The sequence below is a fragment of the Carassius carassius genome, chromosome 49 (genome assembly GCF_963082965.1).
Source record: "Carassius carassius chromosome 49, fCarCar2.1, whole genome shotgun sequence".
Taxonomy (NCBI): domain Eukaryota; kingdom Metazoa; phylum Chordata; class Actinopteri; order Cypriniformes; family Cyprinidae; genus Carassius; species Carassius carassius.
In genome coordinates this window covers 247,415-319,503 of record NC_081803.1, presented here as the reverse complement: position 1 = coordinate 319,503, position 72,089 = coordinate 247,415, and the positions used below count along the sequence as shown (strand labels likewise).

Here is a 72,089-nt window from a genome sequence, read left to right as displayed (position 1 = left end):
TCGACTTCAGGGCGATGGGTGAATGTTTCCTCTAGGTCTGCAGGGTCAGTGCTGAGAAGTCTTACCTAAAGAGGCTTATAACAGAGAAACAATAAAATATTAACAGTGTCAAAGTGTCAAATAAAGTTAAAAACATGCCTTGATCTACATTAAGTTCAACTGAGTTGTGTGAATATTAGCAAGGACATCCAGATGTTGCTTGGTAAACTTCTAAAATTAAATATTGTGTGAATAGATTAATGATACATTTTCAGTTGTATGATTCATTAACCTAAGTCTGTAATTTTATTAAATTACAGACTTTATAAAACTGAACTTAAGCTGTGCCTGTGCCATAAAAATAATAATAATAATTAAACATAAAAATGAGTGTAGAGGCCTGTTCAAACTGAAGTAAACACTAGGAAAAATATTCTCATCACATGAGGTCTGATTTACCATCATTACTCCTTACAGGTTCATCAATCAATCTGCACCACTTTTTCATCTGGACCTGAGTGGACGCTGCTGCGTTTTCTCCTTTCCCTCTGAATTAAAACAATTACTATAGTAAAGTAAACAGCACCATTTTGAATGAGTTACTAACATAGACTACAACATGATCAAAGGTAGAAACACCAAAATGAGTAACTAGTAAAGATTTAGCCAAGCGACCCTTTAATACGAGCCTACTACTGTGATGTCACAATCTAATGAACATTCCTTGAGAGCCATTGATCAGCTGCTAACTGATTGGTCCGTTTGGCGCTGTGGGTGGATTTTCTGTGCAGCAAAATGCCTCCGGTTTACATCATAACCTCTGTTCCATGAGAGGCAGGAACGAGACATTACGTCAGCTATGACATATATGGGGAACTCCTCCCTTCTCCACTTTTGCTGAAATCTTATGGGCTAACGCCAGCTGGGGATGTGGAAAAATACACTACAGGGACAGCTGGCCAATTGACGCGAAGCTCGCAAATACTGACAGGTCAGTGGGCAGTATAAAATGCATGGGTGCGAAAAGTACGTCAGAAATACAACTGAACGCTAGTCCAGCTGATCAAACAGCAACCACGGCGGCTAAAATAATGTCTCATTCCTGCCTCTCAGGAAACCGAGGTTACGTTCCCTTTCAAGGTGGTAACTCAACATTACGTCAGCTATAATGTATATGGGAACTTTATTAAATCCCACAGTGAGAGCAGTGAAGATAAGCTCTCAATGGGGTCAGTCACACCCACACATAAGCAAGACAGTTCTAGTCAATAGCTAAGAGTACTAGACCAATGAAACATCTGCTCCGACCCTAACAAAATTTGCATATCTTCATGCAATGAACACAAAGGCTACACTGAATAGGGCAAACACAACACAATGAGCACTCAAGCACAAGAGTTAACACAGAGTCGACAACGTTTGTGGTGACAACTGCATAAACCTTATAAACCATAACACAGAGTTCCAGAGAAATCTGGCGAATATGTTCTGCTAAGACCAACCAGCAGCAAGACATAAACGTACTCAGTTACGAATGTAACCTTGGTTCCCTGAGATACGGAACAAGTACAGCATATGGGGAAAAGCTCATTTTTTCCTTGATACTGAAGCCTTTTTTTTCAATAACGCAGTGCAACTGCACTGCCATTGGTTTAATCTGTAAACTTTTTTAAAGCAATGACAGCGCTGCATAGCTGCGCGAGAAAGCTCACCAAAATGGGCGGGGCGAATGGCTATATAAGCAGGCAAATTGCCAGAGGAAATCAGGTCATACAACTGAAGCGAAGACACTGACGCCGCAGCCTAATGGCACGTCATATAATGCAGTACTCATTCCGTATCTCAGGGAACCGAGGTTACGGTCGTAACCGAGTACATTCCCTTTCGATACTTAACTCATACTGCGTATGGGGAATGAATTCAACCGCGCCGTGCCACGGTAGGGAACGACAAGACTTACCTTGGACAGGGGACAGGTGAATTGGCCTGAGCTGTCGAACCCTTTACACTACACTGCTAAGAGGGAGTTAGCTACCTGGAGGTGGCATGTTGATGGAGTCTGATAGAGGCTGTCGTTGTCATACCGAAAGGACCCGAGCATGCAAAGTCAGGATGTCCAGGTTATAGAATCTGACAAAAGTGGATGGCGAGGACCAGATGTCCTTGATAGAGAAACCACTAGACCAGGCCCAAGAAGAGGCCGTCCCTCTAGTTAGGGGGCTCTTATTCCTATGGGGCACTCAACGCCCATAGAGGAGTACCACGGAGCGATAGAGTAATTCCAGTAATTCCAGCTCTCGCTTGCCTGACAAAGGAGGCAGTGCCGAGAGGGAAATGACCTGTGTTCTGAACGGGGTCGAGAGCACTTTAGGGACATAGCCATGCCTGGATTTTAACTACCTTCAAGTCATTGGGCCAAAAATCAAGGCATGCAAGGCTCTCCGAAGGGGCCTGCAGATCACCAACACACTTGACCGCAGGTCAGCTGACCGCAGCAGCTAAAAGGGAGGTCCTTTGGGTGCTCCGAGGACTGTGTGAAGGTCCCAAGTGGGAGCAGTGAGAGGACGCGGTTCAACCGCCTAGAACTTCTCAGGAAACGCACAATGAGGCTGTTTCAACCCACTGATTGGACAGCGATAGGAGCATGAAATGCTCTGATGGCTGCTACGTACACCTTGAGTGTGGAAGGGGTGAGACCCTTGTCTAGACGCTCTTGGAGAAATGGCAGTATCGGAGATATGTCACACTCAACAGGGTCTTCGTTTCGTGCTGAGCACCAGTCAACGAAGACTGATCATTTCTGGGCATAGAGGCGTCTTGTAGACGGGGCTCTTGCCTGAGCAATGGTGTGTAGCATGTCCCCAGGGAGGCTTAAAGGCTCCCATCGAGGAACCATAGGTGCAGAGCCCAGAGTTCTGGCTGAGGATGCAGACTGTCTTGTTAGCAAGACATGGGATTTTCGTGGAAAGCCTGAATAGCTCAGAGGACCAAACTTGGCTTCTCCAGAGTGGGACTCTGTGCTTGTCCAACCAGGAGGACTCTGTGCTTGTCTTCCCTAACTCGTCTGATGACCTATGGGATCAGAGCGATCGGGGAAAAAGCTTAAAGCAGGAGGCTTGGCCAGTTGTGGGCAAGAGCGAGAGCAGGCGATCGGCGATCTCAGCTGGTCTGCTGCGGTGCCTCTTTGACGGCAAGAGCTCGTTTCAGCCACAGATACGGCATTCAGTAGGGATCCAGGGATCCAGTAAAATCGTCACTCAAGGAGTAAGATCTGATTTCCTCTGGTGATTTGCCTGCTTATATAGCCATTTGCCCCTCCCATTTTGGCGGGCTTTGGCATGCTGCATCACCACAGGCTCGCGCAGCTATGCAGCGCTGTCATTGGTTTAAAAAAGTTTACAGATCAAACCAATGGCAGTACAGTTGCACTGCGTTATTGAAAAAAAAGCCACTAACTCTCTCAGGTCCACGAACCAGGGCTGATTCGGCCAGTTTGGGGTGACTAGTATAACTGACGCTCTCTCCTCCCTTATTTTGCACAACATCATAGGCAGAATCTTCCCCGGAGGGAACGTGTAAAGCCTGGCTTCCGGCCAACATGATGTCAGAGCATCTCCCAGCAGTGGGGAGTGAGATGGCGAAAAGAACGTCTGACTGTGCGTGTTCTCACTTGTGGCAAATAAATCCACTTCTGCCCTCGATCCAAACCTTTTGAACTGATCCTGGTGAAGCCTCCACTCTCCTTGAGGAATCCCGTTGCTCGAAAGCATGTCCGCTCCACGGTTCAGTTTACCGGGTATGTGCGCTGTTTTTAAGGAGAGAAAGTGTCCATATGCCAACAACAGGAGGCTCGCTGCCTGTTTGAAAAGAGCTCTGGAACACACATCGCCCTGACGAATAATGTATTACAGCACAGACGTGTTGTCGGTTCGAATCAGTTCATATTTCAGGCTTCCAATTCCAAACGTTTTATGTGCCACCTTCTCTGTGACTCTGACCACAGGCCTGAGGCAGGTATGCCCAGGAACACTGCTCCCTAGCCTGATGTTGACGCATCCATCCATCGGTAACCATGCACTGCATCACTATACCCAAAGGAACTCCTGGGCGGAACATATCCGGGCTGCTCCTTGCTCTCAGGGTGCTGACGCAACTGTGATTGACTGTAATTCGCTTGCGGCACGAAGAGCACGCCCTCGACAAAACTCGAGTTTTCAGCCAAAAATGTAGCGGCCGTAAATGCAGCAGACCCAGATGGCACACTAAAGAAGCCACCGCCATCAGTCCCAGAAGCCTCTGAAATTCAAGTCAAACCGACCCACCCGGTCTGAAATGGTGCAGAGTCGATGAAATTGCCTCTATACACTCCTGAGAGAGATGGGCTCGCATCGCCATCAAGTCCAAACATACTCCCAGTGCTTGGTTGAAGAGTCCGCCATCCTTCTTTGGCACCACGAAGTAGCGGCTGTAAAAAAAAAACCTTTCCTGCTCGCTATATCGCTTCTTTCTTGAGCAGACTGAGAACTTCTTGTCTCAGAACGGAAAGGTTTTGGGGCAAAGTCAGTGACGGGACCACGCTATTGAAGCAGGGGGGAGGGGGTCTGCGTTTGAACTGAAGAGAATATCCATGCTGAATTATTCCCAGTAAATTACTTTAAAATCTATCCTAAATGTAACTGGAAGCCAGTGTAAGGACCTGAGGACTGGTGTGATATGCTCAAATTTTCTGGTTCTAGTCAGAATCCTGACAGCAGCTTTCTGGATGAGCTGCAGCTGTCTAATTGTCTTTTTGGGAAGGCCGGTGAGGAGCCCATTACAATAATCCACCCAACAAGTTTCTCCAAGTCTTGACTGGAAACTAAACATCTAATTCTTGCAATGTTTTCTGGATGATAGTATGCTGATTAAGTTACTGCTTTGACATGACTTCTGAAACTAAGGTCTGTCTCCTGAATCACACCAAGATTCCTGATCACACCAAGATTCCTGATTTGATTTTTAGTTGTTTGATCAAGGTATGCATTCACCTTGAAAACTTCATCTTTGTTTCCAAATGCAATAACTTCAGTTTTTTCCTTGTTTAACTGAATAAAGTTCTGGCACATCCAACTATTAATTTCACCAATACATTGGCAGAGGGAGTCAATGGGGCTATAGACATTTGGAGATAAGGCTAGGTAAATCTGGGTATCATCAGCATAGCTGTGATAGGCAATTTGGTTCTTTCTCATTATTTGACTTAGTGGGAACATATAATGGCTAAACAAGAGCGGTGCAAGAATTGACCCTTGTGGGACTCCACATGTCATGGACGTCCACTTAGACTTATGCTCTCCTAGACTCACATAATAGCCTCTCCCTTCTAAGTATGACCTGAACCATTTGAGTACCATCCCCGAAAGGCCGACCCAGTTTTCCAGTCTCTCTAGTAGTATGTTATGATCGACATTGTCAAATGCAGCACTGAGATCTAGCAATACCAGCACTGATATTTTGCCAGAGTCAGAATTTAAGCGAATATCATTTATTATCTTAATGAGTGCTGTCTTAATGAATGCGGTCGGAAACCAGATTGAAAATTGTCCAGGTATCCACTTGAGTTTAAGTATTTGTTCAGCAGACTAAAAACTACCTTTCCTATAATTTTGCCTATAAAAGGAAGATTAGATATTGGTCTATAATTGCTCAAAATGGTGTTATCAAGATTGCTCTTTTTCAGGAGGGGCTTAACAACTGCAATTTTCAGGGAGTTTGGAAATGTCCCAGAAAGAAGTGAGGTGTTCACCACTACTAAGAGATCTGATTCTAAACAGTTAAGCACACTTTTGAAAAAAGATGTGGGAAGTGTGTCAAGATAGCAGGTTGACGATTTTAGGTGGTGCACTATTTTTTCCAAAATTTTGCTATCAATTGCTTCAAAAGTAGACATAGTATCTTTTTGATATTGTGGCCAAATCTATTTGACCTCTGCATTGCTTGAGGATGTGCCAATCGCCGTCCTGATATTGATGATCTTCTCAGAAAAGAAGGAAGCAAACTCATTGCATTTGCTGAGAGCATTTCACTGGGAATCTGGGTTTGTCAGTCTCTCAACAGTGGCAAAAAGGGTACGAGTGTTGTTTAAGTTACTGCTTATAAGGTCTGAGAAGAAATTCTGTCTAGCTGTGGCTTGTTTCACATTAAAAGCATGAAGGCTCTCTTTATTGATGCTATAGTGAATTTCAAGTTTCGTCTTCCCCCACATCCGCTCGGCTTTTCTGCATTGTCTTTCATAGTCTGAACTGCTGTTGATCTTCTCCAAACTGATTTCTGTCTGTTTGTTTTCTTAGTGGCTATTATTGGAGCAGTATCATCAATAACATTCTTAACTTTTGAGTTAAAGGAATCAAGAAGAATATCAACAGAGTCTGCAGAAATGCTTGGTGTTAAAGATATAGCCTCCATAAATAGTACACTTGTCTTCTCGTTTATGCATCTCCAGAGACAGATCTAGATTCAGTGGTATAGCAGAGATCAATATATCAAAGAAAATACAGAAGTGATCAGATAGTGCTACGTACTTAATAACAATGGACGAAATGTTTAGACCCCTACTGATGATTAAATCTAGAGTGTGTCCACCTTTGTCTGGGTCCATGCACATGCTGAATCAGGTCAAAGGTATTTAGAACCGTAATCATTTCTTTTGTAGTTTTGTTTTCTGCATTATCTATGTGAATATTAAAATCTAGCCATTAAATAGAGCAGCTACACCTCCACCTCTCCTAACAGTCCTGCAGACACTCATGAAAGTAAAGTTAGGAGGGGCAGTTAGATGGTTTGGGCCCTGGCGTTGTGGCAGGGTTCGGAGAGCTCTCACAGGAGCAGGGCCCACAGCCTTGTTGGGTGGGGGGCCCACCATTTTTTTTTTTGATATCTGCGGGCTTGCAGCGAATGAGTGTGAGAGTTTAGTCCCAGCATATACCAATTCCTCTATTTTCTGTGAGAAGCGCAGAAGTGGAGATGCTGGAGAGAGGGATAATGTGTCTAATGAGATGGGCTGTGTCTCTGGTGTTTCCGGTGGCTGTGATATGTTGTCCAGGCTTCCCTTGCTGTTTTCCAGAAAGTCGTCCTTGGGTGGTGAATACATCACAAGCTGTTTTGATACATCACAGTCTGTCTGTGAGGAACTGTGGTGACAGGGGTCAGCCGGGATGGTGTCCATCAACAGTGCTTGTTGTGGCTGCATGGTGTTATCAGTGTTCTCGTGGGATATGTCAACCACATGATGACTCGGACTCGGTGTGTGTGTGCTGAATGGATTGACACACTCTGCTGAAGGATGTCGGAGGGAAAAGTAGATATTGTCCTTAAGCACTATAGCACCAAGTTTGTTTGGGTGGAGGCCATCTGGTTTAAACAGTTGTCTATGGCCCCAGAAAAGATTGAAGTTGTCGATGAAATTCACTCCTTTTATATTACAAGATCTTTGTAGCCATGTGTTCAGCCCAAGCAACCATGAAAACATATTTGTTCCCCCTTGCTGAGAGTGGTCCACTGATGAATTACTGAACTTTTTGAGTCTTTTAAGTGTTTCAAAGTAGGGCTGCACGATGTGTCGTTTAAGCATCGATATCGCGATGTACGAATCCACGATAGTCACATCGCAGGATGTGCGATGTAGGCTGTCGTAGTTGATCCGTTATTCATTAACTGTACGGGCCAGCTACTACCCTGCCCTTGACAGTGTGATTCGCGGATTAATTGCACAGCTTAACCATCATAGAGTGAAAGTTTATAATTGACAGGACTGAAAACCACATGCAAGTTTAACAGGGCAGAGAGAGAGGGAGCGCGCGAGAGAGAGAGAGAGAGAGCGCGAGAGAGACAGAGCGCGCGAGAGAGACAGAGAGAGAGCGCGCGAGAGAGACAGACAGAGAGAGAGAGAGCGCGCGCGAGAGAGACAGAGAGACAGAGAGAGAGCGCGCGCGAGAGAGACAGACAGAGAGTACATTAGAAGTACCATCAATGTTTATAGAAATGTATATGGATTTATTTTGCATGTAATTTTTTTTTCTTATGAATATATATGTATTTTTGTTTTGTTTGTTTCTATTCTGCTATGTACAATGCTTTGGCAATATGTACCTTTGTATGTCATGCCAATAAAGCAATATGAATTGAATTGAGAGAGAGAGAGACCGAGAGAGAGCGAGCCGTTTTCAAACAACACGAAATGAGAATGTAAGTGTGCTCACCCCATTTTTGTTTGTAAGAAAAAATATCGCAATATATATCGCAGAAAAATAAAATATCGCAATGTCATTTTTTCCCAATATCGTGCAGCCCTATTTCAAAGAGTTCACTGAAGTTCTTCTTAAGGAGTTCTGAGCTGAATGCCGTGGTCTGCTAATCCTTGAGCGCCTATTAGTAGCGGTGTTAGCTGCTGGCTGATCCGATCCATGTTTAATCACATTTGGGGATTCCTCACCCACATTCATTAATGCTTCAAATCTGTTCTCAAGATGTATAGGGGGTGGTAAAAAACCAGTATTCACAAGCCTTGTCATAGTCGAATCTGGGGTAGAGGAAGCTATGGCAGCAATACGAGAAACTCGTGACAATCTGATGTCTCGTGTTCCTTTGGGTCTCGCTCCCTGTTTGTGCCATTGATTAGTGTGGCGATCAGTTTCAGCTTGTTCCTCTACACTTGGTATAAACTGTTGAGATTCAGAAGATTCATGGGACTCACCGGCTGTATTTTGAGAGGGTCCATGACTGCTGAGTGTTCCACCTGTTTTGGAAGTCCACCAAGTAACTTTGTTTCAAGAACTACAATCCTTTGTAGAAGTTTGCAGCAGTTTCTGCAACAAGTAGATCCAACAGGAGTCATTTTCTCTCTCTTCTGTTTGAATGTAGGCAGTTGTTTTCCTGTCTCCGGAATGTAAGCTGCTGGCAGTGGGAGGCAAAGTCTTCTTTTTGTAGTATTATTCCAGTCTCAAAGAGTTTTTAGTTTTAGTGTTTGTGCCTAAAATCTGTTGTTTTATCACTGTGCTGATCCGCTGAATTAAAAATCTTAGAAAAATCAGAGAAAAGTACAGAAATAAAAAGCAAAGCTCAGAGCAGTAAGCTAGAACGTCCGAACGGTAGCGATGCCGGAAGCAGAAAAAAAGGAAATAAAAAGCAGAAAAGTATGAACAAAAAAAGTATGAAAAGTATGAACATAAAAAGCATGAGCATGTACAGCACTCAATACTTAGTTGGGGCTCCTTTTGCCTGAATTACTGCAGCAATGCGGTGTGGCATGGAGTCGATCAGTCTGTGGCACTGTTCAGGTGTTATGAGAGCCCAGGTTGCTATGATAGTGGCCTTCAGCTCTTCTGCCTTCTTGGGTCTGACATATCACATCTAGCTTTTCACAATACCCCATAGATTTGGCATCCAAAAACCATCACTGACTGAAAACTTTACACTGGACCTCAAGCAACGTGGATTGTGTGCCTCTCCTCTCTTCCTCAAGACTCAGGGACCCTGTTTCCAAAGGAAATGCAGAATTTAATTTCATCAAAGAACATAACTTTGGACCACTCAGCAGCAGTCCAGTTCTTTTTTGAAGCGAGATGCTTCTGACGCTGTCTGTTGTTCATGAGTGGCTTGACACAAGGAATGCGACAGCTGAAACCCATGTCTTGCATTCATCTGTGCGTAGTGGTTCTTGAAGCACTGACTCCAGCTGCAGTCCACTCTTTGTGAATCTCCCCCACATTTTTGAATATATCGTTACAATCCTCTTCAAGGTGCGGTTATCCCTATTGCTTGTACACTTTTTTTCTACCACATCTTTCCCTTCTCTTCGCCTCCTGATTAATGTGCTTGGACACAGAGCTCTGTGAACAGCCAGCCTCTTTTGCAATGACCTTTTGTGACTTGCCCTCCTTGTGCAAGGTGTGAATGGTTGTCTTTTGGAGAACTGTCAAGTCAGCAGTCTTCTCCTCAATGCGGCCTGGCGGCGGTTCAACTGGAGGAACCACGAGTCCAGCTTACTTTTCACAGACTTGTCAGGTGCGTTTCAAGCGAGGTCCAGCTCCGTGACGGCCTTGCTGAGCACCCTGACAAGCTCCTCCTGGATGTCTGCAGGGCCCTCTTGGTCAGGGCGGTCCGACTGAGACACCCAATCCTTTTCCAATGCCGAGAGCGACATAGAGTCATCTTCCTCACCAGCTCTGAAGGTGACAAAGTTTGCGACGGTGTGAGGGGTGGAAGCTATCATCTGCAAAGTTGACAGCGTTGAACTCTTCTTCGGGCAGGGGAGGGCCCACCAGCTGCTCACCTCGTGGCAGTGGAAATTATAACAACATGCTGGTTGTTTGGTGAATAAATGCTTTGTTATTATTCAGTGCCGATTTAGGTCATTTACAGGTATAAAAAAAAGGTCTAATATTGGCATGTATTTTGTGTTGTAAGTTAAATGTAAGTTGATGTTGATTCAAAAATGATTTAACGGGCACTTATTCGCATTAGAATACCATATATGACCATTTATTCTTTAATAAGTGTATCTAAGAGTAATTCAAGCTTCATTTAAGCGCTTTTGAAATGTAATAATTGTGTTTCTGTGAACTAATGTCTATATCTAGCTTGTGCATTCATTGAAAAGATCATACAAAACATTCATATTGTCATCTGTACAGTTATAACGGCATTGTCATTATTGTTTTAAAGTACTATATATAAAATAAAATAAAACAGTTTCCAAGGACATCCAGGAACGCTCTCGTTAGGATATAAATGTAAAGTAAATTCATTCATTCATGTTTTTATTTATAATTAGCTGTATAAAACAGAAGTCTGTGGTTCCAGAAAACTTTTCTGTAAACCTGTTTGGATATTTGTTTGTGTGCAGTTATTAATGTAATGCATTACTGTATATACTTTTACTGATATCCCATCCTTTGTTTTTATTAAGATGCATTCTAATCCTGTATTACTTTTATGTGCGTTTTTCAATTATGGTTTCTATCACGCTTAGGAACAAAAGTTAATATTTGGATGAATTGTCCTTTTAATATTTGATATAAATTAATTGTGTGGAGTTCACATACACATATGTATACACAGTTCATATACACCAATCAGGCATTACATTATGACCACTGACAGGTGAAGAGAATAACACTAATCATCTCTTTATCATCTCTGTTAGTGGGTGGGATATATTAGGCAGAACATTATGTCCTCAAAAGTTGGTGTGTTAGAAGCAGGACAAATGGGCAAGTGTAAGGATTTGAGCGAGTTTGACAAGGGCCCCATTGTGATAGCTAGACATTTGGGTCAGAACTTCTCAAAAACTGCAGCTCTTGTGTGGTGTTCCCAGTCTCTGCAGTGCTCAGTATCTATCAAAAAATGGTCTAAGGAAGGAACAGTGGTTCCAGAGTGAACCAGCCAGTTAAAGCCCATTCATGCACATAGGGAGCGAAGGCTGGCCCGTGTGCTCCGATCCAACAGATGAGCTGTAGCTCAAACTGCTCAAGAAGTTAATGCTGGTTCTGATAGAAAGGCGTCAGAATACACAGTGCATCTGTAAAAAGAAGCCAGCCAGCTGTCTCAATTTGTTTTTAATAAAACTGCAAAACAGTCATCAGATTTACAGTACAATCTCAATTATTGAGACAGAACACAGATTGCATTAAAAAAAAAACTTTTAGAGCAAGCCTCCAAACCTTTGTGCAGCCATATGCAAAATTGCTCAAAGCAGACAGACTGTGATTTAAAAAAAAATATTATAAAAACAAAATTCCCTTTTTTTCTTTTTTTGCAGCCTGACCTTTTTTTTTACCACATCGGATCCGGTTTCATTTCCCCCTTTGTTTCAAAAGTAGAATCCCATTACCATTATCTGAAAAGATGTCCAAAACATTTAGTGATGTACAATAAAAGACAGTCGGCATATTTATGAAACAAACACAAGTCAAGATTTAATCCCAAATTTCCAATTGCATGAATGCCAAATACTAAAATCAAATAAACTGTTCAAATAAAAATTCATTGTAACTATTTTATCCTGTTACCTTGTTTCCATATCCAAACATCATCTGCAGAAATGGCATAACGTAAATCAAAGAAGATTGCTAGAAAATAAACTAAAATTCAGAGGAGCTGCGATAATCGTAAACATCAGATATCTTAAAAATCGAAATAATAATGCCAAATGAATAGCATAAATTAAGAATGATGCACGGTGGACTGGACACGATTAGCTTGCCGCTATTCTTCACTAAAAAGCATTTCATTTTATGAATCTAATTGACCATTAAACTTGGGACATAAAAGGGGGAAACCCTATTGCACTCTGCTCTGTCATGATTAAAAAATATATGTAATAACAGCATTAAAATACATGTGACAAAAAAATACACAAACAAAAACATTGCTGTAAACCAGATCGGTAAAGACTGGCAAAGTATATGCACACCTGGTCCTGGAAAGATGGCTTGAGGGGTTGAGAATACTTGTTGGTTTGTGTGTGTTACAGATGGATATCAAACAGCCAGTTTGTTGGCCTGTGTCAGCACCACCTTCAGGACGGGCATGAAGGCAGACGTCTCGCTGAAGTTGCTGCTGCTCACGATGTGTGTGTGGATGTTGAGTCCGTCGGTGTAGCAGCGACTCTCGATGCTGCGGGCCATACTGTGCAGACCACTGATAATAGCTGAAGACAGCTGGAGACAAGAAAACGTGTCGGAGTTGGTTTGTGTCTCACCCAAACCATTGCAAAATACACTATTTATACACCAGTGATATCTGGAGACTTTGTTTACTGTGGTATTATCACTGGATTACACGAAAGCGAACAGTAAAACACTCACTGTTTGTTCTCTCAGCTTGTCATAGAGATACTCAAGTCTCTTATGAGCATCATCCAACTTCCTCTTGGTTTGCTGTTAGGATGAAGGGGGAAAAACTTCTTTAGTAGGAATGCTGGGAAATTTGAAACAGGATACTGACAGAAGATGCAAAAGATTTTTTAGTAGTAGTAATATTTACTATGGGTGGTAACTTGTATGCTGGACATTTATTGGTTTGAATAAATAGGATTGTTTTCCTAAAATTAATCTCTGAACTTTAGAATCTTTAGTCAATAGATAATGTGAAATATTTGTAAACAATGTCCCATTTCATTATATTTACCTCGGGAAAGCCAGTATCCATAGCTCATATGTTAACTACAAAATATAACTCTAGAGACACATTTAGCTAAATATATGCACTGTATTACATACTTATTATATTTAACTTAACCTGTTAATGATGTCATGATTAATGTATGCTTGACTGATTCTGTCAGCATTTAAATGTTTATATTTCCACAACGAATTACAGTAGAAATGAAGTAAAAAATATAGTTTACATCAGTTTTTATTCGAGTTTTGATTAAAATAAATCACGGTTGAATTTAATAATTTAGACTGTTGGTATTTTATACTTTTATTATAGTAAAATATCAACTGACAGCTTTTCCTGCTGTAGCTGAGATTTTTCTTGATGTGCATTAAACTGGATATATATCCAAATGAATCACTGATGAATTCAGATGGGAACTGAATTAAGAGCTAATGAATCAGAATCAAATGGATTTGTATATCAATATCCACACCTAATTGAGACAGTCATGCAAATACAACAAATTGCATGTATTTTATAGTAGGGACACATCATATAGAAATGACATGAGAAATAGGACCCTAGGATGCTACAATTTGATCAAAAATGCAAAAGAAGAAAATAAAATGTGTAGCTTTGGGAGAGCAAGAAATAATGTAATAAGCGATTGCTTTAATTATTGTCATTCCACTGCAAACAAACCGGATCTGAAGCAGCAGCCAAGCATTTCTGGATCAGTCCCTCAAAAGTGGTCTTCAGAAACACGTGCTCCTCAGGGATTGGCTTCTTAGTGATCTTCTCAGTCGGTATGGACTGAAGTGGCTGAGCGAGACCACAGAACAGAATAAACCTCAAAGCATACAACCACTAACATGCCTCCAACAAACAGTTATCATTAAAAGTTTTTTTGTTTTGTTATTGTACATAAACTAACACCTTTATGAGATCTCCAATCGGTGCTCCAGGTGCCCCTTCCATGTTGCCCTGAGGCATGCTGGGGTTTCTGCCAAGGGGTCCCAGTGGCTGCTGCTGGATGGGGCTGAAGGTGGCTGGGCCCACAGGCTGATCTGGACCCTGTTTTTGTGATTGAAGGGTCTGCATGGTTTGGCCGGCAGGGACATGAGGGTCTCCTAGAGGGGCCATGATGGGTGCTGTAATGGGTGCTGGTGGAGTAAAGTTTTCTGGAACCTAGAGACCGAAAAACAGGATGAAATCAGGAAATCAAGCCTAATCCACGTAGATTATGAGCAAGCAGACGATTTTCCATCTCACCTTCTTCTTTTTGAGTGCTCTGTTGAGTGTTGGAGGATCGTTCCAGCCATTCTGAGGTCCTGCGGAGAAACAGAAGAGATCATCTCATTTTGGATTTCAATTGGTGGAACTGCACAGTCCAACCTGCTGGACCTCTGAGAGGTTTAATGCCAGGCGGACGTTATTCTAAACTGTTATTGATCATTACATCACACCGGTTGAAGTAGGTTCTTAATCACAACAATGGCAGGACTCGACAGTTAAAGATTTATTCTGCATGCACAGTTGAACGCAAGAAAACAATCAATTATACTGGACAACTAACAAAATACAATAATTAAATTGAGTAATTTTCAAGCATAAGTTAATAACGCCACAGTGACATTTATCATGCAAATGGAGAGCAAAATGATCGCTTATATCCTTGAATGTATTTTCAGCCAATACTTGATCATTATATATCTAAATAAGGGATTATGCATTTTAGGATTACTTCAGAAAACAAAATAATCACTGCAAAATTCTAGTGAATCTTACTGATTTGTGCAATTATTTATTAATAATAATCAAGATGGACAATAACAGTCCTCCACGTTAGATTGTTACAACTCCCTTCATAAATTCACCTTCCAAAGACCAGCCCAAGTCTTGATTTAATCCTCCTGCAAATATATAAAATAGCTGGCGCATGAAGTGTCCATCAACATTTATTTTAAGCAATATGAAGATTTTAGATTATGACTTCGATTTTAGAAATGAATGCACAATAAACTGGTGATAATTCAACTCAACTGATCACCACTTTTAATCACCTTTTTGTCTTTACTAGTTCAAAAATAGCCCTGCAAACAGCCAAAAACAGCAATATTGTGAAATATTACAATTTAAAATAACTGTCTATGTGAATATCTGTTACAAATGTAATTTATATCTGGGATCAAAGCTGAATTTTCAGCATCATGACTCCAGTCTTCAGTATCACATGATCCTTCAGAAATCCTTCTGATTTGCTGTAGTGTGTCTATATATGTATGTATATATATATGTATATATATATATATATATATATATATATATATATATATATATATATATATATATATATATATATATATATATATATATATACGCATATACATATATATATATATATATATATATATATATATATATATATATATATATATACACATACATACATACATACATACATATATATATATATATGTATATATATATATATACACACAGTATTGTTCAAAATAATAGCAGTGCAATGTGACTAACCAGAATAATCCAGGTTTTTAGTATATTTGTTATTGCTACGTGGCAAACAAGTTACCAGTAGGTGCAGTAGATTCTCAGAAAACAAACAAGACCCAGCATTCATGATATGAACCCTCGTAAGGCTGTGCAATTGGGCAATTAGTTGAAAGGGGTGTGTTCAAAAAAATAGCAGTGTCTGCCGTTGACTGTACAAACTCAAAACTATTTTGCTCAAACGTTTTTGTTTCTAGGATTTAGCAATCCTGTGAATCACTATTTCGTTGTATGACCACAGTTTTTTTAAACTGCTTCACGTCTTTGTGGCATGGAGTCAACCAACTTGTGGCACCTCTCAGCTGTTATTCCACTCCATGATACTTTAGAAACAATCCACAATTCATTTACCTTTCTTAGTTAGACCCAAAAAGAACAATTTTACTCTCATCAGTCCACAAAATGTTCCTCCATTTCTCTTTAGGCCAGTTGATGTTTTCTTTGCCAATTTGTAACCTCTTCTGCACATGCCTTTTTTTTAACAGAGGGATTTTGCGGGGGGTTCTTGTAAATAGAAATGATCTCCACACAGACGTCTTCTAACTGTCACAGTACTCCAGACTGTCTTTGATCATACTGGAGCTGATCATTGGCTGAGCCTTTGCCATTCTGGTTATTCTTCTATCCATTTTGATGGTTGTCTAGCATTTTTTTTTCACGTCTCTCTGGTTTTGCTCTCCATTTTAAGGCATTGGAGATCATTTTAGCTGAAGAGCCTATAATTCTTTGCACCTCTTTATAGGTTTTCCCCTCTCCAATCAACTTTTTAATCAAAGTACGCTGTTTTTCTGAACAATGTCTTGAACGACAAATTATCCTCAGGCTTTCAAATGCATGTTCAACAAGTGCTGGCTTCATCCTTAAATAGAGGCCACCTGATTCACACCAGTTTTTTTTTAAAACACCACAGTGATTGAATGCAACACTGCTATTTTTTTGAACACACCCCTTTCAACTAATTGCCCAATTGCACAGCCTTACGAGGGTTCATATCATGAATGCTGGGTCTTGTTTGTTTTCTGAGAATCTACTGCACCTACTGGTAACTTGTTTGCCACGTAGCAATAAAAAATATACTAAAAACCTGGATTATTCTGGTTAGTCACATTGTACTGCTATTATTTTTCAGTTACAGCTTCTATGTCTGGGATCTGGTGCACAGTGCAGACCTGTTCTCTGGGAGGCTGGGATCAGTGTGGGTTCAGTCTGAGTACCTGGAGCTCTGGCGACCGGAGGAGGAGGAAGATAAGCCGTGGGCGACCCGGGCCCACCGTGCTGGAAAGACATGCCAGAAGAGAGAGGAGGAGGAGAGAAAGGCTGACCTCCCTGAGGAGGCCCAGAGATCACAGGAGGAGCTGCCGGCTGAGAGGAGGCAGGATGCCTGAACTGTGGATGATAGACAGCAGCGGCAGCAGAGGAGGATGAAGAGGGTGGAGGAGGAAGAGGAGAGGCCATAGAAGAAGAGTACGGAAGAGGCTGATAGATGCCAGGAGTCCCGGCGGCAGGTCTGAACTGCTGAACGGGAGGATAGTCTGAAGTTCATGAGGAGAGGAGACAACAGGCATATGTGGTTAGTCATTTCACAATACAGCCACAGTTATGGGTGTGCATTAATAAACCGCTTTAGTGAAAGGGATAGTACACCCAAAAATGAAAATTACTGTTAGCAGTTAGCGGAAGCTACAGAAAGGTGGATATAACATTTTAAATATGGATATGTTTCTTACATAAATGCATTGATTCGCTTCAGGAGGCTTTTATTCACCCCCCCGGGGCTATGTGAGGCACTTTTCATTATGGATGGATGCACTTTATTGGACTTCTTTTGGACTTTTGACAAAAAAACAACCATTCACAGCCATTATAAAGCTTGGAAATAAAACTCCCATTGGATTTGTCTGAAAGAAGAAAGTAATATACACTGAAGATGCCTGAATTATGGGGTAATTTGCATTTTTGGGTGAACTATCCCTTTAACATACATCTCAATACATACTGAGCAAAAAGTTCATGCAAAGATTTTATAGCAGCCAGCATCCACACAAACATTCATGCATTGCAGGTTTAATCTTTGTAGGTGAAGTCTGTCATTTCTGCACTACTTACTGTTGCTCCCTTAAATAGATATTACTTTTTTAATGAGTGCAAAGTAACTGCTCAGTATGCAATTTTGGATACAGCTAGCAAGTCTCTGGTCAGCCATCGGTCAGTCGCAGAGTACCAGTTCAGGGACTACATTCAAAGACTGACTGCATCCCCACGGTGCGATCTTCCCAATAATATCTAGCAATTCAACTCGGTCAGTTGTCACCATTTTTAAAGTAATTGGCAATTGAATGTGACGAGACATAAATCATAAACCAAGCTGTTTTCTGTATAAAAGTGATATGATGAGGAGTGTAAGTTTTATTTTGGCGTGTGGGGGTGGTTTAAATGATTAGTTTCAAATAGTTCAAATGCATTACTCAAAAACATTTTTTTTTCTTTTTTAATAACAATCCTTTTTATTATATTAAGTATTTAACAGGATTTGTATATATATATATATATATATATATATATATATATATATATATAAACCCCGTTAAATACTTAATATAATAAAAATGATTATTATAATAATAAAAAGGATTATAATAATTTTTTTTATTCCCTCAAATCCCTTTAAATACTTAATATAATAAAAAGGATTATGTTATTATGCTAAAAAAGGTTTGGTAAAAAAAATAAATAAATAAAAATAAAAACGTAAACCGATATAGGGCCGACACAAATCCAGTGATGTTTTGAAATAGGGCTGGGTAAAAAAAAAATCGATTTTTCGATTAATCTTTTTTTTTTTTTAATGTGGTCGATTCAAAATCGATTCTCAAAGGCCACGGATCGATTTTTTTTTCATATTTATTTCTGCAAACATTGAACACAATATTAACGTTATTCTAAATTACTAGTCTTTTCCACTAGATGTCACCCTCTTGTTTGCCTTGTGCGATGTTACCAAGGAGCGAGAGGCGAACCTGTCATTCATTCATTCATTCAGTGCTTAAAATAGCAGTTTCAGGTGCTTTGTCGACGTTGATGCCACCTTCACATAAAAAGTCAGAGGTATGGAAGCATTTTAGATTTCGCAAGCAAGATGACGACGATAATGTTGTGGACAACAACAAATCTATTTGTGTGATTTGAAATGCAGAGGTGAAATGCTGTAGTAATACTACAAATCTGAATGTATTCATCGTGTATGAATTTCTTTTTGCTGTTGAACGCAAAAGTTGACTTCCATAACATTGAAAAAAAAAAAAGTCATTTTGAGACCGAAAAACAGTTTGGTTCCCCATCTTCTTCAAAAAATCTTCTCTTTTTTTTTTTTGTTCAGCAGAAGAAAAAAAATATTATACATGATAAATAATACATACATAAATGATGACTTCATTTTTCTTTTTTGGGTGTACTATTACCAATAAGCCAGTATTATTTGTCCTACATTGTTCGTAGGCTTGTAGCCTCAACGTTAAGCAAATTTAGTAAAATTGTATGATTATTTTATCTTAAAAATTAAATAACTTGATCCTGTTTGATCAAGTAATGCAACCGTTCTGACTTTCAGCATACATTTTTTATCTTGCATCAAAATTGTATTGTACGATATTTAACAATTGTATGTATTTGAAAGTTAGAGATGGGTTCAGTTTTAATGTACCCAAGTGTACCTAAAATCAAATAGTTTAATATACAGGTTTGTGGCTGTTAATTTCTTTTTATTAATTACCCACATGTAAACTTATGTTCACTGTTCTTTTTTATAAATATAGTATTTGTATTAAATCTACATTCATTGAGTTGAATCGAGAATCGAGTATAGAAAATCGAATCGATTTGAGAGCTTGTGAATCGAAATCGAATCAATCTGGAACATCTGAATCGATACACATCCCTATTTTGAAAAAACCACAGAGCCAAAACATGGACACTCTTCAGAAATTCAGCTGACGGAGGGCTGACTTATCTGTCCTACAAGGGCAGCAGCTGTCAAAACTGAAAAATGAAATTTTCACATTATGAACAAAAGCCATCATTCAAATTAAAATTTATGCATTTAGCAGACGCTTTTATCCAAAGCGACTTACATTGCATTCAGGCTATCAATTTTTACCTATCCTGTGTTCCCAGGGAATCCTTGCGCTTGATAACGCAGTGCTCTACCAATTGAGCTACAGGAACACTTTCATTCACAGGACATTCTAGTCTCAGAGACTTAATTTTAATTAAAATTTCGACAAATGTATTTATTGCATTTTGCATGTATGTAGCTGAGATAGGAGAAAGCATTGTAGTATCACCTTTAAGCTCATTTAGTGAGAGTTTTCTAATGTTTGGTGGTAAGAATTAAGAATGCAGTCATGATTTCTGTGATTGCACACTTACTCTGGTACTGCTGGGAGTACATAAATGGAGTGGAGGCAGGGACGGACGCAATCACTGAAGGCTGAAGACCAAAGGCTGGAGCTGTGGACTCCATCTGAGGACAGAAGAGACAGAAATGGGTTTAGAATGACTTCTGACATGTTACATGTTGAGCGGAAGAAGCGTGATCCAGTCTGCCTTAGGGGTTACACTGACTGATCGACTTCAATGCTCTCCCATGACGCTTTAAGCTTGACGTCGACTAGTCGCTGGTCCTATAGAGGGCGCAACAGGATAAGAAATCTTTGAAGGACTTCCACATTTACACATGACGCTGCCAGGTAGAATTAATTCACACACGCAATCGCTCTCACTAATGCATTCATATATATGTAATCTTTACTGTGCTGCTTTATCTGAATCTGATTTAGAACGAGCAGAAAAAATGACCCAAAAACAAAAGAACTGATAAAAATTATCTGTTATAGGAGCAATTGCCATGTGGGCAGGGCTGTGTCATAGCTGTGAACAAGATATTAGAGTTATTACAATTATTTGTTCATTAATGACGTCATTAGACTCGACTTTCATCACATAAAACCAAAAGTCGTTCAACCCCTACCCTGCCAGCAACACTAGAAAATTTGCAAAACGTTGGGATGCAAAACATTGTTTTATATATAAAGTTATTATACTACACTATAGGGATGTGCATCTCTGTAACCGAGGCTGATGTGATACGCATCACGATGCACAGCCAACGATATGATACATTAAAGATAAGAAACAGCTACCCGTGTGCCTCCGATGCACACTTTTTTTTTAAACCAATAACTTTTATGGCGATGTGGAAAGTTTGAATCTTACCATCCCTGCTATACTATCATGCAAATGTTTGGGCTTGGTAAGATTTTTTAGAATGTTTTTGAAAGAAGTCTCTTCTTCCTCACCAACACTGCATTTATTTGACTAAGAACTTCGTAAATACAGTAATATTGTGAAATATTATATAATTTAGAATAACTTTTCTAGAATAACTTGTAAAATGTAATTTATTCCTGTGATCAAATTAGTATTTTCAGCATCATTACTCCAGTCTTCAGTGTCACATGATCTCCAGAAATCATTCTGATATGCTGATTTGCTGCTGAAGAAATATTTCTGATTATTATCAATGTTTAAACAGTTGTGCTGCTTCATATTTTTTTTATAACCCATTATACTTTTTTCAGGATTTAGAAAGTTGAAAAGAACAGCATTCAATTAAAATATAAATCTTTTGTGACTGTATACAGTACTGTTCAAAAGTTCGGAACAGTACATTATTTAATTATAAATACTGTTCTTTTTAACTTTTTATTAATCAAAGAATCCTGAAATTATATCGCTTATTCCCAAACAAAAAAAAAATAAGCAGCAAAAACTTTGGTAATAAATCAGCATATTAGAATGATTTCTGAAGATCATGTGACACTGAAGACTGTAATGATTCAATAACTTCAGCTTTTTGATCACAGGAATAAATTACATTTTAAGATGTATAAAAATAGAAACCCATTATTTAAAATGTTAATATTGCATGAGATTATTGTTGTTGTTTTTTCTCTCGATTTTTGATCCAATAAATGAGACAAGTTTGCAGCTATAAATCTTGTTCCTCAGTTTAGAAAACAAATGTGTCTACAGTAAAATGCACTTATAATGGAAGTCACTGGAGTAAAGTCAAAAGGTACATTATGGTTTAAACCCAAATGCACCTCACATTGATACATAAACTTTGTTTTATAGCTCAAACTCTAAAGTCAGACTATGGTAGCGTAATGAGCGGTTAGAGCCTCCGCAGCCTGCGGTCTGCATCGGTCAGTGTGAGCAGCGTGGCACAGATCTGTGGGTCTGTACCTGCGGGTCAGCGGCAGGCACCAGCGGGTGAGGGACACTGGGCAGAGCTGTAGGGGTTTGGTTACTCCAGGATGTGACAGTAGTGGCGGATCTACCCTGAACACAACACAAACACAAACACATGCTGGTATCGGCCGCTGGGGGCCACTGGCGAGTCAAATAATGTGCCCGCCGGGTGTGAGCGTCTCTGGTACCTGCTGGTAATACTGAGGAGGTGCAGCGGGCTGCGCGGGGACCTGTGGAGGTTGAGGTTGTGTGTATGTCTGCTCTGGTACAGCGGCGGGAAGCGGCCCAGTCCCTGCGGCTCCAGGCTGCTGCTGCTGACCCAGAGCTCTGCTCAAACGATCACTCAACTGCTGCACAGAAACCTACACACAAACACAAATCATCAGACGTTTCTAGAAATTAAAACCTAGAAACACAACTAAAATAGCAAATAACAACAAACAGTGCCCATAGCACATGAGAGACTATTTTCCATTTGACTATTAAAAAATGTCAGGATTTCTGATCATAGTTGTCATTCAATTTAATTTAATAACTAAATAAAAATTTCTAGTGCAAAATGCATGTAGAGTACTCCAAAAGCCCTGTTTGTAATTAATAATAACTTGTATAATGAAATTACATAAGTTTTAGTATTTTACCATTTAAACGGTTTAAAATTTTCAGCACCCAAAAGGCACACATTGAATAATTTTAAATGCATACCAATAGATGAGTTAAGCTTTCAATTTGAACTGATTCATGGAAATGAATCAAACTTTCTGAATCTATATCTTATAGCTCTCATGACTGGGTTGCAGAACTAAGATCATAAACATAGTCCAAAAAATTATTCTTCAGGAAACTTAATAGCCTCTTAAAAGCACATTTCAATCCAGCAACACTGATTAATTTTATAATGGATTGTGACAGATTTTAAATACATAGCCAGTGCATTTTCCTATCATTTATATACTACTGTAATGTTAATTTATATTTTAAATTAGCTTTTATTTTTTCATTTTTATATCATATAAATCAATTTGAGTAATTTTAGTACTTCAACTTACTTAATTTCAGTTAGTTACCAAGGCAGCACTTCATAAATAGTATTTTTCCATCTAATATTTAGGTTTTATCTAAATGAACAAAATCCACTTTCTAATCATTTTTTTTTGTAGTTATAGTTTATAACAACACTGACCTAACCAGCAAAGGTAGAAATCCTTGTTTAAATAAAATTACTGCATGTAATGCAAGATGTGCATTGCCTTGCTATCCAGGATGCATCAGGATGCATTAGTATTTTTCCTACAAATGCAGTCACATGTGCAATCGGACCATTTTAGACCACGTTTACTCTGTTTTTAGTGCTGACCACTATTGAGAAAAACCAGGTCTAATTGAGGTCATTATAATTCGATATAGAGTTACAAGTCATTATCAAAAGCAATAGTAGTTAACTATCAGGGAAGCCTTCTCTCGTGTGACCATCTACACAGCTTCTGACGGTCACCTGTTGAGTGTTGGTGGGCAGGTAAGATATGGCGGTCTGTAAGCTGCCCTGTGATGCCAGCAGACTGGCGTACTGATTCATCTTCTCTGCCAGCAGTGCACCCATATCAGAAACACCACCCTGAGCTCTCAGCACAGCTCTCTGCAGGACCACCACCTTTTCAACCAGCTCCTACAAACACACACGACAACAGCTCACTTCTTTAGACTTCATACTGTGTTCCCACACATGCAAAAACAAGCAAGCTCAATAAAAGCAGGTCTTGGAGCAGTGGGCTGCTGGATCCCGTCTCACCTGCAGTGCCAGCGGGCCGCAGGAGTCCTGAGCTTTGACCCAGTGGGCCACCAGCTGCTCTACGGTGCCTGCGCAGATGTAGCAGAGACAGGCCTGAGCCTGCAGCGCCGCGTCCTCAGCGGCCTCCAGCCTGGAGCCCAGCAGACCTGAGGAGAGAACCACAAATTCACACACATAACTACCCTTGAAAATATTTGTGGAGTAATCAAAAACAGGGCTGGACAACCTAACAAGCAAAAATATATATATTGTAATATCTTTTCAAACTTGACAAAATTCACTATATATAATCAGATTTTAATGTATTTGCTCTGAAATGGCTTAATATATAATCAATAAAATGAAAAAAGTTAATGTTTCTTTGTTTTTGATCCGTGTAACCTTTCTAATACATCAGCTATAATGACACCAAAACTTTAGATAGCGATTCAATTTAGCAAATTCTCAATCCCAATTTCAATTCCACAACAAAAAATACTAGACTAACACATATAAAAGTTTAAACATTAAATACAAATAAACAGCTAGTAATAAAATAAGAACAAATAAACATTTTAATTTTTTTTCAGGTAGGTCTAACAGTAGACAAACTGCATGGTCTTCGCTGTATAAATTATAGTGTGTTACAGTTATTCAATCATATGAATCGACTAATTCTCCTTTATCTTTGTTCTGTGATTCACATTAATGACACACAGAGCAGCAGGTTAATTAGGCTGCTTTCACTTTAAGACCAAATGCACAGATCCAATATAAGATTTCTTTCTGACCTGTTTAGGTTCACTTAAGACAAAACTGAATGTTTACACAAATATACTTGTCCAGACAGGTATTTTGAGTGTATTTGTCAACTCAAGAGCAAGAAGATGTGAAAGAACTTAATTTGGTACTCGGCTCTCTCTGTGTGCTTTGAGTGTGTGCGCACAGAAAACAGCGCAGAATACCGAACTGATGATAGACTTGATCGGACCAGGGACAATTCTGTTAGCCGTCCAGAGAATTTTAAACACTGGCCCCGGGCCATCAGGTAATCCTTACTGCTGAGCCCTGACATATATAATTATTCAATATATAATAGCCAACAAAATCTTTGAGAACATATTAAAATATTCAATATACACTCACCTAAAGGATTATTAGGAACTCCATACTAATACTGTGTTTGACCCCCTTTCGCCTTCAGAACTGCCTTAATTCTACGTGGCATTGATTCAACAAGGTGCTGAAAGCATTCTTTAGAAATGATGGCCCATATTGATAGGATAGCATCTTGCAGTTGATGGAGATTTGTGGGATGCACATCCAGGGCACGAAGCTCCCGTTCCACCACATCCCAAAGATGCTGTAATGGGTTGAGATCTGGTGACTGTGGGGGCCATTTTAGTACAGTGAACTCATTGTCATGTTCAAGAAACCAATTTGAAATGATTCAAGCTTTGTGACATGGTGCATTATCCTGCTGGAAGTAGCCATCAGAGGATGGGTACATGGTGGTCATAAAGGGATGGACATGGTCAGAAACAATGCTCAGGTAGGCACTAAGGGGCCTAAAGTGTGCCAAGAAAACATCCCCCACACCATTACACCACCACCACCAGCCTGCACAGTGGTAACAAGGCATGATGGATCCATGTTCTCCTTCTGTTTACGCCAAATTCTGACTCTACCATCCGAATGTCTCAACAGAAATCGAGACTCATCAGACCAGGCAACATTTTTCCAATCTTCAACTGTCCAATTTTGGTGAGCTTGTGCAAATTGTAGCCTCTTTTTCCTATTTGTAGTGGAGATGAGTGGTACCCGGTGGGGTCTTCTGCTGTTGTAGCCCATCCGCCTCAAGGTTGTGTGTGTTGTGGCTTCACAAATGCTTTGCTGCATACCTCGGTTGTAACGAGTGGTTATTTCAGTCAAAGTTGCTCTTCTATCTGCTTGAATCAGTCAGCCCATTCTCCTCTGACCTCTAGCATCAACAAGGCATTTTCGCCCACAGGACTGCCACATACTGGATGTTTTTCCCTTTTCACACCATTCTTTGTAATCCCTAGAAATGGTTGTGCGTGAAAATCCCAGTAACTGAGCAGATTGTGAAATACTCAGATCGGCCCGTCTGGCATCAACAACCATGCCACGCTCAAAATTGCTTTCCCATTCTGACATTCAGTTTGGAGTTCAGGAGTTTGTCTTGACCAGGAACACACCCCTAAATGCATTGAAGCAACTGCCATGGGATTGGTTGATTAGATAACTGCATTAATGAGAAATTGAACAGGTGTTCCTAATAATCCTTTAGGTGAGTGTATAACCCAGTGTTATATGCACCTGTAGAAGAGATTCTGGACACTCAACTCACCACATAGCGAGGAGAACTCCTCTGGCTTTGCATAAGTCATTAATGCTGCCAAAACTTCCTTCCAGTTCTGCAGGTCACATGTCTCCAAAATGTCCAACCAGTCCTTCATCACCACAGCACTTATGAGCTAAAACACAATGAGATCCGACATTAGAGCTGTTAGCTTAAATGTCAAGACATCAACTACTGAAGTTCCTTACAATATTAAACACTCAAAACACATATGAGAGACTTAATTGAAAATTGAACATCATTATTAAAGCAAAGCATTCCATGTGTTTGGACATCTGCATAAATATTATATTAAATCTATAAATATGAAAAAGGAAATGGGATTGGTTCTTAGCTGTCCTTTTCTTATCTTTGGACCAAGACTCTCTCATTTATAAAAACACCTCTAACAGAAGACACAGTAATGGAAAAAACATTAGAAGCATGTTTACTGTAATACTACATGACCTCACCTTGGAGATCTTGCTCTGCGTTTTGGTGAAGTATTTCTTCTGAGTCTTTGCCAGAAGCTCAGGACCACCAGCAATAGCCAGGATGATGCCGTCAGCCATTCGGTTATCATGCAGACAGAGGTTAACAGCGGCTTCATAATCGCCAGTCAGCAGAGCTTGTGTGATCAGCCCATCAATATCTGAAGCAAAAAGCAAGCATTGAATCATTAGTAAAAACTCAAGTTCCTTTAGATGAATTTGATGAATCAACTTTAGATCAGTCAGAAACTTGCCTTGGCTAACTTTGAGGTTAATGGCGTCTGACGCAGGAGCTGGAGTCACTTCTGTGTTGGACGTCTCCTCAACAGCAGGATCTTCGTCTTCAAAAGGAACCTCATCTAGGTCAGATGTCTCCGTGTCAGGTGCTTCTACTTCCTCCTCTACAGGGCTTTTCTTATCAACCTTGATACGAAAAAAACACATGTAAATATGAGAACATGTACATATTTTGGCTGGAGCTGAGGCTGAGCCGGCACAGCAGTGTCTTCAGATACAAGGACTAATTGAGGCTTAGAAACAGGGTCAGCCACAGGGTTCGACACAGGAGCAGGAGTGAGATGATGGGGAGGTATGGAAGCAGGTACGAGTGAAAGCTTCACACACCACAGTCAGGAAGGAAAGCAAGTGTTGAAAAATTAAGCGAACAAAATGATTGCACAGACAAAGTGACGTTAACAATGAAAAGCTAATAAAATACATTAGAAGTATTAGAGATTTCTTTTTTTTTGTCTCACTGCATTGCAACCGGTCACTGGTTTACAGATTTCTATATGGATGTTTTTGTCATATTAAAAACCACTGCATTGTCTATAGAAGTTGCGGCTTTATTCTTTGTGAGTTGCAATTACTGTAAATTACTGCTTTTCTGAAACGAACAAGCCTCAATGACGTATTCAGCTGACAAATGAGACACAGTTACAGTGATGTCAAAGGTGCATTCAGTAGTTCTTTCCATAGCATTATCAGCGTGCTGAAAAATGTGTCTCACCCTCGATAAAAATGGCCATTTGGTGCCCCAAAGGAGACGCGACGGTGCCCCATGCAGTGCTCGGTGTATATGGAGCGGCACTACTGGCCATTAGCGTTGCTGTTTTTAGTGTACTTTAAGTACAGATACCACAATTGTGTTAGCCAGTGCTGTGCCATTTATGGACGTGATTCAGCATGGTCATCTCTGAGTTTTAGGCAAAATATACTAATTATAGTGAGTGTAAAAACAATAGGCTAAAAAAAATTACTGTTTCTGATTGGCTGTCTGGCTACTAAACAACTGCCAGGAGTCAGTGTGCAGGCTTTTATCAGTTTGCCAGGAGGCATAACGCTCAGGCTTCTACAATGAGTGTCTTAGAAGAAAAAAATGGATTTGCAAATCATGCATTGAAAGATTTCAATTAAAGAGTCAAAGAAGTTGATTTCGAGGTAGTCGTTAGTTCAACTATTTATTCCACTTTTTTTGGTTTATTGATTAGAAAAGAGTTGAGCTGCTGAAGGTTTTTACAGTCCAAGTATCGTCTTCTCAAAAAGAAGAAGTTTCTTTTGACTTCCCTTTGCTTATAGGGAAGCAAAAAAAAAATGTTTTTTTCTGTCTTGTTTTCTACAACGAATTCAAGCATAAGAACCAACCAAGCATCTTCCTGTTTGGTTCTCAAAAACCCACTGCAAAGTGAAACCGGTTAAAACTGAATGCAGAGGTTGCCTGAACAAGTCCAAAACAGAAAGGTTTAACTAGGGCTGGACGATTAATCGAAAAATAATCAAAACCGAAATTCATAACCTCTAAACGACGTAATTTTCCCATGTCGATTATTTCGTTTTTTTGATACTTTTAATTACAGTTTCTGTACCTGAAATTTAGTTTAGTTGTATTTATTTATGATATTGCTTATTGATTTTTTGTTCCTTTCTTATTACTGACCCATCTTATTACTTGTCTTTAACACTTTAATATTTGAAATTTATATTAATCTAGTTGTTTTTGCTATGGTATTTTTTTTTAATCACAGGCAAAATTCATCTTGCAGTGTTTTGTAGGCTGCTGATTTTTGTTCATGTTATTCAGCTGCAACAGAATGCTTTGTAAAAAATGTTGACATCTAAATGTTTGAATTGAATGTTTGTCTAATTTTTTATCTTATTGGAATCGAAACTAGGAATCGATAAGAATCAGAATCGATAAAATTCAAACGATACCCAACCCTAGTAAGAAATGTTGAGAACATAGATAAAATAACTGCTGATAGTCAATCATATTTACAGTACAAACCTTGTCAGTGGACTATGAGGGCAAAAAAACAAACAAAACAGAAACAAAATAATCGTTCATTAATCGAAATCAAGGTAAAATGTTCAATTAATCGAGGTTTTGATTTTAGGCCATAATCGTCCAGCCCTAGGTTTAACCGTTTGTGCTAAAACACAATGACTGGTGCACTTACCACATCGGCCTCATCAGATTTGCTGTTCCTTTCTAACGCTGAAGTAATCTGAAAACCACAAGCAAAACTAATCAAGTCCTATACTCGAAGACACAAAGAATCAGATTTTCACCCTACAAACACTGTGGACACACAGAGATACCTTTAAGGCGAGCTCTTCCTTCTTGTATCCCAAAAGCTCCAGATATTTCCCTTGTGCATCTTCTTCAAAGTTCACCTAGGCACACAAATCTATTGATTATAAATTCATACAAGTATGACAGCTTATTATCTAATCTAGTGTCCCACCTTCAGAAAAGACCAGACGGTCTTCTCAAATTCACTCTGAGCAGCTTCAGTCTTGTTTTGGCAGTACTCAAGGAAATTCCCTGCAGTGAGCGTCGCCTGAAGTCGGTTCGATCGATCAAGGAAATCGGTTTCTGTCACAACCTGACTGATATGAACCACATGGGCGGCAGTCTGCTGGGGTTGTTGGGCCGCTGGCTTGATGTTGTCGAGCGTGACTAGTTTTCCACCAAACTGCTCACGAAAAGACAAAAGCTGGTTAAGAACGAGCACACCATGTTTAGGGTGTCTAAGTTGTACAATGCCAAATCTGTGGTCGCTTACAGCGAAAGACGCTCCAACTGGTCTGCGGATCCATTTGGGGGGTTTCTTGAGAGGCGTGACGGTGCTCTGGGACGGGGCGGTCGGAGGCAGCTGTAAAGGCGGCAGAGTCTTCCCCGTACCAAAGGGATCCATATTTCCAAATGAACTACTTAACTGTTGAGCCAAAGAACATCAGGAGCAACTGTGCAAAGATCAAGCTCATGAGAAAGCTGGCTTGTGTTGAGAGTTCATCTGTACCTGTTCAGCATGTAAAGTACTGGCGTTGTCATTGCTTCCTCCCATGATGGAGTAGATGCTGATGCGGCCATCAAAGGCAGCAGCAGACAGCACAGCTGGGTTTCTGGGACACCACTGGATGTCAAAACACCACTGAGTACTGGTAGGCAGCTCATACAGGACCTGATAGTAAAGGCATCACAGGTTACACCCTATACAGGTTTGGTGGCACCTCAGTGTTCATCATACGACTAATCTCTCACCTCAGCCGTGTTGGGGTTCCAGCACAGGATCCGGTTATCTTTCCCACAGCTCAGGAGCAGCTCTGGATCTGCTTCACTCCAGGCTATGGCCAAGACACCTCTGAAAGCACACACAGACACCGATGAGGACACGGGAAGACTCCAGGAGGGTAAGAGTATCTGCTGATGATTATGTCTACCTCGTGTGGCTCTCCAGCACTTTGAGAGGAGAGGTGGCAAAGCGCAGGTCCCACATTTGGATGACGGGCATTCGGTCGTCTTCAGACGCCAGAACCAGCTGAGTGGCCACCTCCGGGTTCCAGGCCAGACCAGAGCAATGCATCTGAACGACAACACAAACACCTTCAAAATCACATGCATCATGGACACTAACATGCTACACTGTAACAAACAGTAATATTGACACAGGACTACAATCTACCTCAACACACAAGCATATCCTAGCAGTACTATGGCAAATAAGGTTGTCAAGCAATTCAATTTTAAATCAAAATTAATTACACAATGTGGTGATTAATTAACTGCAAATTAAATTCGATACCAGTGAAAATCCACGGTTCTCGGTACCAAAGCAAAACTAAAAAAAAATATGCTAAATAAAAACAACAACTTTATATCACTAAAAATAAAACCAATTCCATTCTTTATAGTGATTTACAATTGTAGAAAAACTCTAAACACAAGTAATATAATTCACCCAAATTGAATGTCTTTTAATTAATGCAATTTAAACATTTTATTTTTTGGTAAATAAAGGGGATTCGCTATTAAAATTAAAACATGGAAGAAATATTGTGTGATTTATTTTGTTTAACAGTAGTAGCAGTATCACATACATTCTACTAAATAATGGTAATATTTCTAGCACAATGCCTTTATGCAAAAATGAACTTATTTTGATGGGTTGACGTGAATACCTTTAAAGTGACACTGGTTTTACTCAAATGAAACAGTAAAATGCTTGTGAAGTGACTCAGAACAGTTCTGGTGATGTTGTTTGTGTATTTATGTCCTCATTATTGCAAGCGTCATGCGATTCAGTCTATGTAGTAAACAAACCATTCATTCATTCACACAGAGACATGCACGCAGAACATGCAGGATGCAGATTTCAACCAACTTTTGCAGCTTAACATTTACAGATACTGGTCCATATGGAGATTTGATTTGATTAATTTATGTTAACTTTGACCAATTCCGTGACTGTCCATATTAAAATGTAAGTTTCATTTTCATGACTGGATTTTGAAATTCCGTCCGCGTTTTCTGTTTCGCGGAAATCATAGCGCTGTATGCGTCAAGAACCGGGTTTGGACGGGTCCTCGGTACCACCGGTACTTACAGAAACCTGGTACTGTGACACTTTCATTTTTCAGTACCGACTTGGTACTGAAGTACCAGGTCTTTAGACAACACTATCTTAATGTGTAAATCATTGATTGTCAGAGTCTGAACTCTGTATGAATGGGTCACTGAATCAAGGTTCACCTGATTCATTCAAAACACAGATTCATTCAGAAACGAATCACCTCTGGGTACTGCTCAGAGACACATAACAGTTCTGCACTTGCTTTATCAGTAATATTTTTGTTGATAATCCTGCTAAAACAGACAACATTGTGCCGACAATCAACTGTATGAAATGTAAGATGACCTATGTAAAGCCTGGTTCACACGGCAGGATAATTAGGCCGATTTTAGCCCCGATTCACCCCTTCCGACAATCTTAAGGTTGCTCCGATTATCGTAAAATAATCTGATCAGATATTCCTGCCGTGTGTGGTGTGTTAAGACTGCTCTCCTCTGCTCAGAAGGACGTCGGGACCGCTCCGATCTCAAATCGGGGATATCCAACATGTTGGATTTATTTGGCCTGATTTCTTCTCGTGTGTGGTGTCCCCCGAGGACAAACGATCACGCAGCCTGTGGACTGTGGCGTGTAGCCAATCAGAAAGCGAGGAAGTACCGGGTAACAAAATCAAAACAGCCGGCGGCATGGCACACCAGAAAGTCGATGGGAATAACTACATCCACAACTGCAGTCCACCAGAGTACATGGAAACGAATATATGTACGTTTATTTCAACGGTAATTAATCAGTGTAGTACGTAACGACATTTCTATGAGATAAAACAACAACTCACCTCCATATCATGATGTAGCAAGTATTGTCCATGCTCGCGTTTTCTTGTGGGGTTTTTTTCGGTTAAAAACAAAGCACAAACTTTGGCCACTGCATCCTCTTCGTCCGCCATGATTGTTTACTCTGAAGTCACGTTTGATCTCGAGGGATTTTGCGAGATTTCCCGTCTGACCTGGGAATGCTCGGGAGTCAAATCGGTTCGTGTGTGATGTGTTGATTTTGCCGTGTGGCTGCACACCACACACTGTACAAGCAAAACTGTTAGACCCGTGATTTTTTTTATCGCCGTGTGTGGGGTCTCTCAGGTTTGGAAAATCGTCCGACAATTTTAAAATCGTCCCGTGTGAACCAGGCTTAAGTCTGCATTACTTAACTGCATTATAATTAATTAACTGCATTAATAATTATTTTGTGTTATTTCTTTGTAACCAATTAATTAATTGTACGCATTAACTCAACAGCCCTATTAAAATGATATGTTGTCATTAGTGAAGTACACCAAATTACTTTATTATTAGGAAAAGTTTAGTCAAATCAAGACAAAGCAGTATGACTGCACAAACCCGGTTGCTGTGATCGCTGACTTTGATGATCAGGTCGTTCTTCCTCAGATCCCAGACTGAAGCTTTTCCACTGGGACTGGCCGAGGCCAGGATGTGCTGCACCTGTCTGTTCCACGCAACACAGCTGATGTCCTCCAGGGGCTGAAAGCAACAACAAAATCAAAACTAGAGAGGGGTGATGGGCGGTTATTTACTGTCCCAGGACAAGAGTCCAGCCTCTAGATATATGTGCGCTCTCTTTTCTATGCAAGCCTATAGGACTCTTTGAGCAGGCGTTCGATCCACCAGGCAAAAATCTGACTGCTTAGAAAAGCACATTTGCTCTCAACCATTCTGCCTTGAATTACCCCCATGGTTCACAACAATATTCAATATTCTCTGTCCATTCATTAAAATAAGTAACTGAAGTCAGTTTCAGAATTCCTGAAGTTTTAAGAGCTAAATGTTCTTCAGGGATCCCACTTTTTTAATTAATTCCAGTCATTTTACTGGATTTACAATATTTTAGAGCCCAATTTCAAAATTTTGTTGATTTACTTTCCATATCTAATAATCCCTTTTTTTAACCAGGCTTCATCATTTATCTTGGTTTTCCAAAGCGCAGGAAACCCTGGTTCTTCAAAGAAAAGAAAAAAAAAAGTTGTTGAAGGTGTGCATTTAAACATGAAATGATTTAAATCATCTTGTGCCATGCTTGTTTGAGAGCCACTGTTGTAACTACAAGCAATAGTACAGCGATGCAGTCCCATTGAAACACTATTAATGAGACTGCAAGGAAGATGCATCTGTCCAACGTTTATCCGAAAAGAAGAACAAACCTAAAAGCCCTGCTGGAGTGCACATGAGATCTGTACCTGAGTTTTGGGTCCTGGCGTCATTGGGGAGCTGAAGTTGTTCAGATCCCAGATGTAGATTTCTGACTCATTTCCCCCAGAGGCCACAAGGTTTGTCTAAAGAAAAAAAAATATTACGGTCATGAAAAAAATAACAGTTCTTGCACATACTGACCGTAGAATAAGAACTTGGTTTGGTTAATTACCTGAAACGAGTTGACGTCGAGAGCTCTTACTGGTCCCGTGTGTTTCTCGCTCTGGGAAATGATGACTTCACCGTCTCCAGCAATGATTTTGGAGGCGTCGTAGAGGATGATGTCTCCATTCTCTCCTCCAGCGATGAGGACACCTGATGGCAAACTCTGGTCTTCAATGCCATGTGGACCCCAGACTAGTTTGTGGTATCTAGAAAAAGAAGAGCAAGGTTACTGAAAATGAACACTCACCAAGTACAAGATGAGAGCAAAAGACCCTGTAATAGAAATTGCAACATTATATTTATTTATTTTAGGAATAAAACTCCCATGCTAATGCATCAGAAAGCTAAAGAAAACATCTGCCGTGATGCATAATACTCCTGCTGAAGAAACAAAGCACTGTCATCAATGCTGGCATTTGTTTGCTGGTCATTTGGATGAGATCATTGCAAATTATCAGCACATAAAGTGAGCAAAATGCAGTACCTGTGTGGAGAGGACAGAGAGCCGCATGACTTCATGGCTAAAGAGGGATCAGCCAGATCCAGTTCAAAGATCTCCAGAGACGCACTGGTGCTGAAGGTGGCATCGAGCTGCTGGGCCGACGTACCTGAACACACATTCATCAACAACACACATTAAACCAAACAGATGCTAGTCAGGTTAGCGCCATATTTAATACCTAACAGAAATGAACAAGTGAGTTCGATGTATTGTACTGTTAATTAACAACAACATACAAAACCTAAAAAAAGTTGAAAGTTGTGAGTTGTGAACATCACACGATCTAGCACTTTTATAAAGTGTATACCATTACAAAGACTACGTTTGTCCCTCACAGACTCATTTTCACCCGCATTACATTCATTATGACGCCCAACCCGACTGAGGTCTATAATTAGACTTTTCCCCCAGACTTTTGACCAATTCCCGGTAGCTTGTGATTATTTTTAAGAATGAAATTCAAACTGATTCACTAATGAATCATTTAGAACCAGTTCAGAAAACTCATTTAAAAGTACTGACAAGAAAATAACACAAAAAGTGTTAATAACTATAAAACCATTACATATGATTAATTAGTAATTGTTTACATTTAGATTTATGCACTTAGCAGAAGCTTTTATCCAAAGCGACTTACAGTGCATTCAGGCTATATATATATTTTTTTATTACTAGTAGATGTGTTCCCTGGGAATTGAACCCACAACCTTTTGCGCAACCTTTTTAACACAATGCTCTACCACTGAGCCACGGGAACAGACATATTTCATGTTTCATATTCATTTTTCTTAATCATATCAGACTGTTCATTGACTACAAATCTATTAAGCAATGTTATGATCCTGTAAATAGTTTGTGCAAGTGAAATGTCTTAGGTCCACTGTAGTGTGCAGGACAGGAAGTGTTTGGCAGTGTCTGGAGTTACCTGCAGCCAGATAGATGGGGTGCTGCTGCGCTGGACTCCAGGCCTGGATAGCCGTTCGGTTGATTTCTTTTAGCTTCATCCTAAAAAGATGCACATGTTATGCACTGATATGTATTGGCCATGTTATATTTTTTTTATTAACTGTCACATTTACAGTCGATGTCTAGGTAAGGCAAAGTAAGGGGGCTTGCTCTGTTCAGACGATTGTTTAACCCAATGTGAAGATTTTCCAATTGAAACTTACAGTATGTCTCCTAAATATAATGAAAATATACATTAAATATTCTTATGCGGTCGGGACATTCATTACTAAAAAAATAAATAACACCCTACTTAAGAGATATTACCTACAGCTAACGTTACACAGTTTGCAAGAAACTGAATGGTTTTAGATTAATCAGAATTTCATAACAAAGCGCTGTTTTACATAAAAAGAGACAAGAAGCTCGGAACAGACACGTTTTAGTGAATGAAATGTGTAATCTGTAGACGCAATGTCCATTTAAAGAGGAAATTATGTAGCAGAGAGGCTGATGCAGCGATCAGCAGAGGGTTTTAAAAGTGTTTACCTTCTCTTGTCGTGTTTCCGGCGGTCACGCTCAGACTCATCCACACACAGACACGAGCGTTAGACAGAGGGACTAGAATAACTCCAGGAAATCCGTGGGTTTGTGTGATAAATGTGTGAGAGACTCGTCCCGGCTGCAGATGGACACGATTCCACGTCCCCACTGCTGTCCATCAACGTGGCACAACAAGCCCCGCCCACCGGCGAGATGACTTCCGGTGGCAACTCCCTCCCCCTCAGGCGACCAATTCCGCCGGAAGACCTCAGTGTCGTGTAAATGAGCGTGTTTTTACTGCACATGTGCGTGTTTGCACTTCTCAAATCTCAATTAGTGATGTTTATCAGCTTTAAATGTCAGGGTATCGATTTCTAATAATATTTGTGCACGTGATTTTGTATTGCATGAGCTCACTGTGGACACACTGGCAGTGCATGGGTCTTTACAGTCAGTATTATGACTGTGCCATGCTACAGTGGTGGCATACATCACAGAGCTGAGTGATTAACACATTCATATACTCGAACTGCTTTAAAAGTGGCGTTACAGTAGATTTCTGAACAAACTGCTAGAGATAGATTTTGTGGAAGTGACAGAAAACACAAACAACTATATGAAAAGCATTTGCATGTGATAGTAAAGGTAGAAGTTAAACTGCTGTTTAATGACAGACTGAATGCTTTTATAAAATTGTGTACCTGAGTGCCTTGAAATACAGTTTCAGGGAACAGAGAGTTCTGTGAATGATTCGCTGTAGATGTGTACTACATTTAAAGGAATCGTTCACTCACAAATAAAAATGTGCTGAATATTTACTCACCCTCAGACCATCATCCAAGATGTAGATGAGTTTGTTTCTTCATCAGATTTGGACAAATTTATCATTGTATTACTTGTTTACCAATGGATGCTTTGCAGTGAATGGGTGCCGTCAGAATGAGAGTCCAAACAGCCAATTACAGCAGTGATTCTCAATCATCGTGGCCAAGACAATATTCCAAAGCCCTCCCATCTGAAGATGATATTTAAAAATAAACTCATAAATATGATGTTAATGTTGTACAACTTTATTTGTAGTGTTTTTTGTTCAGTGTTATAATTAAGATTGCATAGATAAAACTGAATATAAGTTTTATAACTATTTAATATAGAATTAGCAGTAGAATTTATCCTGTGACAATCTGGTGTATTCAAGCTCTTTTGTGGAATTGCATTTCCTACAGTTGTAGGAAATCCAGTGTAGTACTCCAGTAGCATAAATTGACATGTTTTGAGATTTCTTCTTGGTTGTGTACCATATCTATGTCAAGTAAATATGACGACTTATACCTTCAGAGGCCAAAACAGCATTGTATTTTCTTTCAGAGTACAAATCCTGGGCTGGAGACTGTCGAACAACATCACTCTGTTCACCGCTGATAGATAGATAGATAGATAGATAGATAGATGGATGGATGGATGGATGGATGGATGGAGCGACTGTACATTGATTTGTCATGTGAGCAAACGATCAGGAGATGCACATCATATCCAACTGTCCTGTCTGTACATGGGAGAAACACAAAAGAAAATTGGTAAGCTTTTTTTTTTTAATGCCCAAGCAAATTTATTTAGCTCTAAAATCATACAGTACAGTGCAGAGGTCTGAGACCATATTTTGAAATATGTACAACGAAGGTTATGACTGAAAATAAATATATGAAGACAATATTTTAATTTATGTAATTGAAAAATGCAAAACAGAAGCTCTATTACATTTTTTTTATGTTTTGATATATAAGACTGTAATGTTCACCAAGGCTGCATTTATTGATGAAAAATACAGAAAAAGCATTAAAATTGTGAAATAATATTACAATTTAAAAGTTTTCTATGTGAATCTATGTTAAAATGTAATTTATTTCTGTGATGCACAGCTGTATTTTCAGCATCATTACTCCAGTCTTCAGTGTCATGTGATCTTCAGAAATTATTCTAATATACTGATTTACTGCTCAAGAAACATTTCTGATTATCAAGGTTGAAAACAGTGATAGAATTTTTTAAGGATTCTCTATAAAAAAGAACATCATGTATATGGAATAGAATCTTTTGTAACAATATACATGACTTTACTGTCACTTTTAACCAATATGATGCACCCTTGCTTAAATTCAAAAGATATATTCCTGTAGCTTAACTGGTGGAGCACAGCATTTGTAATGCCAATATAGATAAACCTTTAAGTCAATAATGTTTTTTATCTGAAGAGAGGAAAAAATCAAAAATTGTACTGTGCATAAAATTGTGTTAGAAGATATGAAATATGGTGCATTCCGAAAGTATTTAGACCCCTTCATTTTATCACAATTTATATGTTTTAAATGTCAAACAGCTGATAAAACATTACAATAATCCACAAGTAATTTTTACTTTTAAACCGCTGTTTCTGTATAAGATACGAGTCCTCTGTCCATAATATTACTTTCTCTAGTAAAAAAAAAAAAAAAGGTTGGCTCATCTGAGTCAGGAGATAAATCTGCACAGATCAAGCACTGCTTACACACCAAAACAGCTCTTAACAATTAAATGCATTGGTGATTTTTGATGTGAGAAGACAACAGGAGATGGACTTTTTCACTGGAGGAAGTTTAAATAATGAATTATGGAGTCATATTTTGACCAGAAGTAGCAGTTTAAAGTTAAAATGCCTTAAACAAGCAGCTTTTCTCATCTCCAGATGTGAACTGGTGTACTGGAGTGGTGTGGATTACTTGTGGATTATTGTGATGTTTTTATCAGCTGTTTGGAATCTCATTCTGACGGCACCCATTCACTGGTGAGCAAGTGATGCAACGCTGATGAAACAAACTCATCTACATCTTGGATGGCCTGAAGGTAAGTAGGCAACACTGTCAGCAACTGTTCTTTTTTAGGTGAACCATTTCTTCAATGATTTAGATTAATTTAGGGAAGTAATGGGTTAAATTCGAATTTACCATTATTAATTTTACTCCAACACAATTGTGGCATCAGGAAACACAAGGAAGTACGGAACAGAAGGGCTGGTTAGTCTGTTGTATTGCTCTGTTTTGACTCATAGGCGGCGCTGTTTCTTAGTTTTCTGTCCACTAAGCGCACAGTGGGAGTGTCCGTCTCATTCAAGCGGGTTCCTTCTCCAACGCTGCTGTCATTTACAAGCAGAAAAGACACAAAGGGAGATCACTGATGAAGGTGCAAAGCTTCCCTCGCGTGAGAGCTGGATGTGTGCTGTGACCGTGTTCTCTGATGTCTGGCGCAGGTGCATCATTTCCCGCATTGATCAGCTGAGCCTCGACCATCAGCATCAGCATCAGCATCAGCATCGGGCGGTAAGAGTTATCCATAGAAACATTCATACCAATACAGCAGTCCACATTTATGAACTCCATGATACATCTCAGAAAACTGATTTATTAATCAGCCTGAATAAGTAAAGAAACCAATTTACCTGCAGCCTGAATGGATTTTCTTTTGAAAGGTTTCTTAAATGGTAATACTGCAGTTTTCTTTCTTTCTTTCTTTTTTTAATAATCTTTGATGGATTGGGGCTTTTTTATACACTATCTTAGACATATTACAAGGTTATAAGCAGACAGTTCCGTGTTTTGTGAATCACCTATCAGATGCCTGTTTTCTGCTGTAGTCGGCTGTAGCCTACAGCCGGGAACATCGTGATCTTTACCGTCACAGACAAGCCTTACAGGAATGCAGTGCAAACTGTTGAACATTTTAGCAGGTACTTCATATTCATTCTGTTTTGACCTTCCTTTATAAGCAATGCAAAATCAATGAGTCACTTACAGTCGTGCAAATGTGTAAGTCTTTCATTGCAGTGCATACGCCCATGTGAATTAGAATTCATAAAACAGTAGTTCCGGTTCTTTGTTCTGATTGGATGAACCCGGTTCGTAAATAATAAGCGCACAATGTGAATGCACATTTTCTATTAATGCTCCTAAAGTGTTTTTGCAACCATAAACAGACAATAGTTGATATATGACATGGAAGAATTATTATTAATATTACTGTTACTATTCATTTAACATTGGTGTCTTATATCATATTAAGATTTTTTATTTTTATTTACATTTTGTTTTTTAGAAGAGGTACTCGGCTTTGCATATTACTTATTTTACACATGACAAATCACTACAGCACACATGAGTGGGCTTATTGCTTCAAAGGTGTTGTAAGCATTGTTTTTAAACCACACATATCATGTTCTTTTTTTACAAGAGCCAATGATGTATAGAATATTTTCTAAATCCATGTTATCATAATTTTAAATCAAAATGCCAAATCTTGATTTAACGTTGAAACTACAGACTTCTCTCTGAGAATTAAGTCCTGGTTTGTAACAGAGAACTGCTACAATTACAAATGACAATGGGCAGGGTGATTATCATTAGCTAAACTAAAACTAAAACCATTAAAAAATGTTATATATAATTTAAATTGCAGCCAAAGACAGGATAGTTGTATGCAGTGCAGATGAATAGGTCAGGCCTGTCTGAACAGAGAAAACTGTACTGTAGCCTACAAAATCAAAATCATGCTGTTGCCTCCTGATCTTCTCCAAAGCTGTGCGCTCAGATTCATAATCATAATAAAGTATTATATTGATATTTCAGATTGGCATCAGTGAGAATATATGACAGAAATACCTCTTTTTCTAGGATTACATTTTGATTCTGTCACTTGCATAATGAATATGCAATTTTGCATTTAATAATTGAGATTTATCATCTCACAGACTGTGGGAAAGTTTAAATGGACTGTCTTATGAGAGTCAGATTAGACAATAGAAACCACATGATTAATAAATTAATGCAAAACTCTATTGATTGAGAACTTTTCTGTTATCAAATATATTTTTTACATTGATGGCCTGCTACAGTATCAGTAAAAGAGAAAGAAACTTTCAATTAAATGACCACAGTCTTGATTTGGTCATATTCGTTGACCACAACTGTAAATTTCTTTTGTGAAAGTAATAAACAAAATGTAACACTTTAAGTATGGATTCTTTTAAAACTTTCATGACCCTCCAAAGGTCTGCTGTTTGAGAGAGCAAAACAAAACAACATAAAACAACACAAATAAAAGGAAAACAAAACAACACAACACAGAAAAGTAAAACAAAACCATATAAAACAAGACAAATCAAAGGGAAACAAAACCACACAAAACAAAACACAGAAAAGCAAAACAAAACAACATAAAACAACACAAATCAAAGGAAAACAAAACAACACAACACAGAAAAGTAAAACAAAACCATATAAAACAAGACAAATCAAAGGGAAACAAAACCACACAAAACAAAACACAGAAAAGCTAAACAAAACAACATAAAACAACACAAATCAAAGGAAAACAAAACAACATAACACAGAAAAGTAAAACAAAACCATATAAAACAACACAAATCAAAGGGAAAAAAACACTGAAAAGTGAAACAAAACACATAAAACAACACAAACAAATGGTAAAACATGTTTAAATGGCTAGTTTTATTGGGTTGGTTAAGCAAAAAATCGATACAACTATTTTTATTTTTCCAATCTAGCCAAATATTTTGTTTTGTTGTGTGTACTGCTGATTATTGTCTCATTTTGTAGAAAGATGTGACTATAGGTTTTGACTGAGAACTGGCATGGTTTATGTAAGGTATTATATGTGACATGCCACATCCAAAAATGATCCAGACTACATTAAATATGGTTCACTTGCATTCTGCTGAAATAAGAAGTTTTAATTAAAGCTTTCTGGAACAAAAAAAAAAATGCTTTTATAGAACATGACTTCTGCTCTGTCTTGATCTTCTATACATCTAGTCAATCAGTCAATCAGATAACAGTAGCTTCAGGCATATTTGACAGCGGCTACATTTGCATTGCCTTCTCATTGTCCCTATAAGTGCTTATTTGTCTGGTTAGCAGATCAGAATGGAAAGTCACCATGTTTTTTTTTTGTAATCATCTCTTTGGTCACAGTGTAGCAGGGGAGGCAGATATCATCTTTGGCCCGCGGCGTGACATGTGAGACATGCAGTCAGGAGAGAAGATCAGTCAGCAGATACTCACATCACATCACATCACATCGTCTAAACACCTCAGTGAGACTTTGTGTTAACATCCCACCTCACTGTTTAAATCTTCCAGAAACTTTAAGACACTACTGTCAGGATTTACTAAAGAAACATTTGTGAAGAAAAGGCGTGGACAGTTATTTTTGCAGCTGACCTTATTACATGTGCATTTATAAGAGTTTTTAATTTGCTCAATGTCAGTAGATCAAGCACAGATTTTTCCATCCCTATCAGGGTTTTTATGAGATTACAGCACTCTCACGCTAATTAGTAAATCTGGCCCTAAATTCATAATCAAACGTTACTAGCATTATGTTTATAGTGTATAGCCAGAGGAGAACTGGAGGCCTGGTGTAGCCTAAGGTCGTTTTATTTCTTCATTATCCAACATCAGATGGACTATTTCATTTAAAGCCACAGTTGCCTTTGGTTTGCTCACCAGTGGACTAAAGATAAGTGATATGGCATGATTTTCTATCAGCTCCTTGATGAAACTGCTTCGGGGTGAGCGATATGACCATCATAACAGTGATACACATCATCTTATATTAATTCTGACTGAAAATGGGTTTGTCACTACACCAAAATATATCTCCCAGCTCTAAACTGCTAAATTGTGCCCTATAAAACATTAAAGCACTATAGACCTTATCAGCATTTTAACTTATTACAGTAAAGAACTTAATACAATTACATTGTCTTGACTTTGCTTAAGTCTTCAAGAAACTATATCGTTTAAATGTTTGGGATCGGTAAGAAGCCTCTTCTGCTCACCAGGGCTGTGTTTATTTGATCAAAAATAAAGTAAAAACAGTAATAGTGAAATATTATTCTAATTTAATACGACTGTCTTCTGTGTGAATATATTGTAAACTCTAATTTATTCCTGTGATCAAAGCTGTATTTTCAGCATCAATCCTTCAGTCTTCAGTGTCACATGATCTTCAGAAATCATGAAGATATGATGATAAGAAACACATATGAATATCGTGTTGTACTGCTTATATTTTTGAGGACATACTTCCTGATGATTGTTTGGTGAATATAATTTTTTATTTTTTTATTTTTTATTGTCACTTTTGTTCAATTAAATGTCTTTCTTGCTTAACAAAAGTATTATTATTTTTATTTTGTTTAATCTTATTGATCCCAAACTTGGACTTGAGACAACACATCAGACCCTGCAACCAGTACAAAATATACGAAAAAAATAAATAAATAAATAAAAACACTCTCTGGCTATGAATACAAAAAAATAAATAAAATAAAAACACACCCTTGCTGTGAATGGAGGAGACAAAAACATTCTGGTTGTAATGTAAACATTTATGACTATTTACTGAAACCTAGTCTTCATAATTGTTTTGTAAGTGGGCTCTTGTGTCCTTCATCACACTGCCTAGCTCTCTTCTTATCTGTTCAGTTATCTGAGATTCATATTTGGATCTTGATTGCACGAGGAGGATTTAGTTGACAAATGTCAACAGCTTGAATTAAATCCGCAGACAAATCCTGGTGGAACTTTAGTGAACCCAAGACCAGTTCGCAATTTAGTCTGTGAATTACAGTTTGTACTTTCTGGTTAGCAGAGTTAGTCACCCAAATATGACAATTCTGTCATTATTTACTCGCATTCCACGATGAAGCAATATTCACGTGTTGGCTGTTTTCCATTATTTTTATTTTATTTTTCCAAGTAGAACATTTAAAAAAAATCTGTTCATGTGACCTGCATTTAAAAACAAGTCAGCTGCATAAAGATTCGTCACATTTTCTCCTTTAGTGTTCTAGAAAATCTGAGAATGCAGGTTGATAGAATCACAAGCTTTTTTAAGAAAATCGCACTGTTTCACAATCTAGTTCTTCTTCAATATGATCCAGGAACAAAACAAATCATCTTTATTTGGTGCTAAGCACAGAAATCTGGTCATGTACCATTGAGTGAGTGATCGCACTATTGTTATTCAGGACAAAACAAGAGTATTCTAGGATTGCTTTAATACCAAGGCTGTGAAATTGCATTTTCCGCTCAAACCATTGCATTTCGATGTGTGTTACAGCTGGCCGTTAAGCTGTGTGTTTGTAGTTAACACTGCAGGATGCTCAGGAACGTCCTAATCCAATCTAGCCTCCATATGTTTCTCTTTAAGAGATCCTCCCAGGCTGAAGACCTTTAGTCTGTGTGATGTTCAGAAATTCCTTGTATCATTGTATCTTGGCACCTGTCCCTGAATGTTTGTGGCATTGCAGCTTTAATTCAGTTTTGACCTTTGCAGAAGAACCAAACATACTTTTGTTCATTAAGTTATACAGCATCTCGCGGGGTTTGAATTGCTGTAAATTATATTAAACAATGTAAAATATTCAATGGTTGCTTTTCTAAGGCAAGCATCACTTATAATTCTGTAAGTATTAATCTTGCAACATGAAAAACGTAATTCTACCTTTTGCAAAACTCCAAAAACATACTTTTAATTCCTTTCCGATTCCAAGAGGAATGAACGCTAGTGATAGGAAAACACCAACTGCTTTTATTCCTTTTTCCAGTGGTGTCAAAAGTATTGACATTCATTACTTAAGTAGAAGTATAGATACTAGGGTTTAAAAAGACTTTTGTAGAAGTTGAAGTATCAACTCAAGCTTTTTACTCAAGTAAAAGTGTAAAAGTACTGGTTTAAAAAACTACTTAAAGTATAAAAGTAAAAGTAATGTAAGGGGAAAAAATGCCATTTAGAACAAAAGCTTATGCCGCGCCACAGGGGCCTATTGTGCACTACCCCACCTCCTCAAAAAAACATTATTCTAAAAGCCATAGGCCATAATGACTATAATGTTATATTAAAATGTTCATGTTGAAAAATTTGGGATGCACTAGGCTACCTGTTTCAGCCGCATATATGCCCATTGAAAATGAACGTACTTTAGTACAATGCAAATACATTAAAGAACTAGAGATATGATGACTAGTTGCCTAGGGTGACCATATGAGCCATTTTCCCAGGACGCGTCCTTGCCAGAATTTCTATATTGCCTAAAACATCCAAAGTAGTTTGACCAATATATGCGCAGCCGGGGCCCCACCCTGGAGCCAGGCCCGGGGTTGGGGCTCGTATGCGAGCGCCTGGTGGCCGGGCCTCCCCCCACGGGGTCCGGCCGGGCTCAGCCCGAAGGAGCGACGTGGGGCCGCCTTCCCGTGGGCTCACCACCTACAGGAGGGACCGTAAGGGGCCGGTGCTTAGACAATCGGGTGGCAGTCGAAGGCGGGGGCCTCGACAGCCCGATCCCTGGACACGGAAACTAGCTCTAGGGACGTGGAACGTCACCTCACTGGCGGGGAAGGAGCCCGAGATTGTGCGTGAGGTAGAGAGGTTCCGACTAGCGATAATCGGACTCACCTCTACACACAGCTTGGGCTCTGGTACCACACTCCTCGAGAGAGGATGGACTCTTCACCACTCTGGAGTTGCCCAAGGTGAGAGGCGGCGGGCTGGTGTGGGTTTGCTTATAGCCCCCCAGCTCAGCTGCCATGTGTTGGAGTTTACCCCGGTGAACGAGAGGGTCGCTTCCCTGCGCCTTCGGGTCAAGTTGGTCTCCCACTGTCGTTTGTGCCTACGGGCCGAACGGCAATGCAGAGTACCCAGCCTTCTTGGAGTCTCTGGGAGGGGTGCTGGAAAGTGCTTCGACTGGGGACTCCGTCGTTTTACTGGGGGACTTCAACGCCCACGTGGGCAACGACAGTGACACCTGGAGGGGCGTGATTGGGAGGAACGGCCCCCCTGATCTGAACCCGAGCGGTGTTCAGTTATTGGACTTCTGTGCTAGTTACAGCTTGTCCATAACGAACACCATGTTCAAGCATAAGGGTGTCCATCAGTACACGTGGCACCAGGACACCCTAGGCTGTAGGTCGATGATTGACTTTGTGGTCGTTTCATCCGACCTCCGGCCGTATGTCTTGGACACTCGGGTGAAGAGAGGGGCGGAGCTGTCAACCGATCACCACCTGGTGGTGAGTTGGATCCGATGGCGGGGGAGGAAGCTGGACAGACTCGGCAGACCCAAACGTACTGTGAGGGTCTGCTGGGAACGTTTGGCCGAGTCTCCTGTCAGAGAGATCTTCAACTCCCACCTCCGGCAGAGCTTCGACCGGATCCCGAGGGAGGCTGGAGATATTGAGTCCGAGTGGACCATGTTCTCCACCTCCATTGTCGAAGCGGCCGCTCGGAGCTGTGGCCGTAAGGTTTCCGGTGCCTGTCGAGGCGGCAATCCCCGAACCCGGTGGTGGACACCGGAAGTAAGGGATGCCGTCAAGCTGAAGAAGGAGTCCTATCGGGCCTGGTTGGCTTGTGGGACTCCAGAGGCAGCTGACAGGTACCGGCAGGCCAAGCGGACTACAGCCCGGGTGGTTGTGGAGGCAAAAACTCGGGCCTGGGAGGAGTTCGGTGAGGCCATGGAGAAGGACTATCGGTCAGCCTCGAAGAGATTCTGGCAAACCGTCCGGCGCCTCAGGAGAGGGAAGCAGTGCCCTACCAACGCTGTTTACAGTAGAGGTGGGGAGCTGTTGACCTCAACTGGGGATGTCGTTGGACGGTGGAAGGAATACTTCGAGGATCTCCTCAATCCCGCTGTCACGTCTTCCATTGAGGAAGCAGAGGCTGAGGGCTCAGATGTGGACTCGTCCATAACCCAAGCTGAAGTCAACGAGGTAGTCAAGAAACTCCTCGGTGGCAAGGCACCGGGGGTGGATGAGATCCGCCCTGAGTACCTCAAGTCTCTGGATGTTGTGGGGCTGTCTTGGCTGACACGCCTCTGCAGCATCGCGTGGCAGTCGGGGACGGTGCCTCTGGGATGGCAGACCGGGGTGGTGGTCCCTCTTTTTAAGAAGGGGGACCGGAGGGTGTGTTCCAACTACAGGGGGATCACACTTCTCAGCCTCCCTGGGAAAGTCTATGCCAGGGTACTGGAGAGGAGAATCCGGCCGATAGTAGAACCTCGGATTCAGGAGGAACAGTGTGGTTTTCGTCCAGGCCGTGGAACACTGGACCAGCTCTATACCCTCTACAGGGTGCTGGAGGGTTCATGGGAGTATGCCCAACCAGTCCACATGTGCTTTGTGGATTTGGAGAAGGCATTCGACTGTGTCCCTCGCGGCGGCCTGTGGAGGGTTCTCCGGGAGTATGGGGTCCGGGGCCCTTTGATAAGGGCTATCCGGTCCCTGTACGAACGGAGCAGGAGCTTGGTTCGTATTGCCAGCTGTAAGTCAGACTTGTTCCCGGTGCGTGTTGGACTCCGGCAGGGCTGCCCTTTGTCGCCGGTTCTGTTCATGATTTTTATGGACAGAATTTCTAGGCGCAGCCAGGGGCCGGAGGGGGTCAGGTTTGGTGACAACACGATTTCGTCTCTGCTCTTTGCGGATGATGTTGTCGTGTTGGCCTCATCAGGCCAGGACCTTCAGCATGCACTGGGACGGTTTGCAGCCGAGTGTGAAGCGGCTGGGATGAGAATCAGCACCTCCAAATCCGAGGCCATGGTCCTCAGTCGGAAAAGGGTGGCTTGCCCACTTCAGGTTGGTGGAGAGTTCCTGCCTCAAGTGGAGGAGTTTAAGTATCTTGGGGTCTTGTTCACGAGTGAGGGAAGGATGGAACGGGAGATTGACAGACGGATCGGTGCAGCTTCTGCAGTAATGCGGTCGATGTACCGGTCTGTCGTGGTGAAGAAAGAGCTGAGCCACAAGGCGAAGCTCTCGATTTACCGGTCAATCTACGTTCCTACTCTCACCTATGGTCATGAGCTTTGGGTCATGACCGAAAGGACAAGATCCCGGATACAGGCGGCCGAAATGTGCTTTCTCCGCAGGGTGGCTGGGCGATCCCTTAGAGATAGGGTGAGAAGCTCAGTCACCCGGGAGGAGCTCAGAGTAGAGCCGCTGCTCCTCCACATCGAGAGGGGTCAGCTGAGGTGGCTCGGGCATCTGTTCCGGATGCCTCCTGGACGCCTTCCCGGGAAGGTGTTCCGGGCACATCCCACTGGGAGGAGACCCCGGGGGAGACCTAGGACACGCTGGAGAGACTATGTCTCCCGGCTGGCCTGGGAACGCCTCGGTGTCCCCCCAGAAGAGCTGGAGGAAGTGTCTAGGGAGAGGGAAGTCTGGGGTTCTCTGCTTAGACTGCTGCCCCCGCGACCCGGCCCCGGATAAGCGGTAGAAGATGGATGGATGGATGGATGGACATGCAGGTATGTTACATAATCAACCAGTCGTGGCGTGTGATAAGGTGAGATCTAAAGAGAACGATCAGAGTAATGCAAATACACGTACATGTTAGGTGTTTGTTCGTTCATTCAACTTGAAGCGTCGCTGCGCACCAATCATTGTATGACACTTATGAATGCCATACAATGATCGATCTGCAAAGCACAAACAGCCAAAATCTGGATATTTTAGGCAATATAAAAATCCTGGTAAGGACGTGTCCTGGGAAAATGGCTCATATGGTCACCCTATAGTGGCCTATAAGTATTGTTATGGTGCAAAAAGTCAAACTTCAGAGGCATGTCATCAATAACCTTTAATGGAATGTAAATGTACATCCAAGCTTAGCTGCAGGAATCTGCGAGGGCAATGGACAAGAACATTGGTGGAGGCTAAAAAACAATTAGCCTTGTATGGTTGTCTATATACAAGAAAGATTATAGTGCTGTCAAAGTGAATGATTAATCCAAGTGATTAATCAAAAACTAAAAATGAAAAAACTCATAATCCTGATACCTTCTTGATTGATAGCTTCCTGTATTTGCTATGTCCAGTCTGTGTGTGTGGGGGGGGGGGGTAACGAGTTACAAAGTTGGTATAGCCTACTTATCACAACATTGTCAATCGCGTCGTCAATCGCAAACGATAATTTATTAAAACGTCTCACTAGCTTAATTTGTGGAGGACGAAGAGAAAGCACCCATTTGGTAAATGAGCCAGTGAGAAATAATCCAGTGCCATTTCGATACTTTTAAAACGGTACCGGCGCCTAAACGGTGCCTGAACCGATACTTTAAAAAAAAGACCCACAAAAAAACTATGGATAACATTAAAGAACATTACAAATATTTAAAATAAATACATAGCTTTCACTTTGGATGCTCTTATTTCCCAAGTTATGCTTAATCTAAGGCTAATAAATGTATTTCATAATCTGGGTCATTACTTAATACAAAAACCACACATAATGTTTCGACTGTATCTCTGTCACTCACTCTGATATTTAGTTAAGATGAGTGCTGTCTGTCTCTGTCTTTAATCAGTTCTGTGAATGACTGTATGCTCATTCTTTATAAAGTAGCAACAGTCGTTTGTAAAGTAGAGTACTGTGCAAAAGTCTAAGGCACATTAGTATTTTCACCCCAAAAAAGGGTTTTAAGCCAGTTATTTATATATATGCTGTAGTGTGTCAGTAGGAAATATCAGTTTGCCATTAATTTTATTAATAATCTAGTGCGATTTTGAATGCACAAGCAGTCTGACAACGGCGAAATGAATGTTTGGAAATGTAAACATATTTTATACTGAAACAGCAAAGTATATAAATAACTGGCCGAACACCATTCTTTAGTGAAAATACTAACGTGCCCAAGACTTTTGCACAGTAGCTGGTGTATGTATAAAGTACGTACGATTAAATTAAGTATATTTAAATAAGTGTAAGTGTTCGTTCATATGTGTTAAGGGCTAGATTTTTGCTGGAGGAAACAGCTGTTTAGTGATGAGCGGTGAACGCAGCGAAAACTTTACAGAAGATGAGAAACCGACTGCTCCCTCGTGACCTTTTGTAAACTGTATTTATGACAAAGAACTGCACAGATACGGATATTCTAACAATCTTTCGATAAACACATACCTTGTTTCCTCTGTGTTTGTTTCCGCTCGCGCTGCTCCGCCGCGGTCTGCGGATTGAAGAGCGCGCTGAAAGACGGAGAGGAGACCGGTCTGACGCCGGTTTCATATGAGACTTAAGGGGACTGACTCTGAGGCGATCACAAATTTGTATACAGTTTATGGAGCTAAATGCTACAGCCCCGCTAAAAAAGCCTAGCGATGCCCGTGCTTCTTGTGTACATTTCGGAGAACCAGGACAAACATTTCAATCGATCGCTCAGGCATTTAAAAGGCACCGAAATCTGCTTCCTCTTATTCAGTAAGGTGCATACCGGTTCCATATCCAACCTTACTTTTAAGAAATATATTTTTTGATAAACGAACCCAAAACTGGCTATGTCCTGGCTGGAGTGTGACGTGATTTGTGTCATGTGCAGGTGCGATGGATCGCGTACAAACCAATAGGGTGTCGGAATGGTATCGGTTTATACTTCTCATCCAACCACAATCAAATTCACTCCATCCGGATGGCGCGATTTGTCTGGATAGTTTTTTTTTTTTTTTTTTTTTGAATGATGACAAGCCGGAATGAAAACAAGCCGAAATGAAATAGCAGTAACGAAGCTATTTTTAAAATGTAAGGAGTAGAAAGTACAGATACTTGCGTGAAAATGTAAGGAGTAGAAGTAAAAAGTCGGCTAAAAAATAATTACTCAAGTAAAGTATAGATACCCCAAATTTCTACTTAAGTAATGTAACGAAGTATTTGTACTTCGTTACTTGACACCTCTGCCTTTTTCACACTTATGATCAGGGGTGCACTTCATTTTTTTCAGCCTGTTTCTCATAAGAGAACCTGGAGATTTGGTTTGGTCCTCACACTGCATATAGCGTGACTCATTAAATGCAACTATAAAAAATTAATTAATAATAGTTATAATATTATTACACTTTATTTATTTATTTAAAAAAAATTAAATAATAGTAAATAAACTAAATAATAGTGTGTGATAATATTATTAAAAATAAAAAGCAGTCCTAGTATTAAATACAAATGCATTTATTTTATAGTAAATAAACTTAAAAATAAAATGCTAATATTTACTACTTTGTTTGTTTGCCTCTTTAAGAAGAATCGCTTTATGTATTCCCAAATTTTAAGTCGCTTTGGAAAAAAGCGTCCCAAAAAATAAATAAACAAAAGCGTTTTCATCATATTCAAACTTAAAATCAGCAGGCTTTTATTTCGGCGGGTTACCGGCAAGTAAGTACACGCGCTTCCGGATTTAGCGTCAGTGGATGAGTGTCAGTTGTATTGTGCTTAGAAACAGTAGAAGACAAAATGCGGAAGTAATCGTGCATAGAGTCTATAGTCTAGATTTATGCTTTCAGGTTGAAAATAAAACTTATATAGTACAGTTTGTGATCTAAAATGGTAATTGTGCATTAACAGCTGTCAACCATGTCGGTACGCAAATGCGCTGTCAGAACATATTTATATAACGCATTTTTTATTTTGGTGGCGCATGCGGACCTGCGGACCACTTATGTGCACCCCTGCTTATGATGATTACTCTAAGTCGAATTTCCATATTGAGTATAAGAACAGGGTTTTGTTTCATTCAGAACTGAATTGAGAATATTTGTAGCTTTCAAAATTCGTTTTTTCAAGTTTTTTATTATTATTTTTATTTGAAAAAGTTATTTCAAATATAATAAAATTATTTAAATTTGAGGTTTATAGGGTTACATTAACAATTTTTTGTCCAGTCCTGTCGGGCAGAATGCAATAAGTCAGTCACTGTAAAATGTAATAAGTTGACATTACTAAGAAAAAGCGAGGAAACCAATTGCTAAATTCCAGTTAAAGTACAGGTGCATCTCAAAAAATTAGAATTTCATGGAAAAGGTCTTTATTTTTTGTAATTCAGTTAAATGGTGGGAAAAACAATTATCGGAAAGACTACTGACTTGACAGTTGTCCAGAAGACGATCATAAACACAGAAGGTCATTGCTGAAAGGCCTGGTTGTTAACAGAGTGCTGTATCAACACAGATAAAGACATTTTTAATGAATTCCAAGAGATTTTTGTCTCTACATTAAAAGTCCTGGTCCCAAAAGGTTACAAAGACATTATAAACTCAAATTTGCACATATTAATATCACCTTCTTGGATCTTTTAAGTTGCACGTCTCATTCCACAAAACAAGCTCTGCAAATGAAAACATTTTATATAGATTTATATTTTTAATTACAAATCATTGTGTAGTGTTCAAACGTTTTAATCGAAATAAATCTAAAAATGAAACAAATACATAAATAATAAAATTCCTGTACAACACTCCTAAATTAACATCCACATATAAACCAGCTGTGTAATCAGTAAAGTTTTCTATACTGAACACAATGAAAATAAGATAAAAATAAAGTACCATTATTGAATACATGCATCGATTAGTGACTATTTGTAGTAGTGGCTACTTGAATTTATTGAGTTTAATAACTTTATGTGCTAAAAAGTTGTCGTTACTTAAGTCAACAAGATTATTCAAAATAAGTTATAATTTTAATAGTAGGGTCATCAGTCGAGTATTGATTTAATTTGATTCTGAGAGTCAATGCATCTAACTTTTTCAGCAACAGTGTAGGACCACAAAGATTGTAAGTTGGCTTGTTGCCAAATTCTGTAAGATTTTGCATAAAAGCCGTTCTTAAAATGTCTGCTTTGAGATGCTAACATAAGTAGCTAAAACAAGTACAATACCCTAGCACCAGTGGCAGCTCAGCGTCTTTGGCTCTTTGTAGATGAATCTGTCTTGTCATTGTCAATCAGTGTGCATCCTGTTTTCGGTGGCTGTGCAGACAGTGGAAAGATTCACTTTCAAGCATGTGATGCATGTTTGTCCCGTGACCTCATGACACATGGTTGGCTTCTCTAAGATGTTTTAAAATAAAGCTCATTCTGGCTTTTTGTATTTGGCTATTACACTTATCTGAAGGCTTCTGCACCTCCATAGTTTTCAATTATCAGAAATATTAATAATTAAGTAAAACAAACAGTTGCAAGTACTAAAGCCTTTGCTTTGTTTGTGGTCAGAGTTGTACAAAAGTGAAGTGAACCTGTGATAGAGATTGGAACTGATACCACAGTCTCAATCTGTCTCATAGACGTGATGGATCTCTTGTGCATTTGGCATTATGTAACATCAGAGTGTTTTATTCATTTATTCAGATGTCCTAAATATTTTCTCAGGACATTGTTAGGTATATTTCCTAAAAATAAAAAAGCTACTTCCCTGATTGCCTTGGAGGGTATAATGGTTATAAAGAATGTAAGATATTTCTTCCCAAGCCAAAAATGGCAATTTGGCCTATGCAGACAGTGGATGCTTTATTAAGCAACTGGTCAATCGTCAATAGTATCTGGGTCATTGCCTTAAGGAGAGATGAGACAATGGCCAGCTGGCTGTAATGGTAGTATAAGGCAGGCTTTGTTACCGCTTTCTTTGCAAAGGGAAATTAACCCTCTACCAGTGGTGCTGCCGTGCAAACATATCGTACCAGACTTGGTGACATTTGTGGTCAAACACATCCTTTAATGCATGCTGCAAGGTGTAGCATTCTGCATCAGAAATCTCAAGTCACATTCTTGCATTGAGCTGTCTAAAACAACATCCTCAGCTCTCCAGTGTCATAAAAACTAGGCTTTAAAGGAATATCTTCACCTCACCTATAGAATATGCACTATAAATATCACCACCAAGGTCATGGGGGCAAATAGGGAATGTATGCATTGAATGCAATGCCAATTGCTTTGCCCAATGCATAAATGTGTTCATTAATTAATATTAAGTATTGCATGAAAACAATGCAATAATCATGGGATCATGCATATCTTAAGGAGTGTAAATCTCAAGTGTATGAGGGACCGTGATCTGGATCATAAAATAAGGACTTGTCTACTGGATACAGAGGAAAAGCATGATGTCATCAGTGGAGAGAAACATTTGTAAATATTTCAGCAACTTTAATATATACCTGTGTCTTGGGTTATTATGTGTACATAAAGGAAGTTTACTAAATGTGCAGATCTGTGGATGCCCAGGAACAGTTGAGGACCACTGATGGACTCCTCTGACTAAAAGGATGACCTCGTCACATGACTGAGAATGTGTTTAAACACATCTGTATTCAGGGATCACTGGATGCTTGGCCCAATGTGTTCCCAGCTCGTCCATCCAGACGTGTAACAACATAAATGCAACAAAGCAGTGGTCTGACTCTGGTGTACAAACCAATTCAACAGCAGTCCATAATTTCTGGAGCGATAGACTACTTCCATTTACTTCATCATGTGGAGTTGCCCATTCCTGGTCTTGAAGGGCATCCAAGATGTAGGTGACTTTGTTTCTTCAGTAGAACACAAATCAAGATTTTTAGCTCAAACCGTTGCAGTCTGTCAGTCTTATAATGTAGGTTATGGGGAATCATGGCAAATCCAAATTAAAACCTGCGCATAGTGATGATACATTGATGTGTAAAGACATGAAATGATCGTTTGGTGCTAGAAACTGAAAAGTATTTACATAATTTTTTTTTACCTCTGATTCACGCAATGTCCGAACTCTTAGAACTTTCCTTTGTGCGTCCTCAGCAGCAGGCGTGTGAGGTGTCTTCTTGCTTTATGGCGGATTGCAGACTTATAAGTGCATTACTATGGAATTACATTTGCTTCAATAAAAATGAACAAAACTTTATAAAACTGAACGTAACTTTTTCAGAAATGATCAAAAATATGCCATTACAAAAGAAGAAAAACACAATGAAAATGAAATAAATGTACACAGTTGCACAAATTTAACAGGCTCTTCAAATATGCTTCATCCTTTGTTAATGTTTTCCAAAGATTTGTTTTCGCTGATCGTGGATTCTGAATGGATTGCCACAGATTTCGCTTTTGCTTCGCAGTTTTTCGTTTGGTGTTTTGACACAAGCCTCTCGTGGGGGCGGGGTTAACAGTGATCTACTCTGATTGGATAGTGAGTTTTTGATGGACAGGTGCTCTCTGACCGGGAAGTACAGACTCCACTCAGTGGCGCGCATATTGGAAAGCTCTCGCGGTGATTTGTATTACTAAATAATATTTGACCTTCGATCGTCTCAGTCTGTAAAGAATGAAGAATGAAGCATAGAATGAAGCATATTTGAAGAGCCTGTAAAATTTGGGAGACTGAGTTCATTTTTCTTTTCATTTTCATTGTGTTTTTCTCTTTTGTAATGGCACATGTTTGAAAGTTTCTGAAAAAGTTACGTTAATTTTATAAAGTTACGTTCATTTTTACTGAAGCAAATGTAATTCCATACATTACTGCCATCTATTTCTCAAATGGACCATTGACACTCCTTACTGAGATTGTAGATAGAGTGTCTTTGGTCCATTTGAGAGACAGGAGAGTTCTAACAGTTCGAACATTGCGTGAATCTTTTCAATCAATTCAATCAATTCTTGCACAGACCGATCGTTTTGTGTCTTTACACAGCAATGTATCATGTATCACCATGCCTTGGACAACCTATGGTTTGGGGCAGGGGTGTCCAATCCGGAGCCAGATTCATTTGTACTGAGCAAAATGTTAATAAATAAAAAGAGTGCTGCTTTCTTGCCAGTTTTACCATCAGGTGGATTGATTGAATCAAAGTCCCAGAGAAAAAGATGAATAAAAATGGAGCCGTCTCTTTTATTGAGTAAGAGCAGGGAGTGAAAGAACAGGGCAGCTTTTCCTTTGCCAAATAAGAAGAAATGATCCCTGAATGGAGTGAAAGTTAAGAAAAGAGACTGCTCAGTCTGCATTTGGCAGCTTGGGCAAAAAGGGCTGAAGTGCGTGCAGATGGCCAGCATGTTTTTGTGGGCCTGTATAATCAAACACTGTCCTGCCACAGAGTTTCCTGACTGTTCCCGTGTAACAGAACACACACTGAGGTAGCACTGAGGTAGCACTGCACACATAAAATACTTAACTGAGAAGGCCTATGTCCAACTATGTCCACAAACTGTCCAAGAAGAGAAAGTTCTTCACAAATGTGAGTGTAATCAAGGGAGTTTGCTCAAATATATTTCCAATGTATAATACAGGGAAGTTATTTGAAACATATTTGTCACTGCATGTCTGTGTTGATCAATCTGGAGTTTTGAGGAATATCTTTTCTTTGTTCGCAGACATGATGTAAATAACTAACAAATAACGTTTGGCTGGAATTTCCTGGTAAAATCAAACTTGAATAGGAATTATTTCAAGGAATCATTTTAATTCTTGAATTTATTAAATATTAAATGTTATAGTTTATGTAACATTGCAATAGTATTAATGCACTACAATATATACAGTATATTAATAATAATTGCGAAAAATCATAAAATCATATTATTATTTTATAGTTATTTTGTATGAGTCAAAAAATGTGGGAACGTGTCTTATGAAAACTCAAGTGGAAAGATATTCACTGCCTTTTAAACTTTGATTTTTAGGTTGGTTCTTGTTAAAAATATACCCATGAGTGAACACCCGAATCGTTTAGCCCTAAAATGATTTTGTGTAGTGTGCACTCAAATAAATGTCTTCTGAATAAAAACTACAACAAGTGAAACAATCGTCCTGTGTCATGCATTGGTTAATGAGTTTGAAAAAGGGCAGCTGGGGTTTCCCTTTCTGAAAAAAAAGAAGAATCATTAATATATCCACTGAGTAGTATTTCCTCATGTTATGGATCCATCTAATGTCTAATGCCAATATTCCAGCTTTGGTGAGATCCATGAATGTAATGGCGCACATGTGCTAATGCTCGTGTGATACAGTGAACAGGATTATGGATTGTTGGGGGTTTCACTAGTTTGCTTGTAAGCCAGCACATTGCGAGTGTTTCTCCACCCCGGCATTGCTTGTGTAAGCTGCATTCAGTAGGAGCGCGCTGGTTCAGTGGGAGGATGGTGCTTACATAACAGCCTCCACAGCAGTGAGACGGAGGGGGCGGGGCTTAGACCTCAGGAACGTGCATGCACCCTGGCCGGGACGGGACGGGGTGGGGGGAGTCAGTGATGCAGTGAATGAATGCCACTTGGCCGCTGATCCGTAACTGAGTGTGGGACAAAGGCCTCCTGGAGAGCGGAGCACAGCTCCTCAGCCTTGGGATAAACGCTGGGGCTGCAGCTGGCCTCTCCTCTCCTCTCTCTTCATCACTGCAGCACGCTGAGGATGGTGAGTTAAATCTGTTTAAGATTGTGAATCAGTCGTTTCTTTGGGATTTGTTGTATTGGTGTGTGATTTATGTATTTGGTTGGATCCAGTTCAGGAGCTCAGTTGTGTGGTTTAGTAGAATCAGTCTAATGAGGGATCGCTGTTTGTGATGAGGAGGATAATGAGGGTTTGATGTATTTGAGTTAAAACATACATTCACTTGCATTAATGGAAATAAAGGAAGGCGCATATGACCAGAATGTTAGATTGCCTGGAAGGAAAATCAGAGCAGACTGTGTTCATAAAGTTTGAGATTGGAAAGGTTTTTAAGTATTTTTTAAATAAGTATCTTAGGCTCCCCAAGGCTGCATGTCTTTGATCACAACTGAAGTAAAAACAGTAAAATTGTGCAAGTATTGTTACTGAAAACGGTTTTGCTGCTCAGTAATGTTATGGAATCTGTCGGTTAAAAAAACAGCATTTATTTGAAATTGAAATCTTTTGTAACATAAATGTGTTTTCTGTCATTTTGATCATTTGAATGCATTCTTGCTGGATACAAGTATTGATTTCTTCAAAGAATAAATTATAACAAAATTTGAATTTCATCCAATAAAAATGGTTTAATGAATAACAGCACTGAAAAAAATTCACTCCAAAATTGCTAGTAAATTTGACAAAAAATTACAAAGAATCAGCAAGTTACTTTAAATTAAATATGAAGTTTTGAAGTAGAAAGACAAAAGTTTTCTTGCAAAACGTCCATCTTTATTATATTTGAAACTTCAGAAAATAATTTTTACAGTGCACGTGGTAATGCCTATATTTGGAAAATCCTGCAGTAGACAAAACGAATGAATCTTATTTGCTCTTTTATTTTAAACTTGATGCCTGCACACCAAAAGATGGATAACCAGAATAACATCTGTGTAAAAACAGCTTAGTGTTACATTCATAGCACTTGAGTTCTGAACAAAAGATTGCAATTATAATATATAGTTCTGATTGAAAGAGCTGCCTTCACACCTGGTGTAAAATAATATTATCATTGGTTATATTTACTGCAGTATGGTAGTACAAAATCTCTTCTATCTGTGATTTATGTCATTGTGTGCCATATACCCTGGGAACAGGTCTTGAGTGTATTGTGAAGGGTCTTCCTCTGACCCCTCACACAGAGGCCTTTCTTACTCTGACAGTCTCTTTCAATGGGCTCACCGCTACTGGAGTGTTTTCTGTGTGCATCCCATCCTGTCATTCAAAAACTTGTGGCGGATATAGTTCAGTCTAAAGTGATCTCATATCCTGTCAACTTTTAGATCTTTATTAGATTAATCCAGGATGAATAGAGAGTGCAGAGAAGCTAAACACTCTCACATCAATAAAAGAATCAAAGCGTATTGAAATGCACTGATAATTTTAGCAGCGGAAGACACTGCACAGAGACCAGCTCTGTTCCAATCTTCATTTCCATAGACGTTTGAGCACTGAGTGTCCTCAGCACAGGATGCACCAGCATGTGTCCACCACCTTGCTTGCAATCAAATGAATAGCACATTTACAGTCAGTCAGCATAAAGCATGCATTACCAGCATTTTGTCAAAATAATTAATTTAGAAGACATACAGATGAAAATGGTAAGATAGAAAAGGCTGTCAGACATTATTAAAGCATTGTAAAGCAGAGTGCCAAACTGTTTGAGACTGTTGGTTTACTATTGGTTTTGCTAGTGGTAAAACTACCCTAAAACAGACTAATATTAAAAATATGGGTTCCCAAAGTGTATTTTCACAGTGACGCCACTGAAGGACCAATTTTGGTTCCTCAAAAAAACTTTCTGTAATCAGTTCTTGAAAGAACCATTCGTTTCTTAGTGTGAAGAGAATTTAATAATCTAAAGAAACTTTTTCCACTATAAAGCACCATATGTGACCCTGGAGTCTTAAGTCACTGGGGTGCATTTGTAGCAATAGGCAAAAATACATTTTATGGGTTAAAATTATAGATTTTTCTTTTATGCAACAAATCATTAGGATATTGAGAATAGATCATGTTCCATGAAGATGTTTTGTAAATTTTCTACCATAAATATATAAAAACTTAATTTTTGAATTAGTAATATGCATGGCTAAGAACTTCACTGGTTAAGTTGTATCATTCAAAGCGGCAATTAATCGTTCAGAGTCCACTTATGTTATTCTGCATGCTTAAGATCAGTTTTTTTTTCTTTCTACATGTTATCTTAAGGGGTTTTCCATTGTTTTTATTTTAGTTTTAGTATAACATTATAATACCATTCAGATTTTACCAATCCGATGTATAGTTGACATTTGAGGCTTTAGAATATTCAGCATTAGATCGAGGTTAAGAAAAAATCAGATTTTGTGTTCCCTGCACTTGCTATTGGCCTTAGTAGTTGAGCTCTTGCTCTTGAATGGATTAGAGATAGAGTTGAGCTTTAGGACTGTGTGCTTCTGAGTGCTGTGAGGCGGATTAATGACCGCAGACATGGACTCTGGACTCTAATGACTCCAGCACAACAGAAAGGAGAGTTTGCGACCCTACATGGCCCTCATTTCTTCAGGTGTTGATCAGTGAGCTGCCTGTTAGGACCTCTGTTAACATCAGCTTTAATACTTCATCAAGAACAAAGCTCTTACTGTCTCACGGGACAATCTTTCCTTGATTTCCCAGAAGCTTTAAAGCTATTAGTTTCAAAGTTTTCAGAGGGCAATGTCCGGTTTTAATCAGGTTTATATCATGGCTACACTTTTTCGGCCAAACGAAGGATGACAGATATTCCATCCATTCCAAACATTAAAATGCTGTCATGATTTATTTATTAAAAAATAAATAAATGTGTGAGTGTATGTGTATGTGGTCCAGTTTTAAGTGTGGTAATATATAGCAAGATCTTGAACCACTCAGGTTTAAAGTAAATCTTTACAGTGGCTCCAGCAAGTTTTGGGCACTTAAGAATCTTTTTGTGTTATTGACTTAATAAAATATCAATGCACGTAGTGATTTGAAAGAGTAACAGAACGTGTTGCACCTGCATGATGCATAGAAAAGACATTTGTTGGACTTTATAATCACAAAACAATAGATTATCCATATATATATATATATATAGGGCTGGACAACTTTGGTTATATTTGAAGTACTTTGTCCTCATGTGTAAATGATCTGACAGCATCTTCTTGTGTCCTGCAGGTCTGAGTGAACTGAGCCATACTCGGGCTTCCCGTCTGGATCTCTTCCATCGCTCTCTTCCAGCTCTCCGTTCCTCCTCTCAGGCTGAAGTACTCCTCCATCATCCCAGATCAGACCTTTGAAACGCGAGATTTGTGCCCCGTCCAGAGCCGCCAGAGCCCCTCAGGGCCCACGGGCACAGCGGCACTTTAGGACTGACTGTCTGCGAGTCATGAGTGAATTCTGGCTGTGCTTCAACTGCTGTATCGCCGAGCAGCCACAGCCGGTAAGATTATCATCACCTCCAGCCTCCAAACCACAGAAACCAGGAAGAAATCACTTTGTTTTCATGAATCACCTGCTCGGGCCTGTTCCTGTTCCCCTGCTGGGTTTCATTTTCTACATCTCTCTTTTAGACGTCTATTAGACTCTGGGTCCACTTACAATGTTAGTCAAGGTTTCTTCCACCATAAATGTTTGACCATTTTCAGTCCTCAGCCTTTAAGTACTTCAGCACGTGCAGTATAAGATTAAGCATTTGCAACAGTGCAGTTATGGTCTGCATACAGTATCTACATGTTGTTCTGCATAATTCTCGCCAGATTTGCATTTGCTGCTATGGAGGGTGTGATATGGGGAGGGTTCACTCTGTTTTTCAGTTGGGGTATGGTCAGTTGGGGACACTCATAATGACCTTTTCTCACTATTAACTAGCTGTTTATTAGCATGCATATTACTAGCAGATTGGCTGTTTATTAGTACTTATAAATGGTATATTAATGCTTTATAGTGACCATATTCTAGATACCTTAATCATATTCCATAAATAAACGTAAAAACTATCTTACGAACTATTAATAAGGAGAAAATTCAGAGATAATTGAGGCAAAATTCAGAGTTATTAGTTAATAGTGAGAATTGGTCCCTAAAGTAAATTGTGACCTAAAATGATTTTATGTATGTTTTGTTTGTTTGTGTGTGTGTGTGTGTGTGACATATTTGATACATCAGGATTTTATGGCTAATATATAAAATAATATGGAGCGAGCTCACTCACCCCCCCCCCCCCCCCCCGCCCAAAGAAACGTATTTTTTTGCATATCTTAACATATCATATCTTGCATACCTAACTTTTGAGCAAACATCTGCAATTTGGGGGCAGATGCTGATATGTATATAGCCTTAAAGTTGTAGAGAACTTCAAATCAATGAGATCCTTTTAACAAGCAAGTTAAGTTGCTTCAGTCCAGTTAATGTTTATCCTGAGATATTAATACAAATATAAAAGTAATTATTATGTTTATTTGATAAAAATCTGTACTGATTTCACAGCTAAAAGACACGTGAAGCACCAGCTGAAGGTTGTGGACGTTTGTACAATTAAACTGAAAGACCCGTTACTTGCTAAAAATGTATAAACTCTCAATCAGACGACAGAAGGCATGAAGTAGATTGTGAACGACAGGTTTACCAGCAAGTGTTTGATCATTGAGAGGCCTTAGAAATTTGTGTATCAAATATAATACAGCAGGGTTAAAGGAAAGTACAGTGTAACAACGTACAGCATGTACACAATACGTATATTATATCAGATTACACAGTAGTTAAAAGATACCTAATATAAAGTGGGTCCCTCTATTTTCTTTCCTCTATACATAATACATATATAAACATTTTGTCTGTATGGATGTGATGTGGCTAACAACTATAGTGATGGTTTGGCTAGTTAGCATAGTAGCCGATTATGCTGTTTAATTTCAGTAGATATTGTGAGTACACAGTTAGCCTTGCATTGATCTACACCTGCAGATCTCTGAGGAAAGCTCAGCTAAAGCCAGTGAAATGAGACAAACATGATACGTAACAGTAGTAGTTGAGTGTTTCATGGGCAGCTTTTTAAACTGCACATATTTTAGCGCACACATCTGATTTATGGTCGTCTACAAGCATGTGTGTTTGATGAGTCTGTTATCCTTGGCTGGAGTCTCAGCTCCTTGGGACGTGAATATTTTTTCCCTTTTTGCCCCATCCATTTGTAATCATCACATATTCTGTGAGATGTCGGCTGTCACAACACACGTCAGAATTTGTCTCTGCTCTGTTAATAAGGCAGACGAGATTTATAATAACAAAATACTTCAGCCCTAACAGGCGTACCATGCCTTCACATTACCAAAGAAAGATTTACTGATAAGATGGGTGTGAGGAAATCTAGTTTCAGGCTGTCGGCCAGGTTTAACCTCAGTACGGTTTGTATGCGGGGTTCGCAAACATTTTGGCATTTTAAATTATTAGATTAATTCATGACTAGTAATGGTTATGTAGTCTATTGTTTGAAGATTAAGCAAAATGTTACATTAAGGTAGTATTCATTCATTTACTTGATACAAACATTATAAGTCCTGCTACAACTGCACTGATCTTGAAGTATAAGTGAATAATCATTTACTTGTGCTGGTCAACAGTGTTGGAGAAAAAGTCACTTTTAAACGTGAAGCCGTGGTTACACTAGACTTTGAGCAAGCATAATTCTGTGCTGAACAATGCTTATCAGAGGACACCCATAAAAACATATGTGTTTCAGTTATTTCACAATAAATAAACTGAAATTGTAGCCTATAGTTTGTGCAATTACATTTAATAATATATGCGGGCCCAGACCGTTCTCATCCCAAGGCGTCATATACTGACCCTTTTGACATTTCGTCAACATCCTACGCACATGGCACCCTCTAGCGTCAATATTAGATGCAGATAAATATGGGCCAGAAGGCGCCTCCTAGAGGTCTAACTCTAACCCTAACCCTAACTCTAACCCTAACCCTAACCCATAATCTGTGTCTCATATTGACACTAGAGGGTGCCATGTGCGTAGGATGTTGACGAAATGTCAAAAGGGTCAGTATATGATGCCTTGGGATGAGAATGTGTTAGCGGGCCAGATGTGGGCCGAAACTGCTTGCTGTCTGGGTAATTCCTTACATTTATATAGCACTTTTCTAGGCACTCAAAGTGCTTTACATAGTCAGGTGGTATCTCCTCATCCAGCACCAGTGTGCAGCATCCACCTGGATGATGCGACGGCAGCCATATTGCACCAAAACACCCACCACACACCAGCTTACTGGTGGAGAGGAGACAGAGTGATGAAGCCAATCAGCAGATATGGGGATTGTTAGGAGGCCATGATGGTCATAGGACAATGGGCGAATTTAGCCAGGATGTCGAGGTCACACCTCTACTCTTTTTCGAAAGACATCCTGGGATTTATTAGTCTCCATCCAGGTACTGACCAGGCTCAGCCCTGCTTAGCTTCAGTGGGCAACCGGTCTTGGGCTCCAGGTTGATATGGCTGCCGGTATCCTGTTTTATTTACATTTTATATTTACATTTTAATTTATTTATTTAAACGAAACGTTAAACGTTCATACTGATCATGCTCTATTCTGTTATGTTAGTATAAATCATACACTGTTAGAATAAAAAGGTTGCATTTTACATATGCGTGAACCATGGTTTTACTAAAGTGAACAACTATAGTATTTGTAGATTTCCATGGTTACCACTACAGTAAACATATGTAAATCAATATATAACCTAATAAATAGCAATTAAGGCATATTGAATGTTAAAATGCATTTCAAATATAAAGTTAAGTGGATATCATTGACTTGTACATTCTATTGTATCTGTATAAGCAATACTGGCTTTTAAATGTATTGGTATCATATCGCAAACAAAATTAAAGTGGTATCGCCCATCCCTAGATATGACATCACCCGCCAAAATATCCTCACTAGTCGTTCTATTTAAGTTATTACAATAGCCCATTTCACACTGCATGTTGGACCCAGAAAATTGCCGGACCATTGCCGGGTCGCCGTCTGTGTGAAAGCAAACACGTCCCGGGACGAGTGCTGTGTGAACAAAAGCCAGAACTAATGTCGTAAAGGCTGTGTCGTAGTGATGACGTACATTATGGCGCGACTCTTTTACCAGGTGTTTTGAAGAAAGATCAACGTTCGCGATGAAAAAATATCTGCAAACTGTAACAAAGCAGAGATCAGTTAGTTCCTCACTTTCTGCGCTGACGCCGAGATCGTTCACCAGCTTCAGTGAAAGTATAACGTGCCTAGCGTTTTCGACTCGTATATTACACGTCACGCCCTGATGTCACGTGTCGTTACGGGATCTTTACGGGTTGTTAGTGAAAGCATGCACATATCCCAGGTAATCACTGGCAGTGTGAAAGTGCAAAATCTAGTGACCCGGGAACAATTGCCGGGACACATTACCCGTATTTTTTCCAGAATCGCAGTGTGAAAGGAACTAATCAGTCACAATAGTTAATCAAGTACTTGCACACATAAAAAAAAATCACGTAAAATTACACGTTTCACTGTTCAAGTGTACCATCCACTCCTGTTTCCCTTGCAACTGCAAACCAAGTTTTTGGTTTTGTTTTTTATGCGATTTTTGTAATCTTTTAAAGTTGTGTTGTATAAAACAGGATGACACGACACTGCTAAAAATAGCAATTCTTAAATTTCTGTAGAGCTAGGTCACTTTGTGACGTTTTGATCATCTATTACCATCCATTGGTCTATACATGATATAAACTCGCAATTGCGAGTTAAAGTCAGAATTGAGAGAAAAAAGTCAGAATTGAGAGATAAAAAGTCCTAATAACCTTATTTATTATTCAGTAATAACCTTTATTATTATTCAGTGGCGGAAACAGGCTTCCATAGGATTGAACATTCGTCAGACATTAAAAAATTGAAACACCAATGTTTATTTAAAGTCATTTTTACTTATTAATATGGTTGAGACACTGGTTAATAAAATTGGATTAAATACATAAAGGATATTTGTGTTAATTGATATTTAATTATTGCAGGTTTATTCAGAGTTTCTGAGTTTTTATTCATTTCTAGGAATACAGAATCTGTTTTGTGCAAGTGAGATGAGTAAATCTATCTACACATTTAGTCTAGATCTACACTAGGCATCTTGTTCACACAGCACACCTCCTGATTTCTCTCAACATGAGGACAGGAGACCTCTCAGTCAATACACAGGAAAACAAAAATGATTTAACGATATATTTAGTGGTGTGCACTGTGCATATCAACATCAGACTTTATTAAGGATTCAAGCCAATGCTAATCATTTACTGACGCCCCTCTTTGACCAAACACTAATAGCTGGTGTTGAAGAATGTGTGGATGTTGTTATTCAAAGGCGTTTATATTGCTGCACGAAAGGCTGACCTGCATGAAATGCAGTGAGGAGGAAAGTTTCATTAAATGAAAGTCAGTAAGGCTCTTCTAAAGAACATGTGGATGAGGAGTTGATATGCTGAACTGAGTTTGGTTTGACTGAAGGTCTGTAAGCGGAGAGATTTGCCACCTTTGGCCTTTTAAAGCTAAAGCACGCAAGGAATTTCTGGGATTTGTGTTATTGTTATTGCAGGCACTTATGAAGTGTGACCCACTGGTGAATGAAATGTGTGCCTACATCGTCCACTGGAAGGATGCTGCCTTAAATGAAGTATAATCAAATTGGCTGTACTTTTTCTACATTTGTATGTTTTTACATGTGGTTTAAGTTTAAAGAAGTTTCCAACTTGTAATTATGACTCGTGTGAACTTGTAAATCTTTACAGCATGACCTGAACACAGCATATGATCTGACGTACCACTTTGCTATATTTATCTAATGTAATGACAATTATGCATTTTTGAGTTTGACTTGATTTTTAAATACTTGATGGAGCCACTCACAGTTTTGTGAGTATAATAGAGTTTGTTTCAGTATTCACTTTACATAAATGATTAATAACATAAGTGCAAATGTTTCCTGCTGAACTTGAGAAGTTGGAATAAAGGGCGGCTGATCTTAAACCATTGTGTAATTGAAGAAGATGGGTGCTTGTTAAATTAGGTCACATTTTTCCCTGAAGCAAAGTGACTGTGTCCTAATTATGATAATTATGTCATCTGTCCTGTGATGAGTGCTGAGACCTTCATCCACCGTGAGGAAAAAGGATCTATAAACACTCAAACAGCAGCGGCAGCATCTCACAAACACCGCTCCTCAGTATTAGGAAGTTTTTTAATCTGAATGAATGTGAATGAGCATTGTTCATGACTAATGCATTGAATTTAAGTCTATTGTGTGGAATATAGTGCATGATGAGACATACAAGGGATATTCTCTACATTTCCCAGCATAGCAACTGCAGTCTGTCACACCTGACGAAGCTTTCTGTCAATGTCTGGCACATCAAGAGCAATCATTGACTTCTGATCTGTTTAGTGAATGAGCCACAGCCCAGCAAGGATTCCCTCTTTACTTTGTATTGACTAAGAGGTGTTTACACATATAAGCATGCATTAAATCTATCGTTAAACTCTTGAGTCTAATTAACAGTGTGCATTGATGAGGTTGTGACAAATATGTAGCATCCTGTTGAAAGCTGTTTCACAAATCTGTGCAGTCTTGCTTTCTGAAGGTAGCTTTTATTTTCATGATCTTTTTAGCTTTCGTTATGAAGTGAGGAATTTCAAATTTTTTTTTTTTTTTTGGATTAGCAGATTAAACACATAGATCATTTTTGAGCATAGGGCTGAAAATGATCTGCTCAAACTAAAACGATTGCTGATCCTAAACCTTGATGCTGCTGAAATGTAGTACTGCTTTCTTCTGAAGATTTCTAATGAAATCTGAGAGTTTTCTGTCGCTCCATTGAAAGTCCTGATAAACAAACATTTCACGTTTTAAAAACTTCATAAAGACATTGTAGAAGTAATTCATTTTGAGTACAACAGTTTATTCCAAAGCCTTCTGTCGAGATTTCATCACTTTATATGATGTTAAAACGTGCTTGTTTGATACTTAAAACTAAACCAGTGAGGTTTTGGTGGAATGAACTTTCATTGGAGGCTCAGAAATCTCCTGGACACCTTTATTTGCATTTCAAGGATAAATAAAAGTCATGAAACGACTTGAGTGTGAGTAAATGATGACGATTTTTGACCTTTGTTTAGATTCAGCTTTGTCTGTTTCTGATTCTGCAGAAGCGGCGGAGACGTATAGATCGGAGTATGATCGGCGAGCCGACCAATTTTGTCCACACGGCCCACGTAGGCTCTGGAGATATCTTCAGTGGCATGAACTCTGTGAGTACAGCTGATGTTCGATCCACAGTCACTGAATCATTCACAAGCGGCCAGAGGTTGAGTGAGTTGTATTGCAGTGTGTGACAGTAGTCTACTTGATAATGTCCACTATAGTTTCAGACACCACTACAGATGAGCCCTCAAATAGTGCACTAAATAAGGATATAGGGATTGATTTCTGACCCTAGACATGGTGTGCATTATGAGGTTTCTGAGCTGGTGTTGTTTTAATCCTATGAACTGTGTCCAGGTGAACTCAATTCAGAACCAAATGCAGTCAAAAGGAGGCTATGGAGGAGAGGCCATGTCTGTTAACGTACAGGTGCAGCTGGTGGACACAAAAGCAGGATAACCGGTGTTGTTTGGAAGGGGTGAGTAAACCGCTCTATGCTTTGGACTGTTTGTGGGCTGCAGTAGCATCATCATATCTGCTGTGAGGTCAAGCTGCAGATAATTGTGGCTTGGTGTGGTTCAGTGCTTGAAGATCAGAACTGGAATCTAAAAGGTTGCAAGTTCAAACCCTCCGTAAATTGATTTATGAGCTATAATCAGTGTAATCATAGCCTTAAGAAAGACACTTAACCTCAAGGTAGAATTTCCTTGATTTTATCCAGATTACATGTAATCAGTTATTACCCAGCACTCCTTATATCACACTCAGAGAGCACAGCTAGCACCCCCTGGTGGTGCGGAAGAACATCAGCACTAAACATCATTAAACGCTTACAGGGCATGCTCCAATACAGTTTTTTTAACAAGTGGGCAAATGGCACTAGAGTTTGTCAGGAGCATTAATCATCACCATACCGAATAGAAAATCTCAAACTTCCCCACAGAGTCAGCCTCTTTGGATGAAGCTAATCTGTGTGATGTTTTCTGCAGGGTCCCATGACGTACTGGCTCCCTTCCAGCAGCTTCTCACCTCATTCTTACCCAGCAAACACATGGACAGTTGTGCACATGGTAAAGAGGCCGTCCTGGCCATTGGACAGCAGGATCCCACAGCGCTTCAGTGTTGTGTCCGTTACTGCTCGCATCGCATGCCCCTCCAGCCTAGAAGTGCAAAGTGTGTCCCTGCTTTTTTCTGTGGTGTGCTGTAAACTCTTGTTTTTTCCATCACGCACATTTGTGGGCCTGGAGCCAGTACGAACAGTTGTTTTGGGTTGGCTCTCTTTAATCTTGCTCATTTCGCCATGAAAAGACTTTGCTTTGTTTTTGATTCCGTGATCCGCACAGAGCCGACAACAATGTTTGTATGAGAAAGTGGCTGCTTACAGTCATGCGGTGCCAAACTGCTCAGTGCAATGGAAAGACAAGAAGTACTTTGATTCTTACTTTGCTGTTTACAGTGTTCCTGATTGTTTTCAATGCAATGATTTTAAAGATTAGCATAATCACTGATGTTGAAAGGCATGAGGGGTATTTCACCCTCAGATGTGTCAATGTATGTCTGTAACTTGATGTAAAGCAACTAAGATAGTGTACAGATAAAATGTATAAAAACATTTTTATTAGTTCTTGTGCTCTTTATCGATGTAGCTGTAATTACAGGGGCATTTCAATAAATAAGGTAACGAGGAAATTTACTCAGGTAACATGGCCACAAAATAGCGCCACCTATCGGCCATAACGTCCAGTTTGAAGATGACTGGACTCGTGATATAGATCCTAATAAAACTTTAAGATGCATAATAAGAGCATGTTTCTGTACAGAGCCCTTAAGAAGACATGGTGATGGAAAACATGAGATTTTGAGCTTGCTTGCAAAAGTTTTGCATTCTCCTGTTGATGGTAATAACATGAGATTGAAGGGGAAACAAACTTTTTAGGAGGGCGTGCAGTACTTTTGCAAGCAAATGTACATTTTCTCAGGTGAATGCAAAAGTATTGACAATTTTTTATTATTATTTTTTTTTTACATCACCATGTGCTTTTAGGGGCTTCATATTAAAAGACAATGGCAGCTGAAATGAATTGCTTGCTTGTAGAGATCATCCAACCCAAATATTATGGAAATATTAAACGTGTACCTTATTTACTGAAAGGCCTTCACGTTATAAAGTCACAGACTGGTTTCTGGGATCATTCCTCTCTCTCTTGCCTAGTTTCATTCAAATGTTGTTCTAAAACTTATATTTTTCTTTTTGATAGAGTTATATTCTCTCAAAAATGTGGTGATAAATCTCACGAAACCTGTCGAGAACAAGTAAGTCCTGGTTAAATTTAAGGTCCAAAAATGAAGAGACCACCCCCACAAAAGTTTCACAGTTATTTAAAAAGTCAATTTTTAGGAGCATTAAGTTGTTCATGTTATGTTCGTAATTCAATAACCTCCACACCCTTCACTTCTCATTACCATGACGCAAAAAAATAAAAATCGGATTTGAATAAGAAATAACTTGTGCTTAAAAATATAATAATAAATGATAATAAAAGATAATAATGAAAATAATGAAACAATGCAATATATATATATATATCCTTTTAATTTTTGTGTGTAAAGTGTAATTGGACCTGGACATGTTTTTGTGAGATTCATCTTGTGACTGTCTTCAAGATTAAGCAGGCCGTTTTTAATTAGATTTTCAGATAATTTCAGCCAATCAGCTCAGCCGGCTGTACCCAGCCGGCCTTTCAACGTTGATTGAAGGTTGAAACAACGTTGGTACCATGGTTGAATCAACGTTGAATTACCTTTCGATTTTGCAAATTGGATCAACGTTGATATCGTAATGTTGATTCACTGTTGTATCAACGTTGTTTCAGCGTTAAAACAACAACTGACCTTATTTCAAACATATTTCAACGTTGAAAGTTGGTCATGGGCAGACTGTTTTTCAACCGTTCAGCTTTAAACGTTGTATCAACGTTGTTTCAGCGTTAAAACAACAACTGACCTTATTTCAAACATATTTCAATGTTGAAGGTTGGTCATGTGCCGGCTGGGTGGGTTATTATACAGTGAACGCTCCCGTTCTTCACTCAGGTCCAGATAAAAATGGTATAAGACAAGCATGTAATTATTTTACAGTATTGTCACGCAGTTCAAAACTGTACATTTGGGTAAATTAGTTCCCTTCATTTTTGACCCCGTGTCGTGAGGTTTATGAATTTTCATAAAGGGTCAAATCCTTTTAGCTGTTTGGTATTGTGTGCTATTTTAATAAGGCCTGCTGTGTCATTGTGAATACTTGCCAAATGAAACTGTAGAATCTTTAAATACTGGCTTTGAGAAAGTCAAAAGATGACTTGTGTTTGATATAAATGCAAGTATAATTCCCAGTAGGTTTTTAACATGGCATGCTATCAGAAATGTATCTGTGCATCGGTCCCTGTTAACTGTTGTCTTTTCTCAAGTGCTTTATGTTTGTATACTGTATCTACAGTCTGTCTGCCACCATACTCCCTTAAATTATTTCCCCTGTTTTGCTACTGGTGTGTTTTATTCTTTATTTTGCCTCACGTCTGTCTTTGGGTGACTACACACTAGGATCGGAGAACTCTGGCAGTCCATGTTCAATGTGGATGATGCAATTATGGATGTAGAAATAAAACCAGAAGCAAATGTGACATGCATCACATGACCAAATGTTTGCTGCAACTCTGTCTTAAATTTACTGTAATTATGCTTGATTTTAAACTGAACCAGGTCTTTCCACACCTTCAAAATACAGAGGTTTCGCTTTTTTTTCTTTTTTTCTCTCTCATTTAAAGGGACAGTTCACCCAAAAATAAATTTTTTGTCATGTACTCAGCCTTAAGTTGTTCCTCAACTCTAAGTTTTGTTCTTTTGTGGAATGATTAGAATTGCTATTACTGTTATAATGTTCAATTATGAACATTATTACAGTAAAATCCCTAATAGAAATTCATATGTAGAGAGAGAGTGCATATCTAAGTCTAAATAGCCTAATAAATTAGTACACTATAGATGAGCTAAAATAAACGTGTGTGAGTCCACGTTCTATTGATTTGTGCTTATTGATGAAAGTGCAAATCCCTGAGATGTAAAGATAAATTTATCAAATGACAACAATCACTAAGAATGTAATTATTATCAGTTTAACCATTATACAGAATGACAAAAATGTGTGTTTTTCATTGACTAAATCTAGACTACAATGCTCAGGCATTTAGTAAATTATGAGAAGATTAATTATAATTAATTATAATTAATTATAATAATTTTTGGGTGATCTGTCCCTTTAAGGCCTTGTTCCTGAAAGACAAGTAAGACTTATGTGAAATATACTTATACCTCATGGAAATTGTTGCTTCAGATGCTGGCTTTGTTCATGTTTCATGAAAGAGGCTCATATCGTGCACTGGACAGAAATCAGAGTGGATATGTGACGTTGTGAAGAAGAAGAAGACGAGAAGTCCATCTACGTATAGACTGGTGGTTTATATTTGAATGCAATATTATTTAACATGTGGCCAAAGTGTTGTCTACCAACATGCAATTCATGACAATAAACCTCTACGCTCTGCCTTTGCTTTATATGCATGGATTTCTGCATCAGGGAAACAAGCTCAGCTTTATTGATGTCAGACTTCAGATTTATTTATTTTTTTGCATTGTGTCAGCAAGAGTAATTACACAATGTGT

The 72,089-nt window shown here is 39.3% G+C and overlaps 2 protein-coding genes across 3 annotated transcripts; one reads left to right on the top strand and one right to left on the bottom strand.

Annotated features, from left to right (window-relative positions):
• Positions 1-11,558: 11,558 nt before the first annotated feature.
• LOC132132973 (protein transport protein Sec31A-like) lies at positions 11,559-36,133 on the bottom strand. Its single transcript, XM_059545610.1, has 28 exons — positions 35,899-36,133; positions 35,330-35,409; positions 34,387-34,510; positions 33,910-34,108; positions 33,725-33,820; positions 32,871-33,011; positions 30,344-30,486; positions 30,165-30,264; positions 29,923-30,084; positions 29,686-29,838; positions 29,365-29,595; positions 29,219-29,293; positions 29,077-29,124; positions 26,875-27,043; positions 26,603-26,781; positions 26,139-26,265; positions 23,789-23,934; positions 23,495-23,665; positions 22,188-22,361; positions 21,994-22,089; positions 20,116-20,209; positions 16,860-17,222; positions 14,997-15,032; positions 14,392-14,450; positions 14,056-14,307; positions 13,822-13,941; positions 12,825-12,896; positions 11,559-12,677 (listed from the first exon to the last, which is right to left on the bottom strand). The coding sequence occupies exons 2-28, from the start codon at positions 35,406-35,408 to the stop codon at positions 12,498-12,500; spliced, it is 3,789 nt and encodes a 1,262-aa protein (XP_059401593.1). The 5' UTR covers position 35,409; positions 35,899-36,133; the 3' UTR covers positions 11,559-12,497.
• Positions 36,134-39,003: 2,870 nt separating this feature from the next.
• On the top strand, positions 39,004-70,094 carry LOC132132210 (CDC42 small effector protein 2-like). 2 transcript variants are annotated; one of them, XM_059544529.1, is made up of 5 exons: positions 39,004-39,245; positions 60,318-60,582; positions 67,379-67,480; positions 67,731-67,851; positions 68,363-70,094. In XM_059544529.1, exons 2-4 carry the CDS (start codon positions 60,529-60,531, stop codon positions 67,830-67,832), a joined length of 258 nt encoding a protein of 85 aa, XP_059400512.1. In that variant the 5' UTR covers positions 39,004-39,245; positions 60,318-60,528; the 3' UTR covers positions 67,833-67,851; positions 68,363-70,094. The 2 variants fall into 2 exon arrangements, with proteins under 2 accessions (XP_059400512.1, XP_059400511.1); XM_059544528.1 differs by lacking the exon at positions 39,004-39,245 and adding an exon at positions 56,975-57,125.
• Positions 70,095-72,089: the final 1,995 nt, after the last annotated feature.

What these genes read in the sequence shown, in the direction of transcription:
- LOC132132210 (XM_059544529.1), top strand. Translation starts at nt 60,529, where the DNA reads ATGAGTGAATTCTGGCTGTGCTTCAACTGCTGTATCGCCGAGCAGCCA. An exon ending in TCGCCGAGCAGCCACAGCCG is followed by an intron (nt 60,583 to 67,378) that starts GTAAGATTATCA and finishes CTGATTCTGCAG; the next exon opens with AAGCGGCGGAGACGTATAGA. An exon ending in TCTTCAGTGGCATGAACTCT is followed by an intron (nt 67,481 to 67,730) that starts GTGAGTACAGCT and finishes AACTGTGTCCAG; the next exon opens with GTGAACTCAATTCAGAACCA.
- LOC132132973 (XM_059545610.1), bottom strand. Translation starts at nt 35,408, where the DNA reads ATGAAGCTAAAAGAAATCAACCGAACGGCTATCCAGGCCTGGAGTCCA. An exon ending in TCAGCGATCACAGCAACCGG is followed by an intron (nt 30,487 to 32,870) that starts GTTTGTGCAGTC and finishes GTTGTCGTTCAG; the next exon opens with ATGCATTGCTCTGGTCTGGC. An exon ending in GGAGTTCTCCTCGCTATGTG is followed by an intron (nt 23,935 to 26,138) that starts GTGAGTTGAGTG and finishes TTCTCTCCTCAG; the next exon opens with GTCTGCTGGGCTCCAGGCTG.